This window comes from Marmota monax, unplaced genomic scaffold (genome assembly GCF_021218885.2).
Source record: "Marmota monax isolate L192 unplaced genomic scaffold, Marmota_monax_Labrador192_F-V1.1 WCK01_AAM20220418_F8-fsc00075, whole genome shotgun sequence".
In the NCBI taxonomy this organism is placed as follows: domain Eukaryota; kingdom Metazoa; phylum Chordata; class Mammalia; order Rodentia; family Sciuridae; genus Marmota; species Marmota monax.
Window position 1 is genome coordinate 2,596,609 of NW_026694772.1, and position 62,113 is coordinate 2,658,721.

Below are 62,113 nucleotides of genomic sequence, written 5' to 3' on the forward strand. Positions count from 1 at the left end.
TGCTAGAGATGTTGAACATTTTTTCATATATTTGTTGATTGATTGTATATCTTCTTCTGAGAAGTGTTTGTTCAGTTCCTTGGCCCATTTATTAATTAGGTTATTTGGTTTTTTAGTGATAAGATGTTTGAGTTCTTTATATATCCTAGAGATCAGTGCTCTATCTGACATTCATGTGGTAAAAATTTGTTCCCAAATTGTAGGCTCTCTGTTCTCTGTTTGAATCCATCCCATTTATTGATTCTTCATATTAATTCTTGTGCTATAGGAGTTTTATTAAGGAAATTGGGGCCTAATCCAACATGATGGAGATTAGGACCTACTTTTTCTTCTAATAGATGCAGTGTCTCTGATTTAATTCCCAGGTCCTTGATCCACTTTGAGTTGAGTTTTGTGCATGGTGAGAAATAGGGGTTTAATTTCATTTTGTTGTGTATGGATTTCCAGTTTTCCCAGCATCATTTGTTGAAGAGGCTATCTTTTCTCCAATGTACCTTTTTTGGTGCCTTTGTCTAATATAAGATAACTGTAATTATGTGGGTTAGTCTCTATGTTCTCTATTCTGTACCATTGGTCTACCAGTCTGTTTTGGTACCAATATCATGCTTTTTTTGTTTCTATTGCTCTGTAGTATAGTTTAAGTTCTGGTATAGTGATGCCACCTGCTTCACTCTTCTTGCTAAGGATTGCTTTAACTATGCTGGGTTTCTTATTTTTCCAGATGGATTTCATGATTGCTTTTTCTATTTCTATGAGGAATGTCATTAGGATTTTAATTGGAATTGCATTAAATCTCAATATTCTACTATTTCTGACCCTAAAATGGCAACTTCATATTATGCAGCCTCATACAGTTCCTATAAGTGATTGGTGTTTGATAGGTTTGGTGTTTTCTATTTGTGGGGAAAAGCTAAATTATTTTTATTTTTTTTTTATTTTTGGTACCTAGGACTGAAAACAGGGGAGCTTAATCACTGAGCCACATCCCCAGCCCTCTTTATATTTTATTTAGAGACAGAGTCTCACTGAGTCACTTAAGGCCTCACTAAGTTGCTGTGGCTGGCTTTGAGCTTGTGTTCCTTCTGCCTCAGCCTCCTAAGCCACTGAGATTACATGCATGTACTACTGCACCTGGAAAAAAGTTAATTTGTTGAATAAATGTTTCTAGTCCTGTGACTATTAGACAAGTATTTGGGGAAAAGTAAAAAGCACTACATCAACCCATACATGCAAATAAATTTCAGATATTACTGTTTGGTTAAATGTTAAAAATATAGGTAGTTAAGATAATTTGGATGAATATTTACATAATGGGGTGGTAACTGAAAGATTTCTTATAAAAAATAGGGAAAGGCCATGATACATTTAAATAATCTTCTAAAATTACCAAAGCATCAATACATCTTTCCTTAAACCCATAAATAAAATGAAAGCACAACTTTAAAAACAGAAAAAAGTATTTGCAACATATAGGACAGCTAAATAAACTGGGATCCTTAACATCTAAAGAACTCTTTATCAATCAGTTTAACAATCAATGGGAAAGAGATAAACACTCCAATTAAAAATGGGTAATTTCCAAAAGGAGACATATAAATCCTAGTAAACCTCACAATCAAGAATAGAGAAATTGGGCCTGGGGTTGTGTCTCAGCAGTAGAGTGCTCACCTAGTATGTGTGAGGCCCTGCGTTTCATCCTCAGCACCACATAAAAATAAATAAATAAAATAAAGGTAGTGTGTCAACTACAACTAAAAAATATTTTTTAAAAAAAAAGAATAGAGCAATTGAAAACACTAATGAGATGTCAAGTGCTAGATTTTAAATTATTAAAATAAAAAGAATGAGGTAAGATGAAGATTAGTGAGAAAAGAGGGAAATAAACTCTTAACACATGACTATAGAGATGGGGCTAAATCTGTGATTTCTAGTAGGCAATTGGTAATCAAAAAATCTTAAAACTACACATATCCTATGAACCAACAATTCCACCTTTGGCAAGTTATCTTAAGTATAAAACCACAAATGTGCTCCAAATTACATGTACAAGTACTTCATCACAGTGAAAGTTTGGAAACTAACCAAATGTTCTTAAATAATAGAATTGTTCAGAAATCATGACACAGAGAGAAAAATACTATGCCAGTGATAAAACCACATTATAAAAATACTTTTAGGGATAGGAAGGATATACTGTTTACACAAAAAGAATAAAAGTAGGCCATCAATCAACATGTGTGCTGTACAAGTCAGGGTGGGGTGGATCTACATCATCATTTAAACTGTATATAGCAGCACTGGTGCCTTTTTCCCTGTTCATAGCCAATCACCTGGTACCCTAAAATGCATGGTGCTGATGTCACTACCTATACAGAACCTTCTTACATTCCAATTTTGTCTCTTTCTCCAGAATGGAGAATGGACCATCTACAATCATCCTGACAGTTCTTTTTTTTTTTTGGGGGGGGGGTATTTATCAGTGATTGAACTCAGGGGCACTCCATCACTGAGCCACATCCTCAGCCCTATTTTGTATTTTATTTAGAGACAGGGTCTCACTGAGTTGCTTAGTGCCTCACTTTTGCTGAGACTGGCTTTGAACTTGTGATCCTCCTGCCTCAGCCTCCAAAGCCACTGGGTTTACAGGCCAGTACCACCATGCCTGGCTCATCCTGACCATTCTAAATTGTCATGGTTAGGATGGCATCAGGAGGGATAAGGTAAATCCCACTTTATGGGCCTGTTGAATTCTGGATTCAATAAATATTAATACTAATAATGGCTAATTGTTATCACAGTGACACTTCCCTTTCTGCCCCTAATACTCTCCGTCTTTCTTATCCTGTTATTTTTTCTTCCTATACACCTCCTAATACTTTCTGTAATTGACATATTTCTTGTTTTATTATCTGTCTCCCCCTACTGGCATGAAGTCAGAAATTTTCTTTTTCTTTTCTGTTTTCTCTTGTAGTTTCCTTTTCTTTCTCTTTCCTTTTCTGTTTTTCTGTTTTTTCTCCACTGTACCCCCAGCACCTAGAACAGTAGAATATCTACCTGGTACATAACAGGATCTCAATAAATACTAATCAAATGAATTAATAAATGAACAAGAGTGAGATATATATATATATATATATATATATATATATATATATATATATATATATATATATATATATATATATATATATCCCATGCACCAGATAGTTTAATTAGTTAAGGACAGCTTGTAGGGGAAAAGAGGTGATAAACAGGCAACATGAGGGACATAGCTGTAGAGGGATAGTAGCAGTACCCCCTCGCTGCCTTGCCAGTGGCTATGAGGGTGTTGAGTAAGAGTTGATGAGTGATAAGTGACCAACCCAGATGATTCTTTCAATGCAAATTCAAGGAACTACCTCTTTCCACCTATTGTCCCCCGTACCATTGCCCACTGGATCCTCAGCAACAACCCCAAAGTGGAAGGGCCAAGAGCACTCCTCTCATTCACTTTCTTCTTAACTTTAAAGCTGGTGGGCACTTCTCCAACAATCCAGAACTCTGTTTAGGCGATTGGAAGATTAAAATTAATCTCAGCAAGAAGAATAATTGGAAAGCTAAGCAAATATTCATAATAGCAGTCATTTCTAATGGATTTTTAAAAATCCACATGTTTAGCCTCATTATTTTGAATCCTTCTTTGGCTTTCTATATGCCATCAAATTCATTATTCCCAGAAAGACTATACTTTTACTCTAGAATGTGTAGTTTCTTAAATCAGACCTTATAATAATGTTCATTTTGTTTTCCTGCTGAGCAAGATCAGCTTTGAGTTTGTTTGGGCAGAAGTGCAGTTTAAGAATGTACATCCTGGGCTGCAGTTGTGGCCCAGTGGCAGAGTGCTTGCCTCACACATATGAGGCAGTGGGTTCAATCCTCAGCACCACACAAAGTAAATAAAATAAAGGTATCATGTCCATCTACAACTAAAAATATCTTTTTAAAAAAGAAAAGAATGCACATCCTTCTCTTCTTTCCCTCTCCCCACGTTATCTGTCACAGCAACTGGCTGTTACCCCTTTGCTGATCATTAGTTTAAATGTGCCTACAATGAATAAAGCCTTCATCTGGATGCTTTAACAAAAGAAAAGATGTCTCCTCCTGCAAGTACAAAACAGCCAGGTTTCACAGCATAAACAGGAACTTCAAAATTATTGCCAGTTCCTGACATGCAGATAATTCTTCCAGAATTGCAGTTTTCCAGTCCAAATTATACTTGAAAAACTACCAGCTCCCTAGAATAAACTCTATGCAATGTCCAGCTCATACCACTCTCACAATAACAGGAAGAATACTGCTTCATATTTTGCCCTTGAAAGGCAATGCAGCCTGGTTGATAAGAGATCAGAGTAGGTTTAAAAAATGGCTGTATTTATGACTCTCCTTCTTAAAGACTGTGCTTTTTTCTTCTCTCTCCTTCCCTCTCTTCCTCTTCCTTACCTTCTCTCTCCTTGCTTCTCTCCTCCCTTCCTCTCTTCTCCTATGTTCTCCCTTCCCCTTTGCTCCATTCCTTTTCCCTCTTCTCTACTCCTAAAACAAAATATTAGCTGTAAATAAGTTCACCCCAGAATCAACAATGCCAGGTGTTGACAAGGATGTGGTGGAATTGCAAAATGGCACAACTACTTTGGGTAAAGTTTAGGCAGTTTCTTATAAAGTTAAAACAAGCAGCTACCCTATGACCTAGCAGTTCTGCTCCTAAGTACTTACTCAAGAGAAATGGTATCCTACATCCACAAAAAGAGCTATTCAAGGACTGGAGATGTAGTTTCGTGATATAGTGCTTGCTTAGCATGTGCCAAGCCCTGGGTTCAATCCCTAGTACCACACACACACACACACACACACACACACACACACACAGCTGTTCCAGATGTCATAACATCTTTATTCCTAATAAGGAATAATCCAAATGTCCATCAACAAGTAAATGGATGCACAAATGTGATATGTTTGTAAAGTGGATTCAGCAATGAAAAGAAATGAACTGCTGGCTGGGTGTGGTGGCACATGCCTGCCACCACATCCCAGCATCTCGGGAGGCTGAGACAGGAGGATCGTGAATTCAAAGCCAGTCTCAGCATCAGCGAGGTGCTAAGCAACTCAGTGAAACCCTGTCTCTAAATAAAATACAAAATAGGGCTGGGGATGTGGCTCAGTGGCTGAGTGCACCTGAGTTCAATCACTGGTACCCCCGCCCCCACACACACAAAAAGAAATGAATTGCAGATATAAGCACTAATGTGAATGAATCTCAACATTAGATTGAATGAAAGAAGGTAGGCATAAAGCAGCACATGCTGTTTTTTTTTTATTAATATAAAGTTTTGGACAGATAAAACTAATGCATAGTAATAGAAATAATATTAGTATCTCCCTGGGGCAACAGGAATGGCAATGGTGAAAGGATACTGGATTAAAGGAGAATGAGGGAACTTTCTAGATGTGGTGGAAATGTCTTATGGCTTCAAGGCTGTCTATATTTATCAAAACTCATCAAACTATATGCTTAAGAACTATGCATTTTTGTGTAATTATACCCCAATAAAGTTGATTGAAAGATTCAAACTGCTTTCTAGGCAAAGGTTTAGAAAATAGTTTTCTTGCCAGAGTGCAGAGGTGGAAACTGTGTCAGCCTTTCTGTAAATTCACATATTAGTAGGCTGAAGGAGGTGGGTTGAATCAGTGAGGTCACCGATCTGTTGAAAAATTCCTGCTGACTACCTCATTAAATTCACAGTCACTTAGTGCTTCAATGTGCAAGATAATACATTGGGCATTATGGGACATATAAAGATGAATAATTCAGAATTCCCACTCTCAAGTTGCTAATTATTTTTAACCTGATAATGATAAAAACAAAGGCCATCTAATTACTGTAAAATAAGGAATAAGTGGATAGCACAAGGTAATACATAATGCATACTTACTCAATAACTGGGAATGACAGAAGAAGCTATTGGCTGTGTGTGTGTGTGTGTGTGTATTTGTTAAGCCCTCTGGGAAGAATTTTGAGGGATACTTGCTACCCAATAATAAATTAACAGTGAAATTAATATTCTTCCACCAAACTGTCAGGACTGGATTGCTTTCCATCCCTTGAGAAGGGACCTTAATATGGTAGCAAGTCAGAGGGTGGGCACCTATTTTGAGACCTAGGGGTGAGAATGATGGAAGAGAGTTATTAGAATTGTTAAGAACAGGGTTATACAGAATAGCTTTATACAGTCTGGGTCTAAGTTTTCATTAAAGAGAGTCATAAACTGAGAGGACAAACGTATCAAAGTAGGTCATCTCTATGCCTTCACATAATAACAGTTTATTTCTTCCTCCCTCAAAGTGCTATTTGGACATTCTTATTTGGGCAGTTGTCCTCCAAGTGGTGACTCTTGGATATAGGTGCTTCCATTTTGTGACTTTGGGGAGTTGATGGGAAAACAAACATATAGGTATATGTGAAACGTTTGTGAGCCAGGCCCAGAAGTGACATACATCAATTTTGTCCATGTTCCACTGACCAGAACTTAGTCACATAATTCTGGTTAGATACAAAGGTGGCCAAAAAATTTGTGTTAGCTGTGTGTCCAGAAAAAAGAGTGAGATTGGTAAACACCAACTGTCTTAACCACAGCAAGGTTCCTATTAAGCAATTAGAGAAGTATAAAGTTCCATGTTCATTTACTCAAGCCAAAAGAGGTACCATAGAGCAGGGGGTGAGGGAAAATAGGTAGCATTATATTCTTTACATAGAAAGTTCTCTATTTTTACTAGGAATATATAAGCAAATCAACAATTGAGACCAGAAGAATCCTATGCCACAAATGCTAGGTTACCCAAGAGCCAAAAAAGAAAAATAGCAGAGATCTGGGGTCAGAATAACTTTGTCAAAGACTGATATAGTGGCCATTATGCTTTGAGGACCCCAAGCCTAAAGTTGGTGCATTGCCCAGAACAGCAGAAGGTTGAATTGGGCTGATTGGATTGAATCATTGGAAGATATTTACCAGGATTTCAGCCAGAAGCTTCAAAGAGATATCTCATGCGTTATTGGTTGGGCTCTTTTTTTTTTCCCTTTGTTTAATGTAGACAAAAAAATCAGGAACAGAAACATAGAAGTACCATATGATCTAACAATTCCATTTCTGGATATATATCCAAAATTATTGAAAAGCAGGGACCCAAACACATAATTGCCCATCAATGTCCTTAGCCAAATGCACAATAGGCAAAGATGGAAATAACCCAAATGTTCATTAACAGATTAATGTATAAACAAAATGTATAAAATATATTCAGCCTTAAAAAGGAATGAAGTTCTGATACATGTTTAACATATATGAATCCTGAAAACATGATGCTCAGTGAAATAAGCCAGACACTAAAGGACAAATATGAGGGACCTAATTAGGCAAATTCATAGAAATGGAAAGCAGAATACAAATTACCAGCGTTGTGAGGAGGAAGAAATGAGGAATTACTATTTAATGTGTACAGAGTTTCTATGTGGAATGATGAGAAAGTTCTGGAAATGAATAGGTGCCAATGTTTGGACAATGTGAATGTGCTTAATGCTTAACACTGTCCCTAAAAATTGTTAAAATGGTTGTGCATATGTACTACAACAAAAAATTGAGAACAAAATGAGGGACCCAGGCTTTCTGATAGAGAAACAATTTAAGAGCCAGATCAAGATTCCAGTTGGTGGATGGAGATGGAAAGAATCAACTAAATCTTCAAGAAGAGGGAATTACTCCAGCTGCCCATGGAGAATTTCAGGCTGAATATTGGGAAGAAGGAGGACATATTCCAGGCTGTAGGCAAATATGAACAAAGGCAATCATGAAAGTATGTAGCAAAACCAAAAATAAATACATAAATAAGTTAACTAATTAGGGGAAAAGGTGTAGTCTGATTTATTCATTTCATCTCCTACTTTTGCCTGATGAGGACACTGATGTTTTCCCATTGGAAGTGTGATGCGTGATCACTGATTCCTCAACACTTCCCAGTACCTGGGAAATAGAATACTCCTGCCTGGTTTAACTCAAGAAGGCATATCTCCAAGTTACTGCATGTGAGTGTTTCCACTTTATCCATAGGAATGGAGTTTATATCGCTCTGCAATGTACACATTACCTTTTTCAAGGGGGTGTCATTGTGGTCTGAGGAATTTCATCCACAGAATCTATCTATATATTGTCAAACACATAGATTATATATTTTTCTTTTCTTTTCTTTCTTTTTTTTTTTTTTTTTTTTTGTTTTGGTACTGATGATTGAACCCAAGGGTGCTTAACTGTGGAACAACATCCCTAACCCTTTTTATTTTTTACTTTGAGACAGGGTCTTACTAAGTTGCAGACGCTGACTTTACTTGCAGTCCTCCTGCCTCAGCTTCCCAAGTCACTGGGATTACAGGTGCACAAAATACAATAGACATATTCTTAAAATATTCTTAACTAATATTCCCCACTCCCTCCACCATGCTTCCTCCTGTTTCTCCCTGTTTGAGGAGATAGGTGAGTTTGCACATGCTACCTCAAAGGAGGGATGAGACAGGGTGGTATTTTAGATCCTTACAGAAGTTAGATATGACTTTTTCTCTGGATGATGTATCACTTTGATTCTTTAAAAATCAACAAAACAAAAGTTTCTGAACAACGAGTTATGTTTGCTTATTTGTATATGTGATTTTAACTTTCTATTCTCTGTCCAAGCCAATTCTAAGCAACATCAAGTAGTGGTATCTTAATATCTGCAGTTTCCAGCCTTCTGCGAAAATAGATTTTATCTTCCCACCTTTAAGTTCCCTGGATCAGGAGCTTCTTGAATTCATCTGGTCACTGGAGTGGACTGACCACATTCCATAGCCAAGCCCTATAGGTCTTCATGGTGCACTCTTCAGAAAAGGAGAGGTGTTCTGATCATTTGATTACTTTCCTTAGGGCAGAAATGAAGAGCGAAGCAGACAGCCAAACTGACCTTCATGCCTCATCAAGGGACAGTCTCACTCCAGTAACTGCATTAAAGAGAAAATGAACATAAGGTCTAAACACTATTTTCAAGTCAGAAAAATCAGACCATTATCTAGCCAAGTGATCAAGATTAAGACCACCAGTATAGGGTAAGCAGACCTGGTATGTCTCTAGAGGAAACATCTCAGGTAGAATATAGCCTCACTTAATTGCTCTAAAGTGGTAAACTCAACCTTAGCTTTCCTAAAAATATCCCCTGGTTGCTTTTAGGAAATGTAGGGTTTACTTATAGTTAGTTCCTCTGGCAGAAAAATGTATCTTCCTGTATCTACCCCAAAGAATGCTTCTCTAACTTTAGTGTGCTTATCACCTGGAGATCTCACTTAAATGGATTCTAATTTAATTTTCCATTCGAATTTAATTCTCCATTTCTACAAGTTCCTAGTTGATTAGAGAGTTGCTGGTCTGCAAGCCAAAGGTACATCTCAAACATGGCTGTAGTAATTCTCTAAGCGTGGTCCCCAGACCAGAAGCATCAGTATTATCTAGGAACTTGTTAGCGATGTAAATTTTCATTCACCTCCTAGACCTAGTTACTTACTGAATGGCAAACTCTGAGTATGGAGTCCAATCCAATAAGGGCCAGGATTAGGGTAAGGCAAGTGAAGTGAGTAGGGCACAAAATTTTAAAAGGTGCCCATTCTCTGGGCCATGAAAGTGTAGTATGGGTACTGAAACTGCAAACACCTTGAATGTCCTGAGTCCTACAGTCTGTTTTACAAGCCCTTCTGGGGATCTGATGCATGCTAGAGTTTGAGAATCATTGTCCCCTTTCTTCTCAGTAAATCACTTCACTAGAGTAGCAGCCTAGTTGTATCTGAATCACCTGGGGCCTATTGAATCAACCTGTGAGAATTGAAAACTTTCACCCAGTCCATAAAGGAATGTGAATGAGAATGCTCATCAAAGATCTGTTTGCCTTAGCAAAGATTTAGAAGTAAAAGCAATACATCACCTATGTTACATTGGATAAACAAAATAAACATGTAGAAGCACTAAGCTAGATGGACCATAGAGCAATGTGTAAGATTTTTGTGGGGGAGGGGCACTGGGGATTAAACCCAGAGGTGGTTAACCACTGAGCCACAACCCCAGCCCTTTTTATTTTTTACTTTGAGACAGGGTCTTGCTAAGTTGCTAAGGGCCTCACTGGTCACTTTTTGTTGAAGCTGGTCTTGAACTTATGATCCTCCTGTCTGAGCCTCTTGAGCCACTGGGATTACAGGCATGTACCACCTCACCCAGTGTTACATGACAAGATCTTATAAAACAAAAAGTTGGATGAAAATGGAAGGAAACATGATCTAGAGTTCTATACCACTGGTGAAAATTTAAACTGCATGCTTTTTTTAAATGCATGATTTATTTTAAAATAAAGATATAAAATAGGGGGGATAGAAAGAGAGGGAGGACCCAGAATAAGGGGGAAACCAAATTGATAAATAATAAGCAGACAAACAAGCATTAAACAGAAGAGTTTTGTGCAAATAGAGATGATAATGTGCTATGAACTGGGGAACATGATTAACTCAACTTCAACTTGAAGTCCACTAATGTACAGAAATCTTTGCAAATAGAATTGAGAAACCTATTAAAAGAAGAGCCCTGGTTGATTCTTTTGCATACTACCACCATCAATTAAAGATTGATTTTTATGTTTTAGCACTTCCATAATTTGCTTACCTTTCCAGTTACCCTGTCTTATACTTTGTAGTCCAGTAATCAAGTAAATGTCATGATCAAGTTTCTCACCCCCAGATCTTTATTCATGCAGTGTCTCCTGATTGCAGCACTCTTGATCTTTCTTCACCTAGATAATCCCTTTTTTCTTTTCAATTTAGCTTAGGTGCAATATCCTCAGGAAAGTACCCCTGACCTCTCAGGCTGGGACAAATTTACCCACTAGCTTTCACAGCTCTGGGTTATTTAGTTACACAGCATTATACTGGGATCACTGTGTATTTTTTAATCTCTCTAGCCCAAGGACCAACTTTTATCACCAATGCCTGTCAATATTATACCTGCCATTCAGTAGGCTCTCAGATGTGGTAGGGCTTACCTGGAACCAGGAGTATTATTTATGTATTCATTCACTTATACCAGACTCTATTCAGGAAGGACTTAAGACAACACTTGAAAACTAAACTTCAGAGGGAGAAGGTGGAATTTCACGGTAACAAAGCACTAGCAAAGGAGCCCTCTGCAGCCACAAGGATCCATCATGGCTGTCTCTGAGCAATCCGGAGCTGGAGCCTGAAGTTCTGGCTGTGGTTGCTTTACAAATGATTTCCATTTCTGCCTGTTACTGCCATCTCCAGGAGACTGGTTGATTTTCACCTAGCTGCTAGTCTACAGCTGCTAGGAGATTCACAGCTCTGAATTTAAATCACCTTCATCAGTGAACCAAAAGAAAGCTCATTCTATCCTTTTCTTCCCTAGGTCTCTCTGAGAGGAGTGTTGCAGATGCCATGTCTTTCAGTCAGGACCAGAAGACCATCTTAGTGTCTCTTCATGAGCATCAAATAATTACTAAATTTATAACTTCACAAGAAAACTCCTAAAATAGACTGCTTTTACAAAGCCAGGGATTTACAAGAGATTAATATAGAAAATTAGAAAGTTAATATCTTAAGATTCACAAATCCTTCATAAAGAAAACATTTGCAGTTACTCCCCTCCCACAAAAAAAGGACAATGAGTGTTTTATTTAAACCAATGTTACATAAAAGTAAGAGGGCCAGGTGCAGTGATGCCAGTGGCTGGGGAAGCTGAGGCAGGAGGATTATAAGTTCAAGATCAGCCTCAGCAACTTAGTAAGGCCCTGCTGCTGGGGATTTAACCCAGGGATACTTTACCACTGAGCTACATCCCCAGCCCATTTATTTTTTTATTTTGAGGCAGGGTCTCACTAAGTTGTTTAGGACCTTGCTAAGTTGCTGAGGCTGTCCTTGAACTTGTGAGTCTCCTGCCTCAGTCTCCAGAGTTGCTAGGACTACAGGCATGCTCCACTGCACCCAGCTGATTATATTTTTAACAGACCAATTTATTTGCTTAATGATAAGAAAACATGGTTTAATAAAATCTAAATTTGACTGGATAGAAAAAACCTTTCCCATATACAAAAAGGTACTATCTCATAATGAACCAAGTAATAACCAGGGGGAAATTTGGAGATACTTAATAGAGAAGGATTTCTCAGCCTCAGCATTATTGATGATCTGTGTGTGATATTCTTTTCTCAGGGGATAGGAGAGGGCCATTCCATGCATTATAGGATGTTTAGATGCTTCACTGGGCTCTTTCTACCTCTAATGATCAGCAGCTTAAATGAACCCTGGATGAAGGTGTTGAGAACCACTGCACTAGTGGGAGACACAAAGCCATTCACAGATAAAATGGAGTCTGTAAATTAAAACACGATGCACACCTTTCTCCTGATCCAAACCCCAAGGATTTGACTTCCTTAATCCAAAAGGTCAAACTTGCAAAAACTGTACTTGGGAACAAATCCTTCTTTTAAATAGCATTTTGAAATCTATTCAAGAGATGTCTAACAGAGGAAGTCTAGCTTTCAATAATCTATTTTTTTTACTCAAAGAAACCCCTGACCCTTCATTTTTGGCTTCTAATAAATACCTAAGATACAAAAGAGCTATGTTAACCTCAGTGAGCAAGCTTAACTACTCTTGATAAGAAATAATTAGAAAATTTAAATACAGCAACTAATTATTAAGTGTCTATGTGGGCAGAATACTACCCCCACCCCCAGCTAAGATGTCAGAGTCCTAATCTCCAGAACCTGTAAGGCAAAAGGGACTTTGCATATGTGATTAAATTAAGATGATGAGATTGCACTGGGTTACCCAGGAGGGCCAATGTAATTACAAAAGCACTTATAAGGGAAAGAGGGAGGTAGGGGAATCGGACAAAGAAGATGGGGTGACAGAAGCAGACAAGGAGTGATGCAGTTGTTGGCTTTGAACATGGAGGAAGAAGCATGAGCCAAGGAATGCAGGTGGCCCCTACTAGCTGGAAAAGGCAAGGAACAGATTCTCTCCCAGAGCCTCCAGGAGGGACACACCCCTGATGAAACCTCAATGTTAGACCAATAAGACCTTGTCCCTTGCAACCATTAGGTAATACATCTGTATATGTAAACTACTGAATTTCTGATAATTTTTATTGCAGCAACAGAAAACTAATATGGTAGCCACTTAGTATCACAGTGCCATCATGGGGAAAATCCAACAGTAAGATTGTGACCCAGAAAGCCAGGAAAGGGAGACCATTTCTTAGCTTTTATAAATGTAGTTAATATTTTAAACCATAGCTAAAGATCTCAATAGATTGATGCACCATTTCACCCTAATAACAGTGAAGAAGTATATAGCTTTTATGTGTTAGACACTTCTCAGGGCTTTAAATGCATTAATTTATTGAATCATCATAACAACACTATGATGAAAATACTTTTATTATCCCCATTTTGCTGTTAAGGAAACAATTTCTTGCTCACATGGCTAGGAAAGGGTGGCACTGTGTTTCACAATCCAGGCATTCTGGCTCCAGAATGCAAGTAAATGCCACACAGGGAAGTTCTATGAAGTTCAGGTGTGTGATTTAAAAAAACAAAACCTTGGACTTCTACAACCAAAAAGGTTGCTTCACCATAAGTACTGTGACATCTGTTTCCAAATGGAGGGACATCTACTGTTTTTGCCCTACTGGGAATTCCTGCCACCTCATTTTTTTAAAATGGTACTAGAGATGGAACCCAGGGCTTTGCACATGGTAGGCAATAACTTTTCCACTGAGCTACATCCTTAGCCCTTTTTCATTTTTATTATGAGACAGGATCTCACTAAATTGCCCAGTCTGGCCTCAACTTGTGATCCTCTTGACTCAGCCTCCAAATAACTGGGATTATAGGCATGCACCACTGTACCCAAGTTTCCCATGGGCACCTCAATCAACCCTTTGCCTGACCCTATGCAATACAAGCCAGACCAATACAATCCCTAAAACCCACCTCAGGAATTTGAAGGTCAACAAGATTATCCTTAATTTATGCTCCCTGATCCCTGGAGTTTCACTAGTTCTTATCTTTTCTAAGGCCTGCTTGCTGGGCTTTCTCTTTGATTTGCTGGGCTACCCCATATCCTTCCAATGAAGCCTTTTTTTAAAAAAAAATGTAAGTATACAAGGGTATGTTACTTTCCTTACAAACAAACAAAAACCTTAGCTGAAATTGAGCATTCAAGAAACCCCAAACTGGACACTCTGAATTTCCTACCACATGCAAAGAGCCCAAAACATTTCCTCTCATGGACCTAGAAGCAGCAGAACACAGGAAGCTGACTAGAGTATAGACAGAGCTCATTAGCAAAGGAGACTGAAGTATGCAGAGCCATTCAGATAAAATGAAGCTACAGTCCAATAATCAGGAACAGTTTGGGACACAGACAATTTTTCCTTGGCAATTACTGTTGAACAGACTATATATCTAGAACAAATGATGAGCAATGATTAAACCATGCTAGCATCCACTGGAGTAAACACATACAGTAAAGGATGCACTGAACCTAGGCAATGCAGGAAGTATGGACTGCAGTGGCATAATTAATCTTTTTATTGTCTTCATGCACTGCTATAGGTGGTTATCTCAATCCAGTGGACACAATTGGCTATTGCCACCAAGTTATTGTTGATAGAATTGACAAATCAAATTAGGATCACTTCCAATAGAATGCTACAACAATAGGGCTTCTTTCTTTTACAGCTCTATCTTATGAAAGTAGGACATGAATAAAATTTATTTTGGATTCCCCTAAGCTTCTGCAAGCCTATGCATCATTGCAATCTAAAAATGTTTCATCGGTATGCATTTTCTCTCTGCAGTACCTATTACATGTGTAGCTAAAAATCCACAGCCTCCAATCTCTCACTGGTAAGATAAAAAACTTTGAGATGATCAGCAGCTTCACTGACCTGATTTTAACAGGTCTTAAAGTCACTTTCAGTTGTCAAAACTTTTTTAATTACAAAAAGCTACATTTTCCCAATAAATGAAATGTCAAACGTTTTGAGATTGCCTGAGGCAGACTTTTTAAAGTGTTGTGGGTATTTATTTTAACTTTCCATTCGTGACTGATTCCAGGACATTAAAGTCCCTATGTATACTGTCATCACCCCCTCATCTTTTTCAACAATGTTGTCCTAGATTCAGCTTATAGAAGACAGGTTTTACTGACACTCTTTAAGAATGTCACTAAGAAGTCATTCTACTTTTCTAAGATAGCTAACTCTATGATGAATAGGTTTTATTAAAAAAAACTGCAGTTTAGTTTTTTGACTGAATATCATGCATTTTTTTCTATAGTCATTAAGAGAATAAAAGCAAATTAGTAGTGTGTTTAGATTTCAGTATATTTATTGCAGTTGTTCTGGACTCATCAATCATCAGGGCAGCCTTCCCATCACAGTGTCCCCAATAATTAGTTATGCATCTGGGATAGATGGCCAAAATGTCCTCTATTTTTTTATCTTTCCCTGTTATACTTCTCCCATCAAAAAATGGAATCTTTTGTCCACCTTTGGAATCATAGCTGTTCTTGTGATTTGCTTTGGCCACTAGAAGGCAGCAAAAGTGATGTGTGAGTTCCAACTCTAGGCCTCAAGAGACATTGCAGTTGCCACTCTCATTGCTGTTGGAACTGATGCCGCCACTATGAGCATATAGACCTGAGCTAGTCTGCTGGAAGTAAGAGACCCTGTGGAGTGATACTTTGCCCATTCAAGCCATCCCAGTCAAGGCTCCAGACATAGAAGTGAGAACAGTTTAGATAAGCTGAGCCTGGTTCAGACTATAAGGACTACCATCAGAATTACGAGCTAAATAAATGGTTGCAATTTTCAGCCACTCTGTTTTAGAGTGTCTGTTACCTACCAAAAGCTAACTGATATAGAAGCACTTAAGCAAACTCTCTGGGCTCTGTAAAATAAGGGTGGGGATTTAAGTAGCACTACAATTTTCTCATTGTAAAAACATTCTTAGTAATGCATTTACCACCCTGTTTACTCCTGAGCACTCATGTCTGAAAATGGAATTCACAAAATTATATACAAGGATTCAAGGTGTAGAGTATATATAGTATGCAAAAATGCTTGTAAACATTAAAGCATTATAAAAAATTAAGCTGTAATTATACTTACATACAAATTGAGAGCACAAGTGAGTCTAAGGAAAATAAATGAATGCAGGGCAAGCCTATGGAGGAGTGCTCCATCTTCAAGGTACCCTAAGAAATTGTAAAAAAAGAAACTAATGATTTTTTATCATTTGTAGTCTTCCTAGTTATTTGCATATATTAGCTTATTTATACTTCATCTTGTAAGTAGTCATTACTATTGGTCCATCTTATGGTTGAGGAAATTAAATTTGGTGATGGTAATTTGCCTGAGTGCAAAAAGAATAAGATACAATGACTAGAGTATGAGCACGGAACTTTGAACTTCAAAGCCTAAAGTATTTCTTTCCTATCAATATGAAAAGGTAATAGAAACATACCACATAGTAAAGTCAAGCTTAAATCAGCTATCAATAAACATTTTAATTGCTTTTTAATTTTTATCTTATGACAGAAATACATGCCAATGGGAAAAATTGACATAAAAGCATTATCCATACAACCAAGATCCTATCATCTCAAAACAATGACTAATAAATATTGAGATATGTTTGTCCCCATGTTTTCTCTAAACTGGGTTTTCTTTTCTTTTTTGGTACCAGGGATTGAACCCAGGGGCACTTAACCACCAAGCCACATTGCCAGCCCTTTATTATTATTATAATTATTATTTTCTTTAATTTTGAGACAGGCCCTAAGAAACTTAAGGCCTCACTAAATTGATAAGCCTGACTTTGAATTTGTTTTCTTTTGCCTCAAGATCTTCCAAGCCACTGGGATTACAGGCATGTATCACCATACTGGATTTTCATAATAAAGCAAATGACATTTTAATTATTATTTTAAAAATCATGCCCATAATATATGAACACATTTATTACAAAAAGTTAAAGAATCAAAAAGCTTGTAAGATTAAAAAAAATATCAATTTGGTATATGCCTTTCCAAACACACATAAAAGATTGTATTGTGTCATAATAAATTATGTCTTATATGCAGACATATATCTTTGCTTTGCATAAATGAGATAATTTTAAATATATTCTTTCACTTAGCAAAATGTTTTAGAGTGCTTTTCATATCAGGGCATATAGATCTTCCACATTTTTTTACCATATTTAACCCTTTCTGTATCCATGTACACTTTGGTCATTTCCAGTTGCTGTAAAAATATAATTGTACACATACATTTTAAAAAGTTGCTGTAACAGCCAGGCATGGGGGTACACACCTGTAATCCCAGTGGCTCTGGAGCCTGAGGCCCGAGGATCATGAGTTCAAAGCCAGCCTCAGCAAAAGCAAGGTGGTAAGGAACTCAGTGGGATTCTATCTCTAAATAAAATACAAAATAGGGCTGGGGATATGGCTCAGTGGTCAAGTGTCCCTGAGTTCAATCCCCAATTTAAAAAAGAAATTGCTGCAACAAATGCAATTACATATATGTTGTAAACATGATTCTATTTATAGATGTAGACATAGGGTTTCTCTTTTTTGTTTGTTTGTTTTTGTTTTTATAATACTGGGGCTTGAAACCATCACCTTGTGCATACTAGGCATGTGCTCTACAACCAACTCACACCCCTAGCCCTAAACATAGTTTTGTTTTTTTTTTTTTTGCGGGGGGGGTGGTACCAGGGATTGAACTCAGGAGCACTTGGCCACTGAGCCACATCCTCAGCCCTATTTTGTAATTTCTTTAGAGACAGAGTCTCAATGAGATTTTTAGCACCTCACTTTTGCTGAGGCTGGCTTTGAATTCGCCATCCTCCTGTCTCAGCCTCCTGAGCCACCCTAGACATAGTTTTAATTTGCAAAAATAATGTCAAATTCACTGTCCAGAAAAGCTATTCCAAGCAGAGTGTAAGTGCCTATTTCTTCCAAACTAACAAATGAATATTACTCATTTAAAAATCTTTTCCTAATCTGATTATAGAAAGATATTATAATTGCTTAATTTATAGTCTCCAAATTTCAAACAGGCATTAATTCATAATATATTTGAAATTTGATTTTCTTATTCAGTAAATTATTAACTATTTCCTGTGCTCGATTGTTTTTCTTTTGCTTTGATACCAGACATTAAAGGTACATATGTGTAATGGACAGATAAACATATATATAATGTGAATATTTACACTATTTTTTTTGTGTGTATGTGTATGTGCATACATATATTCTCTAGCCTGACACCTTTTTTATTTTGGTTTACAATATATTTTAACATACAGAAATGTTAAATCTGCATGTTTTCACATATTTCAATATTTTCCATTATGGCTTCCAAGTTTTTTTTTTTTTAAAGAGAGAGAGAGAGAGAGAAAGAGAATTTTTAATATTTATTTTTCAGTTTTCGGTGGACACAACATCTTTATTTTATTTTTATGTGGTGCTGAGGATTGAACCCAGAACCCCGCCCATGCCAGGGGAGCGCACTACCACTTGAGCCACATCCCCAGCCCGGCTTCCAAGTTTTAAAAAATAATTTTGCTCACTCTTATAGAGTCGGTTTGTGTATGTGTGTACTTCTAGTACTTAATAAAGTTTTGGGTTTTTGTGGTACTTGGGATTGAAACCAGAGCCTTAAGTATGCTAAGCAAGCCCTCTAACACTTAGCTATATCACCACCACTCCCCCGCCTTTTTTTTTTACTTTTATTTGGATATAGGGTCTCCCTAAATTGCCCAGACTGGCCTTGAACTTGCAGTTCTCTTGCTTCAATCTCCTGAGTAACTGGGATCACAGGTGTGTATCACCATGCACAGCCTTAGTAAATTTTTTAATCATTTAGATATTAGATATTTAATTCATCTGGAATTTATCTTTGTTTTTAATTTATAGAAGGGCTCTACTTTTCTTTCTTTTTTATCAGTTGCATTATAGTTATACATAATATTGGGGTTTATTTTGACATAATTACACAAACATGGAATATAATTTGCTTCAGTTCAGAGGCCAGTATTTCCACTTTCCCTCCCCTCCTCCCTCCCCTTGTTTCCTTTTCTGTACTTTTTTTTTTCTATTTATAATTTTTTTAAAAAAATAGTGCATTATATATATACATTACGGTAAAATTCACTATGGTATATTCATATATGCATAAGATAGTTTGGTCAGTTTCATTCTGGTGTTCCTCTTTTTTCCCATCCCTCCTCTGTCTCCCTCAATCTCTTTCCTCAACTCCACTGATCACTCCTCTGTTTTCATGGGGTCCCCTATTTTTTCCCCTTATTTTGGTCTAGCTCCCACATATGAGAGAAAACATTGAACCTTTGACTTTCTGGGTCTGGCTTATTTAACTTAGCCTGATGTTCTCCAGTTCCATCCATATACCAGCAAATGACATAATTTCATTCTTCTTTATGGCTGAGTAAAACTCCATTGTGTAAATATACTGCATTTTTTTTATCCATTTGTCTGTTGACAGGTACCTAGATTTGTTCCATAGCTTGGCATTGTGAATTGAGCTGCTATAAACATTAATGTGGTTGTATCATTATAGTATGCTGATTTCAGATCTTTTGGATATATACCAAGGAGTGGGATAGCTGGGTCATATGGTGGTTCCTTTCCTAGTTTTTTGAGGAATCTCCATACTGCTTTTTAAGTGGTTGCACTCATTTGAAGTCCCACCAACAATGTATGAATGTGTCTTTCCTCCACATCTTCACCATCATTTATTATTATTTGTGTCCTTGATAATTGCCATTCTGACTGGAGTGAGATGAAATCTCAATGTACTTTTGATTTTGCACTTCCCTGATTGCTAGAGATGTTGAATATATTTTTTATATATTTGTTGGCCATTTCTATTTCGTCTTTTGAGAAGTGTCTGTTTAGTTCTTTTGCCCATTTACTAATTGGGTTGTATTTTTTGAGTTCTTTATATATTCTGGATATAAATTCCCTATCTGAGGAGCAGGTAGCAAAGATCTCCCATTCTATAGGCTCTTTCTTCACACTTTTAATTGTTTCTTTTGCTGTGCAGAAGTTTTATAATTTGATACCATGCCACTTTTTGATTTTTTGTTTTATTTCTTGCACTTTAGGAATCTTGTTAAGTAAGTTGGTGCCTATGCCAATATGTTGGAGTGTTGAGCAGAAGAGCTCTACTTTTAAGCAATGAATTGCCAGTATTTACAACACTATCTTTTACCACCTACCAGTGCCCAAGTATTCTTATTACTTTAGCTTTATAATATGGTTTATGGCTGATAGAGCAAGTCTCTATTATTATTTCTATTTTTCAAAAACTTATTTGTTATTTTTTATATTATCTCTTTTACATTAAGTTTGGAAGCAGCATATCAAGATTCTAATGAACATTGCAATAAATTTGTAAATTAACTGGGGGGAGGTAATTTTCTGTGGCAATCAGATTAATGTCTCCTGTCCCTGCAAAGACTACATCCTAATACCTATAACCTGTAAATATGCTGTATTATATGACAAAGGGGAATTAAGGTTGCTAATCAACTGACTTTAAAAATAGATTATTCTGGATTTTCTGGGAGGACTAAAGTAGATTATTTTGGATTATCTGGGAGGGCTCAATACAACCATAAGGGTCTTTGCAAAGTGGAAGAGACAGGCATAATAGAGTCAGAAGGAGACATAACTATGGAAGAAGGGTCAGAGAAATAAAATGTTGCTGGTTTTGAAGATGAAGAAAGTAGACCATGAGCCAACAAATGAAGTGGAAGCTGGATAAAGCAAGGAAATTGATTCTCCTTGAGACTCTCCAGAAAGGAATACCATCTTTGTGATAACTTTATTTTATTTTTTTTATTTTTATTTTTAGATGAACTCCTAATTGGCAGAGATGTAAGATAAATTCGTACATTTTTTTTTTTTGGCAGTCCTGGGGATTGAACCCAGAGGCACTCTACCACTGAGTTACATCCCCAGTCCAGTAGTCAAAAAAAAAGGGGAGGGGGGGAGACAGGAGAATCTTTTTCTCCCATCTATTCAATTTTATACCCCTTCATTTATTCAGGTTGTCTCCTAGACCATAATGTAAAGTGCTGTGGTTTTATCCATATAAGACTTGCATGATTCTTTTATTAGTCGATCTCAGTTGGAAAATGACAGGAACCAGAACACATGAACCAAAGTAAAAGAAAAGAAAATATATTTGCCCAGAGATTTATAGTACCAGGGGTGGAGCTAACTACACACAAATATTATCTCATAGTTTACCTCTAGACTGCAACCCCTACAACAGCAAAACACTTTTGTCCATGAGTTCAGGAAAAGTGCAAATTATCTGCACAAAGGTAGCAGGTATTAAATTCACAATCCCAAAACTTTAAGTGTGTAAAAAGTATCACTTTCAGGGCTGGGGTTGTGGCTCAGTGATAGAGCACTTGTCTCGCACATGTGAGGAACTGGGTTCGATCCTCAGCACCACATAAAAATAAATAAAATAAAGATATTATATCCATCTACAACTTTAAAAATATTTTAAAAATCACTTTCAAATCTGAGGTTCACCTAAAGAGAGAGAGAGAGAAGAAGATCTTAGAAGATGGGAAAATGTACCCTGTTCATGGATAGGCAGAACTAACATCATCAAAATGGCGATATTACCCAAAGTTCTCTACAGGTTTAATGCGATGCCAATCAAAATTCCAACAGCATATCTTGTAGAAATAGATAAAGCAATCATGAAATTCATATGGAAAAACAAAAGACCCAGAATAGCAAAAGCAATTCTAAGCAGGAAGTGTGAATCTGGAGGTATAGCGATGCCAGATCTCAAACTGTACTACAGAGCAATAGTAACAAAAACAGCATGGTACTGGTACCAAAACAGGTAGGTGGACCAATGGTACAGAATAGAGGACACAGAGACCAATCCACAAAATTACAACTTTCTTACATTTGATAAAGGGGCTAAAAGCATGCAATGGAGGAAGGATAGCATCTTCAACAAATGGTGCTGGGAAAATTGGAAATCCATATGCAACAAAATGAAACTGAATCCCTTTCTCTCGCCATGCACAAAAGTTAACTCAAAATGGATCAAGGAGCTAGATATCAAATCAGAGACACGCCGTCTGATAGAAGAAAAAGTTGGCTACGATCTACATACTGTGGGGTCGGGCTCCAAATTCCTTAATAGGACGCCCATAGCCCAAGAGTTAATAACAAGAATAAACAAATGGGACCTACTTAAACTAAAAAGTTTTTTCTCAGCAAGAGAAACAATAAGAGAGGTAAATAGAGAGCCTACATCCTGGGAACAAATTTTTACCCCTCACATTTCAGATAGAGCCCTAATATCCAGAATATACAAAGAACTCAAAAAATTAAACAATAAGATAACAAATAACCCAATCAACAAATGGGCCAAGGACATGAACAGACACTTCTCAGAGGAGGACATACAAACAATCAACAAGTACATGAAAAAATGCTCACCATCTCTAGCAGTCAGAGAAATGCAAATCAAAACCATCCTAAGATACCATCTCACTCCAGTAAGATTGGCAGCCATTATGAAGTCAAACAACAAGTGCTGGCGAGGATGTGGGGAAAAGGGTACACTTGTTCATTGCTGGTGGGACTGCAAATTGGTGCAGCCAATTTGGAAAGCAGTATGGAGATTCCTGGGAAAGCTGGGAATGGATCCACCATTTGACCTAGCTATCGCCCTTCTCGGACTATTCCCTGAAGATCTTAAGAGAGCGTACTATAGGGATACTGCCATATCAATGATCATAGCAGCACAATTCACAATAGCTAGACTGTGGAACCAACCTAGATGCCCTTCAATAGATGAATGGATAAAAAAAATGTGGCATTTATACACAATGCATTATTATGCAGCAATAAAAAATGACAATATCATGGAATTTGCAGGGAAATGGATGGCATTAGAGCAGATTATGCCAAGCGAAGCTAGCCAATCCTTAAAAAACAAATGCCAAATGTCTGCTTTGATATAAAGAGAGCAACTAAGAACAGAACAGGGAGGAAGAGCATGAGGAAAAGATTAACATTAAACAAAGATGAGTGGGGGGAGAGAAAGGGAGAGAGAAGGGAAATCATATGGAAATGGTAGGAGACCCTCAATGTTACACAAAATTACATATAAGAGGTTGTGGGGGGAAGGGGGGGAACAAGGGAGAGAATTGAACAACAGCAGATGAGGTAGAGAAGGAAGATGGGAGGGGAGGGGAGGGGGGATAGTAGGGGATAGGAAAGGTAGCAGAATACAACAGTCACTAATATACCATTATGTAAAAATGTGAGTGTGTAACCGATGTGATTCTGCAATTTGTATTTGTGGTAAAAATGGGAGTTCATAACCCACTTGAGTCAAATGTATGAAAGATGATATATCATGAGCTTTCTAATGTTTTGAACAACCAATAAAAAAAATCTGAGGTTCAAATATTTTGTTAGAAATTAGGAAACTCACGAATTATGAAGATTTCCATTGTGTAATTACTGTAGAACTCCTTTAAATGTGTTTTTAAATATTTTTTTACATAATATAATTTTCAAATAACCTGAAAAGCTATAGCCTTCTTCCTTTCTCCTTATACTTAGATATTGAGCTTCCAAAGCAATTGGCAGTATAGAATTTAGGTAACTCAGCCATATCTAACTTGGAACTCAGTGTCTCTTGAGTATTCCCCATACCTTCTTCTCGCCAGAAATAAATGAATTTCTTTCTGTGTGGTTTCCTACAAACCAGGAACCACAGAGTTTCTAGATACAGATGACCTGTCTTTTGTCAAGACTTACTGGAATTTAACTTGCTTATCTGGTCTTTGTCACTAGTTCTGGCATTCATGGCTAAGGTCCATAATCCCATCATGGCCTGTAGTTGTAAGGACACAACTCAGAATTTTTTCCAACCAGACCCCAAGTACCTTCAGGTCCACTGGCACTCTTTCAGGCACTTTCAGAGGTTTTAGGGACCCTTAGCTACTTTCCTCATACAAAGTTAGTGTGCATGAACCTCTGTGAACACAAAGTATATCTGCTAGGGGACCTCTCTCAGCCTGAGTGTTCTCTGTTCTGGTGCCTTGCTAAATGTGAGACTTCTTTTAGAAGCTTGCAGTCTCCTGGTTACACTTGAGGCGTGTGGCACAATTCTTTCCACACTCAGATCTCCCAAAACCTATTCAAGGTTTTCATCACCCTTCCCACTCCAGATGCATCCCATAAAGTGGAGGCCAAGCTCCAGTACTCTTAGAGATACTCATGGACTTCTAAATCTCTCATTTTCCTCTCTAAATTTAAACCTTTCCTCACCCCAATGGAGTCATCTCCAGGTCTAGGACAGGAATTACTTTTATATCATCAAGTATTCTTACCCACTTGATTGTTTAATGGATAAACTTTATTTTCTACTTCACTTAGGAGATTGTAAAGGGAGTGAAATGGAAAAAAAAATCTTTTTGAAAATTCGTAAGCTCCTTTAAAATATAAGGCTGCATTTCAACTTATGTTTCCAGAATGGATAATGCTTTCTGAGTTTGAACTTTATGTTTCTTCAAACTTTTTGGAGGAAAAAGGGGGAAACAAAGTAGGCTACAATTGATGGTCCTAAAACATGAATTTATAAAGGTTTTTTATATATGATATTCTTTAACAAAATACCTTATTTCTCTAGGGCATTATTTCCTTTCACAGCAATTTGCATTAGCTATAGTAGTGGTTAATTTTTCTTCTCAGCATCAAAACTAGTTCCAGCCTTCATTTTTCTTACTTCTTGTGTCACATGTCATTAATTATACAATGACTCCTTCAAAAAACATTGACCACACTATTAACATATTCAGGTCACAATCAGCCCAAATAGTCAATGGTTGGAATTAAAATGAAGAGTGGGATGTGGTGGTATAAGTGGTATAAATATTTAAAAACACATCCCAGTGGCTCAGCAGTTTGAGACAGGAGGATTCCAAGTTCAAAGCCAGCCTCAGCAATTTAGCGAGGCCCTAGACAACTCAGCGAGACCCTGTCTCCAAATAAAATATTTTTTAAAAAAAGAGGGGCTGGAAATGTCTTCTTTGATATAAGGAGAGTAACTAAGATCAGAGTAGGGACGAAGAGCAGGAGAAGAAGATTAACATTTAACAGGGATGAGAGGTGGGAGGGAAAGGGAGAGAGAAGGGAAATTGCATGGAAATGGAAGGAGACCCTCAGGGTTATACAGTGGAGGGGGTAGAGAGAGAGGAGGGGAGGGGAGGGGAGAGGTGGGGAGGGGGGAGGGGGGAGGATGGGAAAGGCAGCGGAGCACAACAGACACTAGTATGGCAATATGTAAATCAATGGATGTGTAACTGATGTGATTCTGCAATCTGTGTATGGGGTGAAGGTGGGAGTTCATAACCCACTTGAATCAAAGTGTGGAATATGATATGTCAAGAAATTTGTAATGTTTTGAACAACCCACAATAAAAAATTAAAAAAAAAAAACTCACTCTCCCACTCTGAGGTGAGAGTTCTGTGTCTGCATTTAAACATTATGAAAACATTATGCATTTAAACATTAATGGCAGTAATAATTTACATTTCCATCAATGATATATGAGTTCCTTTTTCTCCACATCCTCACCAACAATATTGGGTCTATTGAGGACTACAGGAAAGCATAAAATTTGATGTTTTCACTTAATAAAACTCAAAAATATTTGCTAAACAGGAAAAAAAAAGAGGGGCTGGGTATGTGGTTCAGTGGTAAAGTGCCCCTGGATTCAATGCCTGGTGTGAGAGAGAGAGAGAGAGAGAGAGAGAGAGAGAGAGAGAGAGAAATTAAAATGAAGAGGAAAATGTGTGATATTCAACTTGAAATCAGAAATCAGAAAGAAGTTACCCAGGAATTATCAGAGAAATTCTACATGTCAGGGGAACTTTTCAAAATCCTTTCTCCCTCTTGATAGTGTATCAGGTCATTTCTAGGTTGGTTGTACCCGTTGGTATTTTTATACTTCCTCTTTCTGCTTTAAACAACTGTGCTCTAATGTAATCTGATTTTTAAAAATTATATGCAGTCTTTTAAAATTTTTATTAACACCTATTAATTGTATATATTAATGGGGTTCAGTGTAATATTGCAAAAATGTATATATCACCTTGAACAAATCCAATCACTCTTTCCATGCCCCTTTCTACACCCTTTCCATCTAGTAAGTACTATTCAACTTTAAGGTCAACATTTTAAAACTTCCACCTATGAGAGAGAACATGAGATATTTGCCTTACTATGTTCTCCACTTACATCTGTTTTGTTGTGAATGACAGGTTTTCATTCATCTTTATGGTTGAATAATATTTCATTGTGTATACACACACACACACACACACACGACATGTTCTTTATCCTTTCGTCTGCTGAAGGGCACCTAGGCTGATTCCATGTCTTATCTATTGTGAATAGTGGCAAATAAACATAGACATGCAGGTATCTCTTTTATATGACTGATTTCATTTCCCTTGGATAGCTACATCTAAGTGGAATAGCTACATAATATGGTAGATATATTTTTTAGTTTTTTGAGGAACTTTCATACTTTTGTAGATAATGGCAGTAATAATTTACATTTCCATCAATGATATATGAGTTCCTTTTTCTCCACATCCTCACCAACATTTATTTTATGTATTTTTTAAATAGATATCCCAAATGGGGTAAGATGATATCTCATTGTGATTTTGATTTGTATTTCCCTGATGGCTAATGATATCAAGCATTTTTCTTGTATTTGTTGACCATTTGTATTTCATCTTTTGAAAAGTGTCTGTTCGGATCATTTTTTGTTTTTTTTTTTTCCATTGGATTACTTGTGAGCATTTTTGTTAGTTTTTTGAGTTCTTTTTTTGTTTGTTTTTATTAAATTATTTATTTATTCTAATTTGTTATATATGACAACAGAATGCAATTCATTTCATATTACACATATATAGCACAATTTTTCAAGTCACTGGTTGTATACAAAGAATTTTCACACCATTCGTGTTTTCATACATATACTTAGTAGGGTAATGATGTCTAACTCATTCCCCCATATTTTTTTGAGTTCTTTATATCTTCTAGTTATTAAACCTCTGATGGATGAATAGTTGGCAAATATTTTTACCATTCTTATTCTGTTGATCACTTTTTTTTTTGGTACCAGGGATTGAACTCAGGGTACTCAACCACTGAGCCACATGCCCAGCCCTATTTTGTATTTTATTTAGAGAGTTGCTGAGGCTGGCTTTGAACTCGAGATTCTCCTGTCTCAGCCTCCCGAGCTGCTGGGATTACAGGAGTGCGCCTCTTTGCCCAGCTGTTGATCACTTCTTTTGCTGTGTAGAAGCTTTTTCATTTGATCTAATCTAATTTGTCAATTTTTGCTTTTGTTTCCTTTCCTTTGGGTATCCTATCCAGAAAGTCATTGGCTGTGCCAATGTCTTGAAATATTTCCTTTATGCTTTCTTTCAGTAGTTTCAGAGTTTCAAATCTCACATTTAGGTCTTTGATCCATCTTGGGTTGATATTTGTGCAGGGTAAGAGGGGTCAAGTTTCAGTCTTCAGCACATGAACACCCAGTTTTCCCAGCACAATTTATTGAAGAGGATGTTCTTTCTCCAGTGTGTGTGTGTTCTGTTTTGTTTTTGGTACAGTGGATTGAATCCAGGGGCCTTAACCATTGAGCCACATCCTCAGACCCCACCCCACCACCACCCCAGCTTTTTTTGTATTTTATTTAGCGACAGGGTCTTGTTGAGTTGCTTAAGGCCTTATTAAGTTTCTGAAGCTGTCTTTGAACTGGTGATTCTCCTGCCTCAGCTTCCTGAGCTGCTGGGATTACAGGTGTGCACCACCATGCCTGGCTCTAGTGTGTGTTTTTGACAACTCTGTCTGAAATCAGTTGGCTATAGATGCACGACTAATTTCTGGGATTTCTACTGTGTCCCCTTGGTCTATTTGTATGTGTTTTATGCCAATACTATGCTTTTTTTGTTTATTATGGTTCTGAAGTATCTTGAAACAAGGTTCTGATGCTTCCAGTTTGATCTTTCTACCCAAGATTGTTTTGGCTATTCTGGAACTTTTGTCCTTCTATATAATTTTTATGATTTGTTTTTCTAGTTCTCTGAAGAATGTCATTGGTATTTTGATGGGGATTATATTGACTCTGTAGATTTCTTTCAGTAGTATGCCCATTTTAACAATATTAATTATTCCTATCCATGAATATGGGAGTCTCTCCACCACTTAGTGTCTTATTTGATTTCTTTCATCAGTGTTTTATAATTTTCATTGTCTTTCATTTCCTTGGTTAAGCTTATTTCTTCTGGGTATCTTTGTTGTGGTTGTTGTTGCTATTATGAATGGGGTTACTTTACGGATTTCTTTCTCAGAAAATTCTTTATTAGTGTATAGAAAAGCTACTGATTTTTATGTATTGATTTTGTATCCTGCTACTTTTCTGAATTCATTTATCATTTCTAATAGTCTTTGGGGGAACTCTTAAGGTTTTTCTATGCATCATATCATCTGCAAAAACAGATAGTGTGACTTTCTCCCTTTCTATTCCTTTGTCTTTTATGTTTTTCTCTTGTCTAATTTATCTGATGGAAACTTCTATACTATACTGAATAAGAGCAGTGAAACAGATCACTCTTGTTTTGTTCTTGATCTTAGAGGAAATGCTTTTCCCCACTCAGTATGATGTTGGCTATGGGTTTATCATATTTAGCCTATATTGCATGCCTAATTTATATGTTTTATTTTTATTGTGAGACAGGGTCTCACTAAGTTGCTGAGACTGACCTTGAACTTTGTGATCCTTCTGCCTGAGCCTTGATCATGTGTTGTTCAAACTTCATTTTGTTTATATGATGTAGTGTCTATTGATTTGCATATGTTGAACTGTCCTTGCATCCCTAGGATGAAACCAACTTAATCATGGTGAATGAGCTTTTTTTCTTTTCTTTGAAATTTCATCTGTAGATGAACAGAATGCCTTTATTTTGTTTATTTTTATGTGGTGCTAAGAATCAAACTTAGTGCCTCACACATGCTAGGCAAGTGCTCTGCCACTGAGTTACAGCCCCAGCCTATGAATGAGCTTTCTCATATGATGCTGGATTCAACTTGCAAGTATTTTACTGAGAAGTTCTGCATGTATGTTCATCAATGATATTGACCTGTTAGCCTATAGTATTTTTTTTAATATCAAGGATTGAACTCAAGGAGACTTAACCATTGTGCTACATCCCCACATACCCAGCCCTTTTTAAAATATTTTATTTAGAGACAGAGTATTACTGAGTTACTTAGGGCCTTGCTAAGTTGCTGAGGCTGACTTTGAACTTGCTATCTTCCTGCCTCAGCTTCCTGAGCCGCTGGGATTACAGGTATGTGCTACTGCACCCGGCCCTATAGTATGTGTTTTTCCCTCTTCTTTTTCTTTTCGTGTCCTTGTCTGGTTTTGGTAATAGGGTAATGCTGGCCTCATAGAATGAGTTTGGAAGGGTTCCCTCCCTTTCAATTCTTTGTAATAGTTTGAGAAGAATTGGCTGTGTTAGCTTTTCATGGCTGTGACCAAAACACCTGACAAGAACAATTTAAAGGAGGAAAAGCTTATTTTAGGTTCACGGTTTCAGAAGTCTTAGTCTGTGGTTGGCTGATTCCATTTCTCTGGGCTCAAGATGAGGCAGAACATCATGTCAGAAAATCATGAAAAAGGAAAACTGTTTAGCTCATGGCAACTTAGAAGCAGATAGAGAACACAAGTCAGGAACAAAATATAAACTCCAAAGGCCCACGCTCAGTGACCTACTTCCTCCAACCACACCCTACCTGCCTACCTACCACTTAGTATAGTAGTCCTTTCAAATCATTAATCCATCAAATGGATTAATATACTGATTAGTTACAGCTCTTGTAATCTAATAATTTTGCCTCTATTCCTACATTGTCTCACACATGAGTTTTTGGGAATACCTTATATCCACACCACAACACTGACATTAGTTCTTCTTTAAAAGTTTGGTAACATTTGATATGAAGCCATATGGTGCTGGCCTTTTTCTTGGAGACATTTTATTACTGATTGATTCTCAATACTCATTATTTGTCTATTGAGATTTTTATGCTTTCTTGGTTCAATTTTGGTAGGTTATGTGTCCAGAAATTTGTTCATTCCCCCCCCCAGTTTTCCAATTAGTAAGTATATTGTTTTTCATAACAATGCCTGATAATACTTTGTGTTTCTGTGATATCAGTTGTAATGTTTCCTTTTGCATCTCAGGTTCATTTATTTCTACTCTAATCTGCTAATTCTTTACTTATACTGATTTTGAATTTAGTTTGTTCTGGCTTTTATAAGTCCTTAAGATACATTGTTAGGTTATTTACTTGAAGTCTTCTCTTTTGTGTGTAAAGACTTGTTGCTATAAACTTTTGGTATGTTTATCGCCATTTTTATTTAGAAATTTTTAAATTTCCCTCCTGATTTTCTCAATGATCCACTGTTGTTGTTGTTTAGGCAAAATAAATGATTAAGAGTGTAAAGCAAGAATCTACAGAATGGGAGAAAATCTTTGCCAGCTGCTCCTCTGACAGGGGATTAATATTGAGAATATTTAAAGTACTCAAAAAACATAACACAAAAAACAAACAAACAGATGACTCAGAAACCCAGTCAATAATGGGAAAAAGAAATATACAGACATTTCTCCAAAGACTAAACACAAATGGCCAACTAATATATGAAAAATGTTCAATATCTCTAGCAATCAGAGAAATATAAATCAAACCTACTCTAAGGCTGGATATGGTAGTACATGTCTGTAATCCCAGCAGCTTGGGAGACTAAGACAGGAGATTTTTGTGAGTTCAAAGTCAGACTCAGCAACTTAGCAAGACCTTAAGCAATTCAGTGAGACCCTATCTCTAAATAAAATATAAAGAAGGGCTGGGGGTGTGGCTCAGTGGTTAAGCACCATTGGGTTCAGTCCCCAGTACCAGAAAAACAAAGTGTACAAACAAACAAACAAAAAAATACACTAAGCCTTCATCTTACTCCAGTCAGAATGGCAATTATTAAGAACACAAATAATAATAAATGCTGACAAGAATGTAGGGGGAAATGATACTCATACATTGTTGGTGGGACTGCAGACTGGTACAACCACTCTGGAGAGCAGTATGGAGATTCCTCAAAAAACTAGGGATAGAACCTCCATATGATCTAGTATTTATCCAACTCCTTAGTATTTATCCAAAAGAACTAAATTCAGCATGAAACAATACAGCCAACTTAATATCTATAGCAGCACAATTCACAAAAGCCAAATTGTGGAATCAACCCAGATACCTGTCAATAGATTAAGAAATTGTGGTATAGTAACAGTGGTCCACTTTATGCTTTGAGCCCTTGCTGCTCTGCTACTGCAACTTATTTTTTAAACAGGTATGTTTCTTTCTCTTCTAATCTTTCCCTTCCTTCCCTAATCTCTCTCCCTCCCTAATTTTCCCCTCCATAATCTTAGGGAAACAGGATTACCTTTCTTCCCCATCCTAGACAGTTATCTATCCTTGAGCACATACCACAGGAAAGAAGTAATTCAGATTTCAGGGATGGCACCAAGAGATATAAGAAATATGGGGGGGGGGAATTAATAAGTGAATTACAACTTTGGACAGAGAACACCTAGAGTGTAGCCTTTGGATCACCTCTTTAAAAATACTCTTTTCCCCCTGATAGGGAGAATCATTGCTTCTGGGATAGGAGTCCCTTGTGTTTCTCCTTTGCTATCAAAGCAATAAAACTTTTTCTCCCTATTTCTCAAAAAAAAAAAAAAAAGAAAGAAATTTTGGTATATATACACAATGGAGTTTTATTCAGTCATAAAGAAGAATGAAAATATGGCCATTTGTGGGTAAATAGATGGAACTGGAAAACATCATGCTAAATAAAATAAGCAGATCTCAGAAAATCAAGGGTCAAATATTTTATCTCATATGTGAAAGCTACAGCAAAGTAAAAAAAAATGAAGGAAGGGAAGATCATAAAGATATAGGGATGATCACTAAAGTAGAAAAAGGAGATTGAGAATCAAGAGGGAAAAAGAGGGATGGGAAAGGGGAGGAAATGCAGAATGGATTTTTAAAAAATCATGCTATGTGCAGATATAAATATACCAAAGAGAATTTCATCTTCATGTATAAGTAAAAAGAACCAATCAAAAATAAATAAAGTAGAGGAAGGAGAATGGGGAAAGGGCAGAGGGATGGGAAAAGGCAGAGAACATGAACTGAAATAAAATTCCATGTATGTATGATTTTTGTCAGGATTAACTCAACTAGTGTGTATTAACTATAATGCTGTAATATTTTACAAAGTGTGTTGTTTAGTTTCCATGAATTTGTGTAACTTTTTATATACCTTTGCTTTATTTATTTATTTATATATTTATTTTTATATGGTGCTGAGGATCCAACCCAGTGTCTCACACATGCTAAGCAAGCACTCTACCACTGAGCTACAACCCCAGTTCCATTTATATAATTTGTAAGACTTCTTTTGTTGACTTCTAGTTTTATTTTATCATGATCAGAAAAGACATAGGATATGATTTTAATTTTTTTTTTAATTTAAGAATTGTTTGTGGCCTAACAGATGGAATATTCTGGAGAAAGTTCCATTGGCTAATTGAAAAAAAATATATGTATTCTGCAGCTGTTGGATGAATGTTCTGTAAATATTCTATAATCTGATCTGTAATATAGTTAAACTCTTTTCTTGTTTATTTGGATGATCTTTCCATTGATGAAAGTGGAGTGTTGATGTCCCCCTCATTATTGTATTGGAGCCTATCTTTTCATTTGGGTCTGACAGTATTTGTTTTTATAAAATTGGGTCCTCCAACATTAGGAACCAATATAGCGTTCCAATCATTCTTTCTTTCTGATGTATTGGATCCTTCATCATTCTCCAGTGGACTTCTTTGTCTCTTCTTATGTCATTTTTGGTCTAAAGTCTATTTTGTCATCCATGAGTATAGCTATCCTGCTTGCTTTAGGTTTTTGTTGCTTGGCTTATAATTTTCCATTTTTTCACTTTCAGTCTATATATAGTTTTTACTGGTAAAGTGAGTTTCTTATAGGCAGTATATTGTCAAAGTATTGTTATTGTTTGTTTTCTATTAAACCAGTCTGTATCTTTCAATTAGAGAATTTAGCCTACTTATATTCTAAGTTATTATTGATAGGTAAGGACTTATTCCTGTCATATTGTTGATTTTCTTCAGTTGTTTTGAATATTCTTTTTTCTTTTTTCCTCTCTTGTTTATGTTTGTGTTTTGATGGTTTACTGTATTGATAATGTTCGAGTATTTTCTGTATCTCCTTTGGGTAACTACTCTTCTAGTGAGATTTATGCTTTCATGTGCTTTCATGATATTAGTTATCTTTTTTTTTTCATTGGATGTATGACTCCCTTAAATATCCTTTGTAAGACTAGTCTGGTGGTCATGAATTCCCTCAATATTTGATTATCTTAGAAGGTCTTTATTTTTCCTTCATTTCTGAAGTATATCATATTCTTCATTAGCAGTTGTTTTGTTTTAGGAATTTGAATACATCATTCCATTCCTTCCTGGCCTTTAAGTTTTGTGCTGAGAAATCTGCTATGCCTCTAATGGGGATGCCCTTAAGTATGAATTGGCACCTTTCTCTCATGTGTTTTAAGATTCTTTCCTTTATTTATACTTTTGACAGTTCGGCTATAATATGCCATGGTGGAGATCTTTTCTGGTCATGCTATTTGGGGTTCTATAAGCCTTCCATACATGGATTTCTCTCTCTTTCTCCAGTTTAGGGGAAAATTATTATATGTTATTATTTTATAAAATAAGGTTTCTATGCCTTTAATCTTTATCTCCTCACCTTTAAGTATTACAAAGATGCAGATGTTTATTCATTTAATGATATTAAAGAGATCTGGAATACTCTCTTCATTTTTTAAAAAATTTGTCTGAATTGAGTATTTCAAAAGACTTTTCTTCAAGCTCAGATAGTGTTTATTTCACTTAATCTGGTCTAGATACTGTCTTAATGATAAAAATGTAACCATAAAGTATATAGAAGAGGGAAATGCTGGTTGCATCTGCTTGTTTTACTGTGATGATGGCACCCTATAATAAAAATAATAACTAATATTGAATACTTACTATGAACAAGGCACTATGCTGTATCTGGTGCTTATGTTATCTCATGTAATCATCAAAACAACTCCATGAGGTAGGTATGCTCATTATCTCCATTTTATAAATGAGAAAACTAAGGCCCAAAGATTTTAAGTGACTTGTCCATGATCATTCATAAAGATTAAATATTGGAATGATGAAAGTACCTATGTTACTTGAATATAAAATGAAATATTAGAATACTATAGAAGCTTAATAAATATTAGTCACTATGATGAGAAAGAGGAAGTGAAGAAAGTTGATTTGCATTGAGAACATATCCAGTTGATGTACAGAAAAAAGCAAAGATAAGATTTAAGGAGGAAAGAAAATACTGGATATCATATCCCTGGCTCCAAATATTCCTAAGACCCAAGAGGAATTCTGTGAGCCAATAAATTCTCCATTTTGATTAAGCTACCATGAGTAGGTTTCTAAAATTTGCAAACAAATGTGTGTACAAACCCTGCCTTCTCCTTCCTGCTTTCCTACCTGAATATAGGTCCAATTCCACCAACCGTAGGGATGGATAACTCACTTAGGATCTAGATAGAAGAGGTCCATTGAATGGGTAAGGAAAAACACATATCTTTACACCCATACATTTCCTTTTAGCATTTGCTTTTGTAATTGTCAGAAAGAAATATGGTTTTTGGAGGGGGTTCATGGTGAGAGGGAGGAGGCAAACTAAATATCTTAGCTTGCAGTTTCCTAAAACAGACTCTAAAAGGGATGTTGATGCTGGTAGTTTATTTGGACAGTGGTTCCAGGAATTAAATGCAAGGAATTGGGGAAGGTGAGGAAAGTAAGGGGGAAAGTATACAAAGGTTGTGTTCAAATATAGGTTATCATTGAAGGCAATTAAGACTCAATTCAGATGAGGATCATCTGAAATAAAGTATAGAACACCCCTCAAAATTGTCACATATTAAATGTTGAAGACATCAAGAAATTTATCCATCAATTCCTCACCTCCCTTGATTGAGAGCTGTCCCCAGGGCTATCAATTACCCTGCACATGTTGTGCCTACATGATGCTGAGCAAGCTTTTGCAGTGCCAGAAAATGACCTTGGCACAAAAGTAGAAATACACAGATACTTTGCAGTTGGAGCCTGCTATCTTGCTTGGAATGTACATATAGCTTCAAGTGACTCAGGCAAGCCATGAAAACATGCAGCAGAATACCAATGACATCTATTCTATTAGATACCATCTTTCCAGTAATGATGCCTGGAACTGTTCCAGGGCAAGCAAAGTTCTTATCACTTCTAAAGTGAATTTTCCTAAATTTATATTTCTCAGTAACTCATGAGAGCCACAGTTAAGCTCCACTTCTATAATTTTCTCCAGGTAGAGCATACCTGAATTAGTGGAAAAGTGTTTTTCTTTCCATCCAATTTCTTCTGGAGGAAATGTGACTTTTGAGATTTTTACTTCCAGTCATGGTGGTGTAAGTGGTGGGATTAACATGCCCTCCTCTCATAAATAACTACAAATCTTGTGAAAATATATAGATGACAATTTTTAGATATTGGACGATAGGCATTATAGGACCATAAGGACATTGGAAAACAAATGAGGTGAGTCATACAATCATCCCAGTCTTCTTCCTAGAGGCAATTTCAAGACTGTGATACAGAATTCCAACAGAGCAAGGGTACATTGCTAAAAGGAAGAGATGAATATCAATGTTCAGGAAGACTTAGATAGCTGGAATTTGCATGGTAGAGCACGAGGGAGTAGGGAGATTTATAGAGAAATAATTCCAGAAGTAAACCCAGATGTCCCCTTGAGTGTGTTCCTGAATATTGAGCTGCACGCATGCAAAGGGTGAAAATACTTGATGTTAGACAAAAGAGAAATTAGAGCTGTAGTGTTAGCAATTCCCAAAGATCAGACAGGACTGTGACATGTTTGCGTTCTGACCAACCAGAGGAGAAATTGCACGTTGAACATCCAGGTCTTCAATTAAGAGGTCAGAGTATGCAATCATTTACCTACTCATATTGGTAGCACTCAGGAAAATGTATGTCTGAAGGATATTAGTTCACAGGTGTAATGTGTTGATTTATTCTATATTATGGTTAACTATATGTGTGTGTGTATTTGAAATATATTATTAATGGATATTTTCAGCTATTAAAATACTTTGTATGGAAAAAGAGGTCAGAGGATCACACATTAGGAAAACTTCTAGAAAAAGAAAGTTTAGTGTCTGAAATGTAATATCTTAGCTATTGAAAGAAAACAAAGCAAAACTCAATAGGTGTGACAAAATAGGCTTGGGTCCATTTAACAAAAGGACTAGTTAATTGAAAGATAGCACCAAAGGATTCATAATGAGTGCAGCAGAGAGAAAATGTATCAGAGAATATATAAAAACTTCTACAATCCAACAACAAAATAACCTAATTAAAAAATGAGCAAAGGACTCGAATAGATATTTCTCCAAATATGATATACAAATTGGCAATAAGTACATGAAAATATGATCACCATCATTAGTCACTTAAAAAATGCAAATCAAAACTGCAATGAAATACCACTTCATAGCAATTAGGATGGCTATCTAAAAAAAAGAAAGAAAGAAACCCTAAAAATAAGAATTGTTGAGAGTGTGGAAAAATTGTAACCCTATGCATTACTGGTAATTGGTGTAAGCCTGTACAGAAAATGTTTAGTGGTTCCTCAAAAATTGAACACAGAATTGCCATATGATCCAACATTTCCATTTATTGGTATATATTCTAAAGAATTGAAAACAGGCAGGGTGTGGTAGTGCACACCTCTAATCCTAGCAGCTTAGAGGCTAAGAAAGAAGGATCGCAAGTTCAAAGCCAGCCTCAGCAATGGCAAGGCACTAAACAACTCAGTGAGACCCTGTCTCTAAATAAAAATATAAAATAGGGCTAGGGATGTAGCTCAGTGGTTGAGTGACCCTGACTTCAATCCCTGGTACCACCAAAAATAAAAAATAAAAGAATTTAAAACAGGGACTCAAACATATACTTGTATGTCAGATTTCATAGTAGCATTATTCACAGTAGTCAAAAGGTGAAAAAAAAGAGTGTGATCAACAGATAACGGATAAACAAAATCTTGTCTATACATACAAAGGAATATCATTAGGCCTTAAAAAAGGAATGAGATGGACATCATTACTCTAGGTACATGTATGACTGCACATACGGTGCAATGGTACATCGTGTACAACCAGAGAAATGAAAAGTTGTGCTGCAATTGTGTATAATGAATCAAAATGCATTCTTCTGCCATATATACCTAATTAAAATAAATAAATTAATTAATTTAAAAAAAATTAAAAATGAATGATACATGCTACAATATGGATAAACCTTGAAAACATGCTAAGTGAACATGCTATGGTAAGTAAAATAAGCCAGACACAAAAGGGCTAATCTTGTATGATTCCACTACTATGAGGTGTCTAAGATAGGCAAAAAGTAGAATAGAGGTTAAGAGGAGTGGTGGAGAAGGGAGAATGGGAAGCTATTGTTTAATGGGTACAGAGTTTCTGTTTAGGATAATGAAAAAGTTCTGAAAATATATAATGGTAATGGTTGCAAAACATTGTAAATGTACTCAATGCTACTGAATTGTACATTTAGAAGTAGTTAGAAGGGCGGGTGTGGTGGCACACACTTGTAATCCCAGCAACTTGGGAGTCTCAGGCAGGAAGATTGCAAATTTGAGACCAGCCTCAGCAATTTAGTAAGACCCTGTCTCAAAAAAATAAAAAATAAGAAGGACTGGGAATGCGGTTCAGTTGTTAAGTACCCTGGGTTCAGTCCCTGCTAACAACATCATCAACAACAACAACAACAAAACCTAGTTAGAAGGGTATGTTTTACCACAATAAAAAAAAACACCAGAAGAGACATGGAAAATACATTGAGAAATTATGTAATACTTCTGATAGGGTGACAGAAGAAAAAAAGAGCAATATGAAGAAATAATATTTAATAATTTCCCTATATTAAAATATTGAGTCCTTATTGTTAAAAAATTAAGTATGCCCTGAACACCAAAGTGAAAACAGTTAAATCCACAGCCAGATATACTGTGGTGAAATTGCAAAATATCCAGAATTTTTAAAAAGTTACCAACTATCCTACTCTGGGTAAGTAAAGCCAGATGCCATAACAGACAACTCTCAAATCTGTGGCTTGGCAGAGTAGAAAGTGTATTTCTTTTATTTATTTATTTTTCAATACCTTCATTTTATTTATTTATTTATTTTTATGTGGTGCTGAGGTTTGAACCCAGTGCCTCACACATGCTAGGCAAGTGCTCTACCAGTAAGCCAGAACCCCAGCTCCCCAAAGCTTATGTCTTGTTCATGTTACAGAACTGTTAGAGTGTTTCTGAAAACCTTCCACATGGCCTTCCAAAGATCCAGGCTTTCTCTTTTCTCAGTGCTTGTGATACTTGTGGTCTCCATTGGTACCACTGTATGCAACCAGGGGATGAGAAGAGACTGTGGAGATAAGATACATACCAGCTCTCAACTGTCTCATATCAAAAGTGACACATCACCCCCACTCAAATCATGTGGGAATAAATAATTTGTGGTACATCAAAGCATTCTCTCTCTCTCTCTCTCTCCCCATACATACACAAACACTCACACACACACACACACACACACAGAACCTCTATGTGTGTGTGTGTGTGTGTGTGTGTGTGTATATACATACATAGAGAGAAATATACATGGGGAGAGAGAGCTATATAGAGACATATATGAGTACATGAGACAGATATCAATATTTTTTTATTTTTTTTATTAGCTCACATGACATTACAATGATCTTCGCAATTCATACATTTGAATCATTGGGGTATAATTTCTCATTTTTCTGATTGTACAGATTGCAGAATCACACTGGTCATAGAGTCATCTATAGATATCAATATTTTTACACCTTAAAAACAATATTAATAGAGGCTGGGATTGTAGCTCAGCTGTTAAGTCTTGCCTTGTATGTGTGAGGCACTGGGTTTGATCCTTAGCACCACATTAAAAAAAATAAAATAAAGATATTGTGTCCATATACAACTAAAAAATATTTTAAAAAACCAATATTAATAGAAAAAAGGAAGTTGCAGGACATGTACTTTAAATAAATAAAGTTTTAAAAATGCAAATACTAATATGTTGTACATATATAATACATATATTATTTATGTAAGTAATACATGGAGTAATATTGTATATTAAGTATATAATTCTAGAAAATCTAATACTTTGGCAAGTTCAATAGAGTGGTGAACTTAAGTGGGGAGAGAGTGAAATAGGTTGGAGAGGGGATAACACTGAGGGCTTCATTTGTATTAAATGTTTCATTACTTAAAACATCTGAAGCAAATATAGCAAAATATTAATATTTAATAAAGCCAAGTATTAGGTATATAAATATCTGTTTTCCATAACTTTGTGTATTTGCAGTATTTTGTAATAAGTTATTTCTGGCACCTAACAATAATCATTTAATATTTTTCTACTATAAATTTACATGTATTTTTTATGTGTGTATATGTATATACTCATATATAAATTCATGTTTTAAATGTTATGGAGCTCATAAGATTCACAGTATTGTGTTACATGTTATTTTTACTCAATAGCATTGTAGCTATCTTTTATATTAATTAACATATATTTAAAATATTTTAATAACTAACTGGAAAGAAAAATATTTTTAAAAGGGACCTCAGACAAGGAAGGGGATGGAGAAGCTGGAAGGAAGAGAGAGAAAGGGGAGAAACTTGGGAATGAAATTGATCAAAATATATGCATATATGAAAATGTCACAATCATTCCCACTATTATATATAATCATAATGCACCAATAAAATTTTAAACATAAAATATATCAATGCATTATAATTTCAGTAAGCATTTGTACCATACTTTTTAACCAATAAATATATTTTTTTCATTTTCATCATTAAAACTACAAAATATTTTACCAATGTCTTTTTCAATTAATTATATGATTATAATCTTCACAAAAAATACTTAAAATAAAGATGCTTGGATAGAAGAAATATACTTTTATTCCTTTCCTTCTCAGGACTGAGGATTGAACCCAGGGCCTTGCACAAGGGAGGTAAGTGCTCTACCACTGAGCTAAATCCCCAACCCCAGAAATGTATTTAAAGTTTTGCTACATACTGCCATGTTGCCCTTCAGAAAAAAGATATTCTATTTTATATTTTAAGTGTATTCAAGATTATGTACTTTTTAATTTTAGTCTTTTTTAAGAAGCTGGTAGTATTCAATGTTTTCATCTTTATTTTGTAACTTTTACATATGTTACATGCCATAGAATAGGAAATATTTGGAAAACATAAATGAGAATTTCCTAGTTTAGGTAAATCTATGGTCTAAGTGAAAAGGAAGATACATTCTCTGAAAATGAATTTATATGTGCATTATCTCTAAACTGTTTTCTCTTGAATTTTTACCCATAACTTTCCCAAAGTGCATTGTATGTGAATTATGTTAGTATTTATATGAATATCAAAACCATGTAAAAGACATCTAGAATGGAAAACTATGTATATCCCTTAAAAGCATGAGGGAATATTGTCTCAAAAATCATTTTGTTTTTAAGATACCCTGAGGGAAAACATGAAGCATATATATTTCTTCTTTGATTCATATTATTAAGTCCTCTTCTCAGAGGAAACAGATTTGGGATTAAAGTCCATAGAAGAATATATAAAATGAGGTACTTTCTTCTTGTAACCATTAAATGTGTACTGGGAGGAACTTAGTGAGGATGGAAAAGCTAACATTCAGTAATTACATTGTTTCATGCAACCTCAGAGAAGTCTCTCTTTTTACATATTTTTAGTTGTAGATGTACACAATACCTTTATTTTATTTATTTATGTGGTGCTGAGGTTCAAACCCAATGCCTCACACCTGCTAGCCAAGCGCTCTACATGAACCACAGGCACAACCCCTCAGAGAAGTTTTTGAAGAAGTTTTCTTTTTCTTATATATGGCCTTTGACTATGCAGTGTTACAAAAGCGGGGTGACAAAGCTGTTATTTCTACTCTATATATTCTCAAGGTCTATATATTCTCTTATCTATTTTACCAGCTTTAATAAATTTGATTTACGGGTCTCTGAAAATGTAAACATCACAATTGATAGAGGCAGTCAGGACTGGTTCTCCATAAGCAATTGTTTTAAGAGAGCTATATTTACTTAAATGTAAAATTTCTCAACAAACTACTTATGATTATAAATTGCATATTGCTAACAGGAAATGTGACAGATCTTGAGAAAATATTGTCTATAACCTGAAGGCCAGTGTTATGTGCTTTAGGTATTTTGTACTCTGTAGAAAGTGTAACATTGATCTTCATTTTAACTGGTAACTCAACTTGTCCTGGAGTCTAATTAGTCTAATTAGATGAGAATTGTAAAAGATGGAGAAAAGAAATCTAGAAGAAGCAAATTTTTTAAAAATTCCATAGAGGTCTGGGGTTGTGGCTCAGTGGCAGAGCACTTGCCTTGCACCTGTAAGGCACTGGGTTCGATCCTCAGCACTACATAAAAATAAATAAACAAAGATATTGTGTCCATGTATAACTAAAAACAAATTTTTAAAATTTCATCAACAGTTTCCTGCTATTTCTTCAAGTTGCCCTGAGTACCTAGAGAGAGGAGCTTCCTCTTTTGTTTCTAACAACAGACTACTGACAATTAAAATCATGTTCCAGGTTTTGGTAAACTCGGGCCTCACCCTTTCAGATTCTGGTTTGACAACTACTGTTGGGGTGCAACAAAACAAAACACAACCTTAGCCAGGCTGATAGGGTGCTATGTGAAAAGAAATATAGAAGAAACCACCTCAGAGGAACTTAGTAAAGTTAACCCTGATTACAAACTTCTTATTGCCTAAAAAAATGCTTAAAATAATAATGCTATAAAAAATTTAAGTCAAAATAATGCATAAGTAATATGATTTTTTTGTATTATATGCTCACCCTAGGTTAGGCCTCTATAAGCACTAATCACATAGTTTAAGATGTTGTACATCCATATTTTGAATCTTGAGAATCACATTAAAGAAGTGTACTCAGGCTGGTCATGTACTCAGATTCAAATTGACACCCAGCAAGCTTTCTTTACTCAGCTTTTATTTTTTTATTTATTTATTTTTTTTTTGTGCACAACTATTCATGGTGGTTTTATTTGTAATAGTCAAAAAATCCCCAATGTTGGACTGTGGGAACATGTCTGTCTTACATGCCTCAGAACCCTTATACTCATATTAAACATATAGTAGGCATTTGATTACTAACTATTCCATGAATGTAGAGATTGATTTTTTTTTACTGTTAATAGAGCTTCTCTTTTATTAAATATAACAGACAAAAGAAAATCACGTATAGCACAATGAATTATCACAAAGTAAACATATCCACTAAACCCTAATCCAGGTCAAGAAATTGGACATCAAATGCACCTTCATGAGCCCTCTCTCATTGCTCCCCTAATTATTCCCTCCGCTCCCCCAGAGTTAGGCAGTATTTTAACTTCTAATAACAAGGATTAGTTTTGCCTGTTTTGTTACTTTATACAGTGTAATCATACACATATGTTCTTCAGTGTGTGGCTTTTTTAGCTCCATATGTATTTTTATAAGATTTATCCAAGTTGTTGAATGTGAATGTACTTCTTATTTTCATTGCTTAATAATTTTCCACTGTATAAATATAACCTGGTTTACTTAAAAAAAATCCCCAATGTATATCAATAGGAAAATAGATAATAAATTTTGGAAACATACTTAGCAAGAATAAAGAACTATTGATAATAGCAAAAACAGGGAGATTCTGAATGAAATAAACTAGACAAAAAGTAATATGCATTGAAAATTCTTTTTTTTTTTGTACTCCCTAGTACAAATATCCAGGGGTGCTCTACTGCTGAGCTACATCCCCAGCCCTTTTTATTTTATTTATTCATTTATTATTAATTTTTTTTGCTATCAGAGATGGAACTCTTGGGAACTCAACCACTGAGCCACATCCCCAGCCCTCTTTTGTATTTTATTTAGAGACAGGTCCCACTGTGTTACTCAGGGCCTCGTTAAATTACTAAGTATGGCTTTGAACTCCCAATTCTCCTGTTTCACCATTCTGAGCCGCTGGGATTACAGGTGTGTGCCACCATGCCCAGTTTAGTTTTTATTTTGAAACAGAGTCTGGCTCAGTTCCCCAAGTTTACCTCAAACTTGCGATCCTCCAGCCTCAGCCTCCTGAATATCTGGGATTACAGACTCTGCCACCACCTCCCAGCAGATTCAGTTATATTTAAAGGTAGAAAGTTATAAACCAGGTGAATCCTAGTAAAGGTCTTAATAAAAAAATAATAAAAATAAAAGCACTATGCTTGGTCACAATATGGTAAGTCAGAAAATGACAACAAATATCCATTTTCTGTCAGGTTGACCAGAACAGTATCATTTCTCAATGGATTTCAAAGGGTCTCCTTCCTTCTTTCCCTGCCCTCCCTCCCTACCTCCCTACCTCCCTCCCTTCCTCTCTGAGTTTTGGCGTGTGCGTGTGTGTGTGTGTGTGTGTGTGTACATCATCTTTTGTGCCAGTGTAAGAGGTTTAGGCAATGGATCAACCTTTACACCTGTGCCTAAGGACCCCAATCTTGGATCTATCTCCAAGGGTGGAGGTGATTCTAGCTCCTCATTATAATCTCGAGAGTGGGAACTCCTAAAAAATAAACAGGTCTTTCTTGGTAACACCAGTTTCCTCCTTGGTAAGAGTTAGTGTAATGGGAGGGTGGCACATCTCAGTTCAAACTGGGCACATTTAAAGACAGTCACAGCATAAGAAAGTAGGGATTGTAAATTAACACTAGGCCATACCATATACTTGCACTTATTTTAAAGAAAAGCCAAGTTTAAAAGTATGTGTTAGGTTTTAAAATATTTTTGGCCAACCTCTCTTGGTACTTATGCAGAAGTGAGAAAAGATGATTGAAGGTATCTCAACATCACTCTTTTTTTTTTTTTTTCACTGAGAGGTTAAGATTTCTGTTGCAATAGCTAGGGATTGCATTGTCATTTCAGATGAATCTCAAGTCTGCAGTTAGGAGAGGATTAAGGGTTATTTCAGCTAGCTCCTTCTGAATTCTTTTAGCACTAGTGGATAACTTAGCAGTGGTTTTGCTAGAGAGTTTGGTGCTCTTCTTCTGTTGGGTGGCAGAAGGTTCTTTCTTCATGATCTTCAGGCTCTGGAGTAGCAGGGTCTTCCTGGTCCGAATCTGAACTGCCACTGCTGGTGCTGGGGCTGTCATCATCGGACATTTGCTTATCACTGGCCATTTGATGAAGTTATCAGTTGGAAAACTCGCGGCAAGAATGAAGTGGCTGGGGATGTGGCTCAAGCGGTAGCGTGCTCGCCTGCCATGCATGCGACCCGGGTTCGATCCCAGCACCACATAAAAAGATGTTGTGTCCGCCGAAAAAACTGGAAGCAGCTGGGGATGTGGCTCAAGCGGTAGCCTACTCAGCTTTTATAATCCAAGGTCAACTGCCTATAATTTTATTCAGCCCTCTTAAATTGCATTCCTGATAAGTCTTCTTCACATACTATCAAATTGTTTCTATGGATAATCCTCTAATCCAGTCAGACCACTGGTCTGCTGATCATCAATTTAAATTCAGCATTTGTTTCTACTGGACAAATTTGATTTACGAGGTTGCTCAGACAATATTTTATAACTTTTAGTGATAATCTGTTAAGGACTGTAAATCAAATGTCAGGTTTAATCTAATTGTCCCTTAACTATGATTGCAACTCTGTGATCTCAATGTAGACCCTTGATTAGTCATACTTGATTAGTCCCCAGCTTCAGCATTATTATGAGAATTCGGGTCTATCCTAATGGCTCCTGATAGTAGGTCAGTGATTTTAAGTGGTGTCATACAGGGCTATGTTTTATACCATTCCCCTTGCCTTGTACTTGCCTATTTATAAATTCTTTTAGATAACCTAGAATCCCGCCCGCTGGTCCTCGCGCGCCCTCCTCGCGCGGGTCCCGATTCCACGTCTGGAGGAGAAAATGAAGCGGGGGAGGTGGATGGCAAGTTCTGAAACACTTCGGCGAAGCTTGAAGTGTACTTTATCTGATATGAGAATGGTAACCTCTACTTGTTTGCGAGATCCAGCCTCTTGGTGAATTTTTGGATGAAGCCATTAAATTAATTTCTTGCCATCATGAGCAGAAGCAAGCGGGACAACAATTTTTATAGTGTAGAAATTGGAGATTCTACGTTCACAGTCCTGAAACGGTATCAGAATTTAAAACCTATAGGCTCCGGAGCTCAAGGAATAGTTTGTGCAGCTTATGATGCCATTCTTGAAAGAAATGTTGCAATCAAGAAGGTAAGCCGGCCATTTCAGAAGCAAACTCATGCTAAGCGGGCCTACAGAGAGCTAGTTCTTATGAAATGTGTTAATCATAAAAATATAATTGGACTTTTGAATGTTTTCACACCACAGAAATCCCTAGAAGAATTTCAAGATGTTTACATAGTCATGGAGCTCATGGATGCAAATCTTTGCCAAGTGATTCAGATGGAACTAGATCGTGAAAGAATGTCCTACCTTCTCTATCAGATGCTGTGTGGAATCAAGCACCTTCATTCTGCTGGAATTATTCATCGGGATTTAAAGCCCAGTAATATAGTACTAAAATCAGATTGCACTTTGAAGATTCTTGACTTTGGACTGGCTAGAACTGCAGGAACAAGTTTTATGATGACACCTTACGTAGTGACTCGATACTACAGAGCACCTGAGGTCATCCTAGGCATGGGCTACAAGGAAAACGTTGACATTTGGTCAGTTGGGCATCATGGGAGAAATGATCAAAGGTGGTGTTTTGTTCCCAGGTACAGATCATATTGATCAGTGGAATAAAGTTATTGAACAGCTTGGAACACCGTGTCCTGAATTTATGAAGAAACTACAACCAACAGTAAGGACTTATGTTGAAAACAGACCTAAATATGCTGGATATAGCTTTGAGAAACTCTTCCCTGATGTACTTTTCCCAGCTGACTCAGAACACAACAAACTTAAAGCCAGTCAGGCAAGGGATTTGTTATCCAAAATGCTGGTCATAGATGCATCTAAAAGGATCTCTGTAGATGAAGCTCTTCAGCATCCATACATCAATGTCTGGTATGATCCTTCTGAAGCAGAAGCTCTACCACCAAAGATCCCTGATAAGCAGTTAGATGAAAGGGAACACACAATAGAAGAGTGGAAAGAATTGATATACAAAGAAGTGATGGACTTGGAGGAGAGAACCAAGAATGGAGTTATACGAGGGCAGCCCTCTCCTTTAGGTGCAGCAGTGATCAATGGCTCTCAGCATCCATCGTCATCGTCGTCTGTTAATGATGTGTCTTCAGTGTCAACAGATCCGACTTTGGCCTCAGATACAGACAGCAGTCTAGAAGCATCAGCTGGACCTCTGGGCTGCTGCAGATGACTACTTGGGCCTTGGGGGGGTGGGAGGGATGGGGAGTCCGTTAGTCATTGATAGAACTACTTTGAAAACAATTCAGTGGTCTTATTTTTGAGTGATTTTTCAAAAAATGTAGAATTCATTTTGTAGTAAAGTAGTTTATTTTTTTATTTTCAAGTGATGTAATTTAAAATCTAAGTTGTGTTTTAAAACAGCAACAACACTGTATTGTATTTTTTGCTGTAATTAACTGTATAATGTAAACCTAATTATTTTATCATGTTTTAAAATTTTTGCAAAAAAAAAAAAAGATAACCTAGAATCATATCCTCTCATTTTAACTCCTGTTGTAGAATAGAAAGATCAATGTATTTCTTTATTGAGTTGAACTGGCAACAATATTGATAGACAGTTCTATTATCAAATTATCATCAGAAATACTTAAAATCAATGACACTAAAACACCACTATTATTTGAAGCAAATGATCCTATATCCTATATCATAATTAAAGTTAGCTGTAAATGAAAGAAACCCACCATACCTGGCTGGAAATGTCTCTTAATGGCCTAGGCACTGAAAATAAAAGAACAGGTGCTGGGGATGTAGCTCAGTGGTACAGAGCTTGCCTAGCAAGTACAAGGCCCTTCACACAATCCTTAGCACAAAAAACAAAAACAAACAAAACAAGTCATTTGCTTTTATATCTTTAAAACTCCATGGCTACATAAATTGAAGTGGAAGTCCAAAGTTAATATGGTGATTGTTAGTCACCTTACCCCATTTAGTTACAAAGGAGGCTGGGAAAAGTACATTTATCTGAGAAGCTATGCACCCAGATGAAAATAGTGCAAGAATTATAGAACAAATATTATGGCAGCACTGTCAGTAAATCTCAGCCAGAAACTCCAAATCATTCATCAAAATTTACATATGCATATCCAAAAGTACTATACATCTGAAAATTAAAATGTGCATATCCAATAATTCTAAATATTTAATTTTTCAGACAACCCACCCTGTGAGTTCACCAGAAAGCTGTATTACTTAAACTATTTCACAGATGCCTTATTATAATTATATCTCTGCCTTATGATCAGTCACTAATGAACTCTGCTTTGAAATCATTGGAGATAAGAAATCACTGAGGGGTGCTTTATGGAATAGCCTATGTATTCATTTAAGGGTCCAGAATATTTTCTAAGGAACATCTTGGCTCATTTCCATGCCACAATGGGTTATTAAACAGGTTAGAGTTAATACCAAGATTGACTTCAGTAGCTTAGTGATTAATCACAAAAACCTATTTTTTTCTGGTACTGGGGATTGAACCCAGGAATGCTTTACCACTGAGCTACATCCCCCAGCCCTTTTTATTTAATTTTGAGACAGGGCTCACTAAATTGCCAAGGCTGGCCTCTAACTTGAGATCCTCTTGAGTCATGGGATTATACACATGTGCCACCATGCCTGGCTCCATACAAACCTATTTTAAATCAGAAATGTGGAAAATTCCTGTACACAGTGCATGAATCATGGTGCTTTCATATTCATATTCACTTCTCTCATCTCTTTTCTCTTTCTTTCTTTGTTTCTTTTTTTTTTTAAGAGACAGGGACTCACTGAGCTTAGTGCCTTGCTGTTACTGAGGCTGGCTTTGAACTCATGATCCTTCTGTTTCAGCCTCCCAAGCCACTGGGATTACAGGCATGTACCACTACACCTGTTCACTGCTCTATTTTAAGGGAAATTACCAACTCAGGGTCCCAGTGTGTGCTAATTAGTATTCTTGATTATAAGTAACAGAGTTGCAATTCAAACTAGCTCCATCAATAAAAGCTTTTTTCTATTGGCTCAAATGGTTAAGAAGCCCAGATTAACATTAAACAGGGATGAGAGGTGGGAGGGAAAGGGAGAGAGAAGGGAAAATGCATGGAAATGGAAGGAGACCCTCAGAGTTATACAAAAGTACATACAAGAGGAAGTGAGGGGAAGGGGAAAAATAATATAAGGGGGACAAACGAATGTCAGTAGAGGGAGCAGAGAGAGAAGAGGGGAGGGGAGGGGAGGGGAGGGGAGGGGAGGGGGGATAGTAGAGGATAGGAAAGGCAGCAGAATACAACAGACACTAGTATGGCAATATGTAAAAACGTGGATGTGTAACCGATGTGATTCTGCAATCTGTATATGGGGTAAAAATGGGAGCTCATAACCCACTTGAATCAAATTGTGAAATATGATATATCAAGAACTATGTAATGTTTTGAACAGCCAACAATAAAAAATTTAAAAAAAAAAAAAGAAGCCCAAACTGGGCCTAAAGGTGTACATCTGTAATCCCATCTACTCAGGAGGCTGAGGCAGGAGGATCACAAGTTCAAGCCCAGCCTCAGCAATTTGGTGAGGCCCTATGTAACTTAGTGAGACCCTGTCTCAAAATAAAAATAAAAAGAGCTGGACGGGTGTGGTGGTGAATGCCTGTAATCCCAGCTGCTTGAGAGGCTGAGGCAGGAGGATTGCAAGTTCAAAGCCAGCCTCAGCAATGGCAAGGCCCTAAGCAACTCAGTGAGGCCCTGTCTCTAAATAAAATATAAAATAGGGCTGGGGATGTGGCTCAATGGTTGAGTGTCCCTGAGTTCAATCACCAGTAACCCCCCCTCAAAAAAGGGCAGATGGGGATGTGGTTGAGTGCCCCTGGGTTCAATTCCCAGTACAAAACAAAACAAAACAAAATCCCCAAGAATGGCTAGTTTATGTGCTCATCCATTTATCTACTTGGCTGTTCAGTGCCTCTTCCATGGTATGTTTTCTCTGGTGGCATCAACCTGTGATACAAATATCTTCAATTTTTTGTGCACATTTCCATAGGTCCATCCCTGTGTCCTGTGCCTCTACCACAGATTGTATTGCCCTCAAATATTTCTCTTTTTCTTTCTAGCATCCTATCTAGATGGTCAGGCTATTCCCCACTGCCCAGGACTCCATAAATATTTCTACATTGTGGCTCTTTTCCTTTACACAAAATGCAGGGCAGTTCTATTTGGAGTCTGCCATTTGTGCAGATTTTCTTTCACCACTATCTTTAAATGCTTCCCCAAGCATGGCCATAGAGGAACCATTGTCCATTGTCAGTTTGCATCTATATATTGAGCTGGACCATATATAAAGCACACTAAGACATTTTTCTCCTCCTTCAGGTGGTCAGTTGTACAAGATCCACATAGGGCTACTGGTGTGAGCTGAGGAAGGGATGCTAGTATAATTATGGTGGCTGACATGAGGTATGACTTACCATGTGGCTTACTCATACCTTTGGGCCTGCTTAGGATTCTGGATGTGTGGTTTTCATCTTAAAATGGATTGCTGCTTGGCCCACCCAATATTATGACTTTGTATGTCTGAGAGGACCCAGCCTAGCTCCTATAAGCAATTCTTGACACAAAAATAGTTACTTACTGTCCCCTGATCAACTGTTGCTTCTCTACCAATGTCTAGGAGCCTACTCCAGAAAGATAGACTTGTTGTAATTCTCCCACTGGGACTTGACATAAAATCTCACACTACATCTTTTTCTACCAGACACCCCCATCAAGTCTGCTGAATCAGCAAGTCTTATTGTAGCTTGGACTCATGCCATGGAGCCCTTTCCTACCCTAGGCCCATTAAGTTGGCAGCCTTTTGTGACACTTAGTACATATGCCCAGGATGGTATTCCTAAATTCAGAAGGTATTCCCTCTAAGACCTAAAGAGATCACCAGGTAATAAGGTTTCCCTTCTTTGTAGGAGGGATATAAGATTCAACAACTAGTTTTTACTTTACAGAGGATGTCTTAGCATGTCCTAACCATGGTCCCTTAAAAATTTACTGAAGTTGGCAGGCATGGTAGCACACGCCTGTAATTCTAACTACTTGGGAAGCTGAGGCAGGGTAATCACAAGTTTAAGGCCAGCCCAGGCAATTTAGCAAGACCATGTCTCAAAGTAAAAACAGGGCTATGGATGTAACTCACTAGTACAGTACTTACATAGCATGTGTGAGACTCTGGAATCAACACTCAGTACTTCAAAAAAAGAAAAAGAAGAAAAAAATTAATTGAAGTATAAGATTCCTTCTGATCACCTCTTCCTCATTGTTTCCAATTAGCATAATGTCATCAATGTAATGGATTAATGTATTATTCAGTGGAACTTCCCAGATCTCTTTAAACTATGTTATGACATAAAACAGGCAGATTAAGTTAGCCTGTGTCAAAACAGTGACTGTATATTTTTGTCCTACGTAGTTGGGAACTGTTTCAGATTCTCTTTCCTGACTGGACTAGAAAAGAACACATTTGTCAAATTGATAGCTGTATATCGTGTCTTGAGACCATGTTAGTCTCTTGGAACATAGATACCATGTCTAGAATGGTGGCTGTGAATGGCCTCATCACTTCCAGTAATCCATGGTAATTCCTCAGAATCCATCCAATTTCTACAGGGGCCGGATTAGCAAGTTCAGGGATTCATGAGATTCCTTTTAGATTATTAAGGGTAGCATTCATCCCTGCCATCTTTTTGGGGTACAATATTATTTGGGGGTTACTCCCTTGGGGGCTGGGAGAGAGGGGTGTGTTTCATCGGCTTTGTTTTTCCCACTATGATAGCTCTTGGCCCTACACAGGCCAATCACCCAATGTAGAGGTCGAATCAATTGCCATGTGTATCAGTTGCAATTGTGCATACATTCAGGGAATAGGAAAATGATCAGCAGGTGGCTCCATAAAACCAGTAGAAACACTGTAAGCTAGACTTTGGCCCCCACATGCCTCTACTCTAATGGGTGGCTGTGATGACGTTCGTGGTCTCTTAAGCTCAATGTCAACTCAGACTCTTTCCAATACTACCTAAATTCCCTATCCCCAATGGAAGAGTCACCTGACTTGACAGTCAGTTCCTTTGGGAAAGAATTGAGAAAATTGTTGTGCTCTACACTCACCATAGTATTACAAGGTCCTTTCTCTGGAGACTCAGAGCCCTGGATCCCTGGACATCTCTTCAATCAATGGATTCTGGTTCTAAAAACAGGATCAGATCTAAGAAATGAGCAATGAGTCAGAATTTTTTATTGGAGTGACACATGAAGTCTCCTACATGACACTGGCTTCCTGCACCCTGGTTGTATGCCCATCAGTTTTGCCACTAGGGAGCCATAGCTTTTAACCATCTCCACAATTCTTTGCTAGTTAAGGCCCCTTGGCAGCCACTCCAGTCTTTCTGGTCATAATGATAATTGCATCCCCATGGCTTCTGGTAATTAAGCACCACCACCTGGCCTGCTTTTGAGTTCCATCATTCTAATCACTATCAATAAGCCAAACTTTGTGACAGCCTCTCTGTTTTAGCCCAGGCCATCATGCAGAGGCAGCCACCACTAAATGCTGATGACCATCTCAACAGTGCTTTTCCCATGGTCTTGGTGAATGATGTGTCCTCTGGGCTTTTCCATGAGGCATAATCCACTGGCAGATCTCTGGCCTCATGTAATATATGCATTGCTGTCTTTGCACTTCTCTCAGACTCTTTATTCCTTGCTCCATCATTTGTTCTGGCTATTTAGGCATTTCAACTTAGCTCAGCCTGGGCTTGCACTTTCTCTGGACATCTAGGAGCCACATAGCACTGAGTTTGTCCCATATCCTCAAGTCCTTGCCAGGATGTCCCAAGAGAGTGACTCGAAGTCAATAAGCTTTCCTTTATCCAGTCATAGTTTTCAGTCTCATTGATCAGTCACCCTCAAAATCCAGTCCATTGTTACTCTTCTAGCTCTTGTCAGTGCATGCTTAACAGGTCTTGCAGCTCCTTTGGGGTGTGGTCCCTTTGCCCCTTATCAGACCCAGAACTCCATCAGCCAAATGATGCTAAGCATAAGCTCTTAAAAGAAAAGAATGGGAAACCCCCTGAAGATTCTCAGTGTGCAAAGGAATCTGGGGAGACAAAAGCTTCAGGGATACTGAGTTTCTATCCCATGTTTCAGAGTCCAAGGTTGCCCCAAACAGGAATCTCTGTCCATGGAATACTAGGATGCCTCAGCTGAGTGTTCAAACATCTTTGAAGGCCAATGAATATAAATATGAGTTTTGTCCTCAGCTTTTTCTGCTCTCCCATTGCAGGCTATTAGGGCCTCTTTGTAAACTCCCAAAGAGGCCTTCCGGCCTTCACACCTATTTTTCAATTGTTCAGTTTCCATTATGTCTCTGTAGAGTATCATTGAAACTGAAAGCAACCAAAGAATTCCTTTGTTCTTATGTGCATTGTAATTACACCCCACCCCACCAAGGACCTTTCAAATCCTTGCACCAGCCAGAGCATTCCTCTCCAGCAGAACATTCTTCCAATCACCACCAGAGGAAGTTTTAGCCAAGAAAGTGCAATATTAGATCAGGGCCATTCTACTACAAAGGATGGATGTTCTCATTGCCAGCCTGGTGGTGAGTGATCTGTCACCATTGCCCATCTTTTCTCCTGTTTTTTTTTTTCTTTTCCAGACCACTTGAGGTTCCACTATGTCAGTTAGGTCCCCCAGTAAGCAAATAGTGAGATGGAGGGAGGAGTGCAGAAAGTTTAATGGAGGGGTTCAACACTTGGGAAAAATAAAGAGGGTGCAAGAATCAACATAGAAAGCCTCTGAATCGGGCCTGGGGTTGTGGCTCAGAGGTAAAGCACTTGCCTAGCATGTGTGAGGCACTGGCTTTGATTCTCAGCACCACATAAAAATAAATGAATAAAATAAAAGTCCATCAAAAAAAGAAAGCAAGCCTCTGAATGGTGATGCACATCTGACACCTATTTTTTTTTTTTTAAAAAAAAAGTGAAGGAGAAAGTAAAATCTGGTAGAGAGAACTTCAGACTGCAATGCAGATCTGACAAAGTCTCAGCCATCTCAGTGGGGAGCTCTGAACAAAGAATGCTAGTTAATGAAGACCTATGATGGGCAGAAATAGCCCCATCATTGTAGTTACATTATGCTTCCTCTGAAAGAGGAGAGCTTCACAATTATGTGCTGAGGCAGATCCTGAAGACACTGCAGTCCAAGCCTGTCTGATAACTGTTCTTTTTGCAGCTGATAAACAAGTTCTTTTTCAAAGGAAGATGCAAGTGGCATATCTCTTTGTTTGCCACAGTAGACAAAAACAACAGATGTCCACCTCACTCTCATCAATAATATGAACATCTTCTATAGTGAACAGGTAAGTCATAGAGATTTTTATTCTTGTAGTTCTTTTTCAGAGAAAACAGCCTCATCTACAACCCATGCTGAGAGGAAACTAGATAAAAAGTATAATCACTACCATTTCTTAAGCACCTGCTATTTTTAGATACTAAACAAGGTGCCTGATGTAAATTATCTTTAACCTTTATACTATTCATTATCCAAAAGTACCTTTAATCTCCAAGGATATGCCATCCCACACTTTTGGCAACACTGAATAGTACAAAAGCTGCCACCTTCCATGACTCAGATTCATATTCACTGTCACCCCCTTTCCCCCCACTACTTTATTTTTTTTGAACTCCAAACTTGTGTGTGCCTTTAATTAACACACATTTCGGGCTTTTTTCTGAAGTGCTGGGGTCAAACCCAGGGCCCTGTGAATGCTAGCCAAGTGCTTTGCTATCGAACTACATCTCCCACCCTTATATCTGGGTTTCTTTGTCTTTTGACTTTTCCTTAGATTTGCTATGGCTGTTCACTTGTTTGGGTTTTTTAGGCTTCCCATCCCCTAAATATGGTGACCCAGACTCTGGTCCATTTCCTGACCTACATCCTAGTACCCTCAGGTCTCTATACCAAGTTATAAGTGTAAAATGTACCCAACTCCATCTTCTACCTGTGTAGATGTTATCTCTATTTGGTCTCCATTAGTTGAGGAGCAAGAAAAAATAATCAGGTGAGGTAGATATAATTACCCCAATTTTACAGATGAAGAAATTGATTCCCAATGAATTTAGATAATTGCTCAAAACCTAGTATGTTGCTTGGCAAGATGTCCTAGCTATCGTTAAGATACATTACTTAAAATTTGGAAAATAAGGGGGAAGAGAGTGTTGCATATTTTTCAATATGACCCTGAGATGTTGACAGGATCACTCAAGCATTATTTATTTACCTAGGGGGATGTATCTTTCTGCAACTGTGAACTAAGGGCTCACACTCTGCATTTATATGTTAATTTTTCTGTTCATTAAAAATATAACCTCCAAATTATAATTTCACTGCCCTTTGTACAGTAACCAGTTTTGTCTCTAACTCTGTAAACTTATTTCAAAGTGCCTTTCCTGGTGGACTCTAAATATGGCAGTGCTCAAAATGTTCTTTGATCCAGCCTTACTATCTTATTGATTTTTCTAATTAATGAATCAAATAACATCTTTGATATGTGTCCATTCTATATTTGCATGAGAGTCATGTTCTTAACTTTTGAAAATTATCCTTTGGTATTATAATATTTGATGTCAAAGTTCTTGGTGTTTTCCTATTCTAGATTACCTTTGAAGATGGGAATGTCAATATATAGAACAGTAAGGGAGCTGTGATTTCCTTACCCCAAGTTGATTTTCTCTGGAATTGGGAGAAAAATCTTATGCTGCATTGTTCCTGATGTCAAGACTATGCCTCCATCTTGGGCCATATTTTGGGAAAGAGTTTTCATTTTGCAGAGATTTCTGGTGAAAGAAACAGCACAAGAATATTGACCTTGAGATCTGCCTAGAAAACTGTTCCTTGAATTTTTGAAATCTTGGCACAAAGCCTAAGTGCTTAAAACAGAGGCTTTAATTCCTCTTTGAGGGCTCTTTTGCTTTCAGAAGGCTATGGGATGCATAAAAGTAAAGCCAAGATCCTCTTCCACAATGGACTATGAAGGGCTAATCCACTCTAGATAATGTGAAAATTTGTCTTCATTATGGGCAAGGGGATAATGCCTACAGTTTATGCTTCTTCCATTCATGGAAATTATTCTTGCCTGGAAAGATGCTGGAGTCCCTTCTTTTATCCTTAATACAAAGAAATGTTAGGTAAGATATGAAAAAATAATTTAAAAACATAGTTGAATTCAAAAGCAAATTCCTATGTGTCAAGTGGGAAGGATTTAAGCCATACAGCCTATGGAATATTGGGCCTGAATATACACTTCAGGTGCTAAGATATTGATACAAGAACAGTCCTGGAATCCGGGGTTTAAAAAATCCAATCAAGAAACTGGACCCAAGTTCTTTAAACAAAGGTGGGCACTGCAAACGGGTTTCCCTGTCCTTTGTTTAAGAGTCAAAGTAGAATGCACACAATTAGGTTGTTCACCTTGGGCCATTGATGGAAATAGAGCTACCTATAAGAACTGAAAGCCCTAGTTTGAGTTCTGCTGGAGACTGGAAACAAGTTTTTAGATCCTGGAATGTGAATATCCTTTGCTGGCAAACATTTAAAACTGATCTTGAATGTATGAAATTTGGAAGCCTAGAGCAGAGGCAAATGTTAAGCCATCTGATTGTGATACCTACTTGATCTAGGGTATACAGAAGATTCTCATGAAAGATAATGCTCACTGAAGATGAGCTCATAGCAAAAAAATAATTACAAAGCACATGAGGACACTGCCCTGAGTGTTAGCCAATGTTATTAATCAGAGAATTCATTGCAAAGGACCACAGTGAAATCGAACAGGTATATATGGAGAACCATATTCTCCTTTATTCTTCTTGAGCCTTATTCTTTTTGGCCGGGCATAGTGGTACATGCCTATAATCAGTGACTAGAGAGGCTGAGACAGGATGATTGCAAGTTCAAGGCCAGCCTCAGCAACTTAGCTAGGCCCTGCCTCAAAATTAATAATAAAAAGAGCTGGGGCTGTTGCTCAGTGGATGAGTGCCCTTGGATTCAATCCCCTATACTATAATATAAAATTTTTTAAAATAGAAAAATAAAAAGGAACCTTTACCTCTTTAAAAGCATTAGGAAGAGTATTGCCTTAGTTTGGGCACCTCAAGAGGCAGATTCTGAGACAAGAATTCAAGTACAAGTGGTTCATTTAAGATGTATAGAAATCACCTGTAGATGGGTGTGGGGATGATACAGGAAAGGTAAGGAAGATGAGGTTTCATTATAAAGTCAACTCTTATGATGAGTACTTGGAGCTTAATCCCAAAAGGTTAACTGGAGGAAAAGTACAAAACACTCACCTAAGAATTATCCCACCCAAGGGGATGTAGGGTGTTAATAATGAGATATAATTTATAATGAGGGGTAAGAATTGTACTACGGGTTTTTGGTTTAGAGTTGCTCTCGGGGAGTTGATTTCCTGGCCTGCTGCATCAAGAAGAGTAGTTTTGGGTTCAGAGGGAAGATATTCAGATGCAGGGATATATGTAATAGCCAGTGAAAGTCACAGAGAGCACACTAAAATGATGAAGGGCCATGGATGAGGCATTGAGAGTGCTACAAACAACCTTTGACTATGTCTCTGCCCTTTCATTCTCTTTGCCTAGGCAGGGGTGGAACGAGCACATGCAGAGAATAGAATTCCACCTCAGGATCACATTAGTAAGTTTCTTTTTCTCCTCTGACTCTCCTCTTTGCTAGTCCTGGGAAGGCTTTAAATAGCTTTAGGCAGCTCTGATTGATCTGGTCTTGTTCTAGATCTTTCTGTGTCCACTCTGAAGGTTTCAGGGCCTTTCCTTTTGATACCCAAACCACTCAGGCTCTTGCAACCATAATCCCTTTTCACTCATAAATTATAGCTCTGCAAAAAGCTTCAAAATCCTATTTTGTAGCATAAAAGTAATTATTTTTGTACTGGATACCGAACCCAGGAGCATTTAACTAATGAGCCACGTCCCCAGCCCTTTATTATTTTTTATTTTGAGACAGGATCTCTCTAAGTTGTTTAGGGCCTCAGTAAATTACTGAGCCTGGACTCAAACTTGTGATCCTCTTGCCTTAGCCTCTCAAGTCACTGGTATTACAGGTATGTGCCACCATGTCTGGCAAAAGTAAATGATTCTCTTTCTTTTTACTAGTTTTAATGAGGGAAAGGCTATGGGGGTAAAAAGAATTACCAATAATAAAAAAACACAAAAAACCACATTGATTTACATTGCAAAATACCATTGTTACATCAGTTATACAGGAAATATGGCATCACTTTGTTCTCTATAAATCACTTTAAATTCTGTTTTGAATCTCCATTCCTACTGGGCAGATGATCTCAGTCATTATTAAAAGAGCTTCCCTCTTGTTGTTACATGAGAATCCAGGAGTTTTATAGAGAAAAAGAGAAAGGGTCCTGTGTAGGAAGAAATTTGGCCTTGCCCAACAAGAGAGTGGTCTGGCCTTTGTCCTGACTCCTAGAGGTAAACTCTAAATCCTTGTAACTTCCAGAATAATGCAGTGTTTTTGTCATTCATGGTGGGCCACTTGGGCTGCACTTGAGAGTTTATGCTAAGGAGATGACTCAGAGTGGGGCAAGGCACACTAGACAGATTTTTCTTGGCAGGAAGGGGGGTGGCTGAACACACCAGAAAAAACAAAAATGTGATGGAAGGTGGGGTGGAGATCAAATTGAACCAAATTAATCAGGCTGCATAATAAAGCCCTAGTAAAATAATCTCAACACCAATGCTTGGGTGAACTTTCTCATGGATGATTGGCACAGATACTGTTAGCAATGTTCTGTGCTTATTGTTACAAATCCATGTCAGAAGAGTTATGTGTCCTGAGGACAATAGGAGCTTCATGTTTGGAAGGCTTTACAACCCTCCCATACTCTGCCTTATGCATCTTTGATTGATTATAACATATCCTTTTCTTGTAACAAATGTAGCTGTGTCATAAGTTTCTGTGAGTTCCGTGTGTCATAAGTTTCTATGAGTTCCGTGAGTCTTTTTTGGCACATTATTGAACCAAAGGTGGTTTGGGAAACCCTTGAACTTGTGGTTTGTGTCAGAGTCTTGGGCAAACTTGGCAGTCTGAAGGTCAGGTCCCTTTCCTCACAGGTTGGCTAACTCCATGGAACACCTAACCTTCAGTTCTTGCAGCTGATTGGTCTGTTGTCAAAGATTAAGTTTTCCTTGAGGTACCATAATACCTTGCTTTGGTGCCCTGCATAGAACACAGAATTTACAGAGGTGAAAACCTCCAGAGTTAAGGTCTAATCTACCTATGTCCACTTTATCCTGACCCTTTGATTGTTGATTGTTGCTGTCTTCCTGAGATTCTGGTAACCCACTCCCTTTCTCCCCTTTCCATCAAAAGCATTCATGGTAGCACTGTTCATGATAATTCTGAAGTAGAAAAATCCAAATATCTGTCAAAAGTAGAATAGATAAATAAATAGTGGTGTAGTCTAACCATGAGATATTTTACAACACAGAATGAACAAAGTAAATGACACACAACATGGATGAATCTCATACACATAAATGAAAGAAACTACAAATGAGACTATAAACTGTAGAGTTCCATAACAGGCAAAACTAATCCAAAGTGTTTTAAGTAAGGACAATAGTTTATCAAGGGGATAGTGATTATAAGGATGTAAAAGGAAATTTTACATTCAAATTTTACTTCAGAAATTCTGAAAACATTCCCATTTGTGTATTTTGATATTAGGAATAGAGTCCAAGGGAGCTTTACCACTGAGCTACATCCCTGCTCTTTTTATTTTTCTATTTTGAGACAAGATCTTGCTAAGTTCTCAGACTGGCCTTAAACTCATGATCCTCCAGCCTCAGACTTTCAAGTCATTAGAATCCCAAATATGCATAAGATGTGCCTTTGTACCCAACTGAAAAAATTCTTTCTTGATCTTAATGCTTACATGTGTATTGAGTTGGTAAAAATTAATAGCTTCACACTTTGTGCAATTTTTACATGTAGCATTCTAATTAAAAATTTATATAAACATAGTATCTCCCTCTCCTCTTTCCCTTAGGGACACCTCTGTTCACTGAATTCAGGATTTAGGAAAACCTTCAGGATAGGAGGTAGCTTATAAGACATCTGCCTAGGTAGACCAACTTGTCCTGGCTTGCCAGGGACTGTCCTGGTTTTATTACTGAAAGCCTCATATGCCAGAAACTATTCCTCCACCCACCAAGTCCTGGGCAAACTGGCATAATTGGTGCTATGGTTTGAATGTGTCCCTCAAAGTACATGTGTTGGAAACTTAATCCCTAGTTTCATATGTTGATGGTATTTGAAGGTGGAGCCTTTGGGAGGTAATTAGGGTTAGATGAGGTCATGAGCATAGGGGCCCCATGATGAGATTAGTGACTTTATAAGAAGAGGAAGAGACCTGAGCTGACATACTCCCTCTCTCACTATGCAACACACTCTTCCATGTTACGACACAGCAGGAAGGCCTTCATTAGATGCCTGCACCTTTCTATTGCTCCACTGAACCTTCACAACTGTGATAAATAAGTTTTCTTTATAAATTACTCACTGTGTGTTATTCTATTATAGCAGCAAAGAATGAACTAAGACAGTTGGACACTCTATTTCTGCCTCCAAATAAAATAAAAACCTTCCCCTGGGAAGATGCATAAAAAGAATTGACTAACTTTCTGGAATGGGGAAAGAAAGAAAAGAAAGAACCCACATTATGATCTCAATACATTATCCTGCCACAATCAACAAAAACTCTCTCTGGAAATCAGATAGATATTGGAGAATGTGATAAAAAAAATCTTTATACTGATGGGGCAAATAACAAGAAAAAGCATGGAAACCAGGTATAGTGACACATGCCTGTAATTCTAGCTACTCAGTAGTTTGAGGCAGCAGGATCACAAGTTCAGGGTCAGCCTTTGCAACTTAGTGAGGACTGTCTTAAAATAAAAAGGGCTGCAGATGTAGCTCAATGATAGAGGGTCCAATCCTCAGTCCAAGTGTGGGGGTATGAGTAGACCACGGAAACCACAGTTTTAGGGAAAATATGAACAAGTCCTATGAACAGAAATAAGAACATGAGAGTAAGACAGGATGTGGACATTACACAACTCTAAGCTACATCTTAGAGTACCACTAAGTTACATCTCCAGCCCTTTTTATTTTCTATTTTGAGACAGGGTCTCCCTAAGCTGCAGAAGCTGACCTCAAACTTGGGAACCTCCTGCTGGGGTTGTAGCTCAGTGGTAGAGTGCTTGCCTAGCATGTATGAGTCACTGGGTTCGATTCTCAGTACCACATAAACAAATTAAATAAACAAAATAAAGTTATTGTGTCCGTCTAAAACTAAAAAAGAAAAAGAAAAGTCAGAATCGACATTAACCTAAAAGCCCAAATCCCACACATGCATGTATGCGTGTGCACATGCACACACACGCACACACACACACACACACACACACCTTCATCTGAACCTAGATCCAGGGGGAGATATTCAGTTGGAAAGTTTACTTTCAAAAAGGTCAAGTTATTCTCCCTGAAGTTCCTGTAGACAAGCGATTTCAGAGATAGAAGCCCCTTGAGATCTAAAGGAAATGCTATTATAATACAAATAAACCTTCATGCAGCCCAGCTGTGACATTTGATACCAGAGAGAATATGGCTGAAAATACACAGCACCGCTCTGGCTTTTCTCAAATGAAAAGGGAATTGTCAGAGACAACTATAAGTTGCAAGGACAAAATCCAAAACATGTGAATTTCCATTTATAGTTCAAAGGATGCTGCTGCTGGGGGTGAGTAGCAATGGGCTGCAGAATAGCTACCAAACAGTAATATTGAGCTAAGTCTTTGCCAAACATTTCCAAAATGGAAAGTCAAAGAAGCAAGGGAGAAAGAGGATCCAGTTTAAATTAACTTTAGTCAATAAGTCTCTTAAACAAAGTGTTGTTCCTTTAAAGTCTTCTATTAGGAAGTGATTAAATGTGCTCCCACATAGCTCTGATTAAAAACATTTTGTGGGGCCCATTTCTCCAATTCCAGTTCTATAGCACTTAATGTTCCCTCCAGAATTGCTTTCGGGAAAGCAATCTCATGTCAGGAAAATGAATTCAAAAGTGTTTCCCAATAAGGGCTGAGGGAAATTCACACCTTCAATCCACAACTTGGAAAATAACAGGCTTT

At 37.2% G+C, this 62,113-nt stretch overlaps 1 protein-coding gene and 1 pseudogene across 1 annotated transcript; one reads left to right on the top strand and one right to left on the bottom strand.

The window, feature by feature from the left end:
* Positions 1-44,588: 44,588 nt before the first annotated feature.
* On the bottom strand, positions 44,589-44,996 carry LOC124079665 (ubiquitin-conjugating enzyme E2 E3-like; annotated as a pseudogene).
* Positions 44,997-45,644: 648 nt separating this feature from the next.
* LOC124079633 (mitogen-activated protein kinase 8-like) lies at positions 45,645-47,040 on the top strand. Its single transcript, XM_046425317.2, is given in 2 exon segments — positions 45,645-46,382; positions 46,384-47,040. Coding segments are annotated over 2 exon segments (1,281 nt in total). The 5' UTR covers positions 45,645-45,747; the 3' UTR covers positions 47,030-47,040.
* The last annotated feature ends 15,073 nt before the right edge of the window (positions 47,041-62,113 follow it).